The sequence below is a fragment of the Tasmannia lanceolata genome, unplaced genomic scaffold, assembly GCF_043159265.1.
Source record: "Tasmannia lanceolata isolate RefF3 unplaced genomic scaffold, GAP_Taslan_0.1 ptg000019l, whole genome shotgun sequence".
In the NCBI taxonomy this organism is placed as follows: Eukaryota; Viridiplantae; Streptophyta; class Magnoliopsida; order Canellales; family Winteraceae; genus Tasmannia; species Tasmannia lanceolata.
Window position 1 is genome coordinate 5,633,841 of NW_027518696.1, and position 71,222 is coordinate 5,705,062.

At 42.5% G+C, this 71,222-nt stretch overlaps 4 protein-coding genes and 1 long non-coding RNA gene across 10 annotated transcripts; 1 reads left to right on the forward strand and 4 right to left on the reverse strand.

Annotated features, from left to right (window-relative positions):
- Positions 1-209: 209 nt before the first annotated feature.
- LOC143852810 (Ribosomal L18p/L5e family protein) lies at positions 210-15,276 on the reverse strand. Of its 3 annotated transcripts, XM_077362413.1 has the most exons (3): positions 14,993-15,276; positions 14,291-14,331; positions 210-802 (listed from the first exon to the last, which is right to left on the reverse strand). In XM_077362413.1, the coding sequence occupies exons 1-3, from the start codon at positions 15,164-15,166 to the stop codon at positions 448-450; spliced, it is 570 nt and encodes a 189-aa protein (XP_077218528.1). In that variant the 5' UTR covers positions 15,167-15,276; the 3' UTR covers positions 210-447. The 3 variants fall into 3 exon arrangements, with proteins under 3 accessions (XP_077218528.1, XP_077218529.1, XP_077218530.1); XM_077362414.1 differs by lacking the exon at positions 14,291-14,331 and having other exon boundaries at positions 14,993-15,117; XM_077362415.1 differs by lacking the exons at positions 14,291-14,331; positions 14,993-15,276 and adding an exon at positions 13,049-13,283.
- A 5,045-nt stretch (positions 15,277-20,321) lies between these two features.
- PHR2 (photolyase/blue-light receptor 2) lies at positions 20,322-24,508 on the reverse strand. Its single transcript, XM_077361656.1, has 4 exons — positions 23,413-24,508; positions 21,199-21,416; positions 20,984-21,079; positions 20,322-20,666 (listed from the first exon to the last, which is right to left on the reverse strand). The coding sequence occupies exons 1-4, from the start codon at positions 24,397-24,399 to the stop codon at positions 20,585-20,587; spliced, it is 1,383 nt and encodes a 460-aa protein (XP_077217771.1). The 5' UTR covers positions 24,400-24,508; the 3' UTR covers positions 20,322-20,584.
- Positions 24,509-25,258: 750 nt separating this feature from the next.
- LOC143852252 (Pentatricopeptide repeat (PPR) superfamily protein) lies at positions 25,259-27,679 on the reverse strand. The gene has a single exon (XM_077361655.1). It carries the CDS (start codon positions 27,435-27,437, stop codon positions 25,728-25,730), a length of 1,710 nt encoding a protein of 569 aa, XP_077217770.1. The 5' UTR covers positions 27,438-27,679; the 3' UTR covers positions 25,259-25,727.
- A 25,082-nt stretch (positions 27,680-52,761) lies between these two features.
- Positions 52,762-57,367, forward strand: LOC143852862 (caffeoylshikimate esterase-like). Of its 4 annotated transcripts, none has more exons than XM_077362490.1 (9): positions 52,762-52,951; positions 53,039-53,174; positions 53,276-53,366; positions 53,465-53,497; positions 54,507-54,653; positions 55,627-55,757; positions 55,870-56,007; positions 56,127-56,225; positions 56,889-57,367. In XM_077362490.1, the coding sequence occupies exons 2-9, from the start codon at positions 53,154-53,156 to the stop codon at positions 57,246-57,248; spliced, it is 1,020 nt and encodes a 339-aa protein (XP_077218605.1). In that variant the 5' UTR covers positions 52,762-52,951; positions 53,039-53,153; the 3' UTR covers positions 57,249-57,367. The 4 variants fall into 4 exon arrangements, with proteins under 4 accessions (XP_077218605.1, XP_077218606.1, XP_077218607.1 ...); XM_077362491.1 differs by having other exon boundaries at positions 53,054-53,174; XM_077362492.1 differs by having other exon boundaries at positions 53,112-53,174.
- A 1,103-nt stretch (positions 57,368-58,470) lies between these two features.
- Positions 58,471-62,702, reverse strand: LOC143852504 (uncharacterized). The gene is made up of 4 exons (XR_013236771.1): positions 62,462-62,702; positions 59,896-60,023; positions 58,835-58,889; positions 58,471-58,624 (listed from the first exon to the last, which is right to left on the reverse strand). It is a non-coding gene; the product is annotated as an uncharacterized LOC143852504 (long non-coding RNA).
- Between the last annotated feature and the right edge of the window lie 8,520 nt (positions 62,703-71,222).

A 71,222-nucleotide genomic window follows, 5' to 3' on the forward strand; every position in this document is an offset into this window, starting at 1 on the left:
GAGTTTTTCTTTTCCTAGTTTTTAGGAGCTTTCCATGCCCCCAAGGCTCTAACACCTACACTCTCCATCTCCCGGCCGCCGCCGCCCCCCCCCCCCCCCCCCCCCCGGGTCACAACTAGCCCCACAAATATTCCATAGGATATTTTTTCTTGGTAGCCAACCATGCCCTTAAAAACACCACTAAAACCATGTAATTTAAGAGGTACAGGTGGCAGCTCTCAATTGGACGGTTAGGATAAATCAAAGTTGGAACTCACCCAACCATGGACCCTGATCACAAAAAATGGGCCCACTGCACTATGGTCCCAACATTCCACAAAATTTGCAACATTAAATTCCTGATTGCTGATGAACTTTCAAGGCTCAAAACATGAGCTTAGACTAGTCCCCCTGTTTGACAGGGTAAGCCTCATTTAACTGTTCCCAAGCCTTAAGCTAAGAGAGTTTTCAAATAAGTTTCACACCTGCATCCCTCAAGGAATCGATCACAGCCTTCACCTTCCCATGATACTTTTGTTCTCTCTTCAAGAAAACAGAGACTGCAGGGATGTCCTTTAGCAACAGGCGCTCGCCTAGGATCTTCCCTATCATTGCAGCCGCGGCAACATCTCGAGTGCATTCCATGCTTGACCTCAGCGTCTTCTCTTGTGAACTCGCAGAGGATGCTACTGTGGCTGTTGGTGAATGAATGACTTGGGCAGTCACGAACTTGTTCGTAAAGTGCATCTTCAAGATATATGGCTTAAGATACTTGGTAATTCTCAGCGGCTTAATGGGGGGAGGGATTACCATCTCTGCTTCTCTGCAAGTGACAACAAAGGGAACAGAGGCTAGCAACATCAAAACACCAGAAATCACAAACAAAAAGACTTTAGACAAGATGCCACATTATTTAGAAACATAAAGCCTAGCCAACATATTAGAAGCACAAATATATTCTAACATGCAGTAGGCCAGGACTGCAACAATCAGGGAAACTAATGATGGATACAGGCTGTAGACTACAGAGTTGCACTGCCACTTGAAACCCATTTGAAACGCATGACTTTAGGCTCATTTATTTGGGTTCTTATATGATGGATGCACATATCTTTCGAAGGAAAAATATGAGCGGCAAAAGTACAAGTAGGGGCCACTTGATCAGTGATCCAAACTATCTATTTCCTAGGCATTGCTATGGATGTTCGCCGAGCAAAATCCTCCCTCATTGGACAATTCTAACCCTCCATTACGTGGTTTCCCCATTTATTTGCTCTCTCACATTGGTCTTCTTGGATTTTTACTTTGTTTCGAAATACATTCCCTGCGGCGCTCACCAAAATGCGGCGGAGTCAATTGACACTTAGAAGTTTAACCAACATTGAAACATTGAATGGATGGTCACATGTGCATTCAGCAGACTCAACATGTAACAGAAAGGGTAACTAATGAAGCTAATGATGGAACGGAAGAAAAGAGTCTGACTTAACATGATAGCAAAGAGTTTGGGTTCATATACCAGCCACCACATATTGGGCTTCTTTAGATTTTTTTTATTGTTTTGAAACAATTGGGCTTCTTTAGATTCTCTTGGTTTTATGAAAAGAACTCCCTGCAGGATTCATCAAATGCATAACAATCTACTTGAGGGCAGAACAAAACTGAAATCTGCTCAAGTTTGTGCTTCCCCGGAAATGGGAGAAGTAGACACCATACTGCCACCCTTCTTAGGCAACTCAACATATATAAATCTATATTATGAATGTATATGATTCATTTCTCTGTGTGTGTTTGGGGGGGGGGGGGGGGGGGGGGGGTCCAGCTTTTTATATGCATTTATGTATATGTTGATGTAATTACTTGCACATTATAGTCCATTTTTTCCTTTTTTTTTTCTTTTTATATTTTGATTGAATGATCAAGAATCCATAATGCCCTCATGGCATTAGCAGGTAGTTTGAACTCTTGTGCATAGCCTCAAGCAATCTTTTTTTTGGGTTGCTTTTTCTTTTCTTTCTTTTTGTGTGTGTGTGTGTGTGTGCGCGCGCGCGCGTGCAGTCTTAAGGATCTTTTCCCATGTCAGGCACAACTATACAGAACTTGTCAATCATGAACCATGTAGAGAGGTGCATTGGCTGTTTGGTCAATGTTTGTGTGCATTATATAAACAATCCCATCGGGCAATGTTATTATTTACAACTAATAGTTATATAGTCTTACCTAATGAATGGCATCAGAGTTGTTGATCCATCTTACAATTTGATGAATTTTATTTCTAATCACTAGAGCAGGTCTTGGCGAAAGGACAGATTTGAGTTCTGCAATTTTCTCCAATGTGTAGGTGGTAAGACCTAAGCTGTACTTAATGTTTAATGAAATTCTTCCAAACAATCTGTCATATAGAGCACGCAGAATGCTGAGCAGCTGTGCCGGGGGAATTTAAAATGGGATTTAAGATTGACTCTACTACATACATGTAAAATCAGTATAGCGTACCTGAATTTGGGAAGAAAAAGGGTTATATTAAAAATTGAGTAGCTTACAAAAGAGAAAAGCAGAAAAGTCTAAACTTGATCTATTTGGTTACATGATTTGCTTATGCAATATACGAAGGTTTGGCAATTGCAAAGATGTCGGATAAATGAATTAAGTTCCCTCGTGATGAGAAAGAATGACAAATACACCAGAGCGTAAGAAAAAAAATGAACTTAAAAGGAAAACTATATCCGACATGGGTACTAAGCTGAGTACTGCCAATGGTGCATTGAAAACTTGTCGGAAAGGAATCATGCCAATCTCATGAAAGACACCCATCATTATTTAATCCATGGTATTCTACTATAGAAGCTACATGAACCATGTCATCTGCCTTGACATTTGATCCAGCAGTTGTCCTTCCTCACTACTCTAGAATCTTTTATACCATTATACTTGCTGAGGCCAAATGCATCATATCCAATACTAGAATCAGATACTTCCTGGATACTTTTATTGGTCAAATTAATTATCATGTTTCAAAATTAGGTTTCTCACCTCAAATTAACTTCTGCTGAGAGAGATAAACCGCTTTGTTGAGAAAGAAAAAAGGATGAGATCAGCCCTCAATTAAATTATCTCTACAAACACCATTCTTGGCTAATGAATCAGCAATATCGTTGGCCTCTCCACGCACGAGCAAAAGTAAATCACTCCCCCCCCCCCCCCCCCCCCCCCAACACACACACACACACACAATTGAGAGATTGGCAGACTCATTGATAATGAACCCCAAGAGCCATGGTTCCTTACTCCTTCAGCTCACTAGTTTACCATGTTTTGGGAGTCCCCTTCCACCACAAGATGGCCAGCAAACCTAGAAGAGAAATTCTACAGCCCAGTCAAATAATGTCTTAGTTTCAACCTCATTGTGGATAAACCAATGGGTCCTGAGAACTCTCGCATGATCTCATTATTGTTGCCTCTGAACAGACCTACTCATGTAGTATATAAGGCATTGTAATTTACATTAGTGAGTCATCAGATTCTTTCCTCTTGCCACTCCAACCATTCATATGAAAAAGGTTCCCCAAACTTAGCCTTCCCCAGGTTGTCTTCTTAAGTACCATCAAATTTGGCCTTCAACAAAATGAAAGAAATGCTTGAAGCGTCATTAGCCGAACATGTAGCATATAGCTTTTGCATCTACCCACCCAATCCAACCCAAGCTAGGATAATGAAATGGATACAACCTTATTCTCATTCCTTTCCCCTTAAAGAAAGTGAATATCCGTTGGATCTAACCAAAATCCCATTCCTTGTCCTCAAAGAGAAATCATGAATATCCATTGGATGAATATCCATTGGATCCAACCAAAATCTAATTCCTTGCCCTCAAAGAGAAATCATGAATATCCATTCTTCACAGGGATGGAGGAAGAATTTGGTGGAAGGGCATCTAAAAAACCCCATTCTGATCACTAACCTCAAAATAGATGAGTTATCACCGAAGGAGCTTTTTTAAGATGAGGATGGCTGGCCAAGTTGGAAAAGCTAATTCAAAATCGCTTTTGTGCGAGAAGAAGGCTTTCTGAAAATGCTCTCAGCATGGCAGCCATCGAGAAAAATGTGGATGAAAGAAAGAAGAATACTTTCAAAAAGGGGATAGAAGTTACAAGGATGTCACCCTAGCAGAAACCAACGAGAGGTCTGAAGATAGAGGGTCCCACATTTATGAAAGTCGTATGAGCGCTGCTCGGGATTTCAAGGGTCAAAAGTGGTATGAGATTCCTACCCCGTATGTGAAAGATGGAATTCAAAGAGTAGATTTTTTAGTAGAAAGTGAGAAAGACAGTGTGCATGATTCCCCGGGCAATGTCCTTTCTCTTCCTAAGAAGACAGGTAATTCGTCTTCTTTTTTTTATGACATAGGGTATCCCCACCCCATTTTAGGGCAGGACTAATCCCTATGGATGCATGCAATCAGAAGACCGGTAATTCTTTTGTACACGATATCCCAAATCAAAATGGTGAAAAAAAATAAAGCACAACCACATTCATTGTTGGCTGTCTTGGAATGCTCCAAGAATTAACTAGAGAAGTAGGATGATATCAAATAAATAAATTATCCTATACCCATCTAACCAGGTGCAATAAATAAATAAATGAGCAGGTTTCTTTCAAAAGTTATGGAAATAGATGAAATCATAGGAGCAATACTGTACTATACCAATAACTCTTTCAGAAGTTATAGCATTCGACGTGAAAGTTGAAGTTGTCAAAGAGGATTCTGGAACCCGTGTTAGGCTTGTAAAGACAAATAGAAGTGTAAGTCAAGGAATCGAAGGACCTAAACAAGAAAATCAAATGGTCACAGGCACCAATCCCAAGTCAAGAGTGCACAAGCGAGGGATATAAGAACCATATAACACGCAAGTTATATACCACACAAAGCACAAATGGATCTATCCTCACAACGAGTTAGTGCCGAAGAAGGCAAGAAGCAGCCCCACACAAGCTAATCAAAAATAGTGTGTTGATCACCTTTGTGATTTTAACACCTCAAATTTCTACTTAATTGCTCAAAGGTAAATTTTAGTTACTTCATAAGACTTAACCAGACATAACAATTCCTCCGTGATGAAGAAAAAAGTCTGGATTTAACATTATCAATCCATATCCCCTACATTCCGTAATGTGCAAATTGAAATCTCTCATTCTTCAGGAAAGCAAATCATTTTCTCTTCTAAAATAAGTATACCACCCAATTCTCTGCCAACTTCGCTCTGCAACAAATCATATTGCAATTTTTCAGAATTTTTTTCCACCACTCACAATTTAGGAACTTTTGCTCAAAACAACTTCAGGTTTTCGATAGTCGAGCTAATGAATCATTTGGATATTTTTTGGACATAATGATTTATTGCAGGACTTTACGTGCTTTTTGTATGTTGCTTATTGGAGCAATAGAAAATTGAGATTTGATATATGTATCATCATCTTATTATTCGTCTTTTCTTTTTGTATGTTGCTTTTTTCTCAAACAATATGGGTGAAGTTGCTTCACACGGGAAACAATTTTTCGTGCTTATCCACATTTGAGAAAAATCATCCAATTCATCTTCAGTTCTTTATAAGGGACGGTCTCCAACTATTGATACAAAAACTAATACAAATGAGTGTGAGAGATTGTTACGAGATTATGATAATTTAAGGCTTATAAGAGTGTGGAACCCACACATGTAATCTGTAATAATTGCATAATGTGCTAAAGAGCTAACCATGCCCATCATACGTAAGGACGAGTCAGTCCATTACGAGATTCGAGTTCGTTATTGCATCTATGACCAAATTACAAGCACACCTAATATGATATTGCAGCTCAACAACAACGATGATGATGATGATAATAATACATACTCAACCCATGTCATTCACATCAAACAAATTTTCTCAAGGGAACATTAGGATGCAAATAAAAAAATTTCACGAAATTTTGTTTTTCTTCAAAAAAAAATTATTATTTAAAATTTATCCCGGAAGAATTATACAGTTTGGTTGACATCCTTCGGTGTCCTACAAATTTAAATTTTGCTACTCAATTGGAAATCTCATTGAAATTATTAGTAAAAAATAAGTTCTTCCTTTTATACTAGTAGGGCGACAGCTCAGGTCAGTAAACTAATTGGATCGTGGGTGCAATTTGTGTGTATATTACAATCTAATTACAAATGAAATTTATATACAAAAGAGCTATAAATGCATCTTCAATCTTTAATAAATCAAAGCATGCACATCTCTCATGGACTCGGAAGTTGTTGGTTTGTAAGTGACTTTTTTTGGAACAATTGAATCTCAATAACCATCAAGGGAAAACTGAGCTAGCTGAAGCTAGCAAGGCACAATACAAGAAAAATGAAAAGAAAAGGGAAATAGATTTACAATTTTAGCATCTCATTCCTTACCATCAACCCTCAGTAAGAAACCCCAAAATTAGCCAACATGTTTGGTACTAGTACGTGACGGTTCTGGTTTGTATACTAATTGGGTTGTGTGGGCACTTTGTGTGTAGTTTACAATCTACTTATGATTGAAACTTATACAAAAAAGTTGTAAGTGGATCTTAATGTTTAATAAACCAAAGAATGTCCATCTCTCATTGATTCAGAAGTTGTTGGCTTGTAAGTGTTTTTTTTTTTTTTTGAACAGAAGGATTTTATTAATCAAGAGAAGAACACGCTAGCCGAAGCTAGCAAGGCACAATACAAGAAAAAAGAAAAACAAAAGGAAACAAAATTATAATCTTGGGATCCCATGTCATAACATAAACCCTGCTGAGCAAGAAACCCCAAAAGTAGCCAACTAGTCAACACTAGAGTTTCTGTCTCTGAGAATATGAGAGGCTGAACACTCTATGTCTATCAAAATAAAAACAAAATCTATCTAAAGTGGCGTCTAAATCTCCATGGAGAAGGGGGATTCCTTAAGCCATAGAATCGTCTCGAGGGGGCAGCCCTCAATCCACAACTTCACAGTATCAAGCTGAGAGATCAATCTAATACCACTCCACACGGCATGAACTTCAGCCTCTGCTTCAATGGAGTAGTTTCTAAGATCGTGCCTAACCATATACCTATGTCCATTGACATCGACTATGTAATCAAAGAATAGTAAAATTTCTTCGAGTGGACATCTGACTCGCAGCTCAAAACATGTCGAATAAAATACATGTGCGCGGTGAATGAATGTGTACAACAACCCTAGAAACCTATATCAAACAAGAACTAAAGGTAAAATATAAAACATCCAAAAATCATACGAAAATATCAATGGTAAAAAAAAAAAAATCAAGAACAAGAAGATCAACACATCTGCAGGTATCATACATGAAAAATGGGTGTTTACTTCATCAATCATCTCAAGATCTAGCCAAAAAGTAAAACAAGAACCTTAGAAAGGGAAATTTTGGTCTAGGGTTTGGTTTTCTCTACCTCTTTTCGTTCGTGCTTATATTCCTCTGCCAAGTCGGCAAGATCGGTAATGGACACCGAGAGAGAAGGCGAGAAAGAGCAAAGAGGGAATAGGAACGAGAGGGATAGCGAGAAGTTCATCTCTTTCTGTATTAAATGCGGGGCAATGATAAATTCGCCCCCTCTGTAGGATCATTCGCACCCCTTTATACGTTAAAAGCATTAAAGTCTGCCGCATTTACAGGGGAGCGAATTATCCTACACGTGGTGCGAATTTATCATTGCCCAAAAGCAAAGTCAAAGTTTTAACTTTTAAGAGGGACATGATAGATTAATGATAAATTCGCACCCTTTGTAGGATAATTCGCTCCCCTGTAAATGCGGCAGATTTTAACGCTCTTAACGTATAAAGGGGTGCGAATGATCCTACAGAGGGGGCGAATTTATCATTGCCCCGCATTTAATACAGAAAGAGATGAACTTCTCGCTATCCCTCTCGTTCCTATTCCCTCTTTTTGCTCTTTTTCGCCTTCTCTCTCGGTGTCCATTACCGATCTTGCCGACTTGGCAGAGGAATATAAGCACGAACGAAAAGAGGTAGAGAAAACCAAACCCTAGACCAAAATTTCCCTTTCTAAGGTTCTTGTTTTACTTTTTGGCTAGATCTTGAGATGATTGATGAAGTAAACACCCATTTTTCATGTATGATACCTGCAGATGTGTTGATCTTCTTGTTCTTGATTTTTTTTTTTTACCATTGATATTTTCGTATGATTTTTGGATGTTTTATATTTTACCTTTAGTTCTTGTTTGATATAGGTTTCTAGGGTTGTTGTACACATTCATTCACCGCGCACACGTATTTTATTGGACATGTTTTGAGCTGCGAGTCAGATGTCCACTTGAAGAAATTTTACTATTCTTTGATTACATAGTCGATGTCAATGGACATAGGTATATGATTAGGCACGATCTTAGAAACTGCTCCATTGAAGCAGAGGCTGAAGTTCATGCCATGTGAAGTGGTATTAGATTGATCTCTCAGCTTGATACTGTGAAGTTGTGGATTGAGGGCTGCCCCCTCGAGACGATTCTATGGCTTAAGGAATCCACCTTCTCCATGGAGATTTAGACGCTACTTTAGATAGATTTTGTTTTTACACGTGGTGCGAATTTATCATTGCCCAAAAGCGAAGTCAAAGTTTTAACTTTTAAGAGGGACATGATAGATTACTGATAAATTCGCACCCTTTGTAGGATAATTCGCTCCCCTGGAAAGGAATGTATGTGGCAGACTTTTAACGCTTTTTAACGTTTCAGGTAGGGCTGCAACAGGGTCGGGTTTGGTCGGGTAGGTTTTTTCAAAACCCTAACCCAACCCTGGATCCTAATTTCTTGGCCCTGACCCGCCCTGATCAGGGCATAAGAATCCTCAACCCCTGCAGGGCTCGGCGTAGCCCTGACCCGCCCTAATTGGGTCGGGCAGGGCCGGGCCGGCCTGATTGACCCTAGTGCAAAACTGCAAATACCCTAGTGCTTAGACATATAAAATCTCCTCTTCCCTTCCCTGGGCCAGCCCACTCTAATGTATTTATGACTGCCCTTTTACACTACAAGGGGGTGGCCCAAGGAAGAAAATGAGGTCAATATTTCATTTCCCATAAGAATCCTAACTCAACCCAGTGACGAGAACCCTCTTTCATCCATCCTTCCTAACCCCCCTCTTTCCTTTAAAATCAAAACCTCCCCAAAAAGGGAAAAATTTCTTGGCCTTCTCTCAACAGAGAAGAGGGAAACAAAAAGTAACTGAGAAGAAAAAATGGTGTTGGAGATCGGCTTACTTGTCACCGGTGGGAGTATGGGGATTGGCCGGCCTCTCTTCTCCTTCTTCACCTTCTTCTCTTCTTGCAAGTACAAACTCTTTAGTAGAAACCCTAGAATCCCTACTATCTTTAATTTTAGGGCACTGATATCTCCCCTCACGAGTCACGACTAAAACCCCCCGGTGGGAATATTCCAATTGCTTCAGGATAAAATTACCCTTCCCCGGGCACCCCTATTTCAAAATGTAGTAATGGAGTAATGGACTGTAGACCTAGCAAACGGGTGGGTCGGTCGGGTCGACCCGCGGGTCACGCGGGTGCGGGTCACACGGGTTGCGGGTCAAAATGACCTGCATTCCTACGGGTCAGCAACCTGTGACCCGTACTCAATGCGGGTGGGTCGGGTCGACCCGCGGGTTGACCCGCAATTTTTTCAAAAAAATGTTTTGATTGGGCGGTGATAAATTCACCCCCTTCTGTGTACAAATTCGCCCCCTAATTTTCAAAATTGCCTGTACAACCTACACCATAGGATGATCCAAACCGTCCATTTGGTGGACCACACCATAAGATGATCCAAACCGTCCATTTGATGGGCCACAACGTAAATAGATCGTGCCCCAAAAATCATTTACTTCGATGAGTAAAGAACTTTTTTTTAGGTGAGTAAAGCAAAATCAGTAGAAGATCCAAAAAAAATCAGGATCTTGAGAAATTACAAGCATCAAGAGTCTCAAAAGCTTATCAAAAGCAATCATAAAAACCAACTTATTACTGCAATCTTGATATGAAAATTGGCAAAGGAAAGAAAAGAAAAGAAAACAGATGAGAGAAGTTGCGGAAGTCGTCAACGAGCGGAGGAGCTCACCGGAATTAGGCAAAGATCGCCAAAGGATATGACTGTCGGAATTGGTGGGTGGAGTTGTCGGATTCCGGCGAGGGATCCGGAAAATGGAGATATCCCGAAAATGCACAAAACTCTCTTCTCACACTCTCTCTCTCTCTCTCTCTCTCTCTCTCTCTCTCTCTCTCTCTCTATATATATATATATATATATATATATATATATATATATAGAGAGAGAGAGAGAGTATATATATATATATATATATATATATATATATATATATATATATATATATATATATAGAGAGAGAGAGAGAGAGAGGAAATTGTTGGTGAGCTTAAGCTCACCAAACTTATGGTGAGCTAGCTTGCCCAATCACATGGGGGCCCACTTTGTTAGGATGATCCAAAGCATTCATTTGAAAGTCCCTTACATAGATGGGGGGTGTACCAAAAATCAGCTCCATAGGATCATCCTAACCCCTCCATTTGTGGAGGACAACAATGGACAGACACAAATCTGCCCCATTTTTGTCCTCCACAAATGGAGGGGTTAGGATGATCCTATGGAGCTGATTTTTGGTACACCCCCTATCTATGATAAGGCCTTGCAAATGAATGGTTTGGATCACTCCCCAAAATGTGGGACCCATGTGATTGGGCAAGCTAGCTCACCATAAGTTTGGTGAGCTCATATGTGTATATATATATTTCTCAAAAGAAGATAAAGGAGGTTGGTCGGAGGTAGATATAATAACCGGCGGCTCGGATGGTGGCCGGATCGAAGAGAAAACCCTAACTCCCTTTGTTACAATTCTTCTTCTTCACTTCTCCTGTCACAGAAATAAAAAACCTAACTCTCAAAGGATTAAAAGAGAAAACCCTAACTCCGTATTTTTTTGGCTTTTGATCTTTTAATCTTGACCTTTGGTTTTTCATCCTTTTAAATGAAAATGGAAAGGTTAAAAAAATTCAAAAGCCACAAAACCCGCGGGTACCCGCAGGTCAACCCGACCCGACCCATGCTTTGGCGGATTGGGTGACCCGCGGGTCGACTTTCACGGGTCAAGAAAATTCCAACCCGTGCCCGCAAATTTGCGGGTGGGCCAGGTCGACCCGCGGGCACGGGTCGGGTTTGCCAGGTCTATGTACTATCTTTAATTTTAGGGCACTGATATCTCCCCTCACGAGTCACGACTAAAACCCCCCGGTGGGAATATTCCAATTGCTTCAGGATAAAATCACCCTTCCCCGGGCACCCCTATTTCAAAATGTAGTAATGGAGTAATGGACTGTACAGCCCACACCATTGGATGATCCAAACCGTCTTCTTTTTTTAAAATGCTGGACTACACAGCCACACAGCATACAAAATATCAATTCTTCTTAATCCCACCTAAGAGTCAATAAATACCACGTCCCAAAGTCTTATATTATATAATATGGTGCATGATCTTATTCTCACTATAATAATTCTCTAAGAAAAAAAATATGAAGAACAGTGCTGCAGTAGTACAAGTGGCTATCAATGATTCCATTTGAATTAAATACTACCAATGGAACATTTTATGCCCATTTCTTTTAGTGTTATACTATAAATGGCTTTGCAAGGTCAAGCTTTTTTCTGATTCATCATGTTTTTCTCATAGCTGTGTTCAATATTCATTTCTCAGATCATCAAATATTCATTTCCGGGTCAGGGTAAAGTGTAAAACAGACTCAAGGCCGGGTCGGGTCATGGCGACTAGTCCATTACTCCATTACTACATTTTGAAATAGGGGTGCCCGGGGAAGGGTGATTTTATCCTGAAGCAATTGGAATATTCCCACCGGGGGGTTTTAGTCGTGACTCGTGAGGGGAGATATCAGTGCCCTAAAATTAAAGATAGTAGGGATTCTAGGGTTTCTACTAAAGAGTTTGTACTTGCAAGAAGAGAAGAAGGTGAAGAAGGAGAAGAGAGGCCGGCCAATCCCCATACTCCCACCGGTGACAAGTAAGCCGATCTCCAACACCATTTTTTCTTCTCAGTTACTTTTTGTTTCCCTCTTCTCTGTTGAGAGAAGGCCAAGAAATTTTTCCCTTTTTGGGGAGGTTTTGATTTTAAAGGAAAGAGGGGGGTTAGGAAGGATGGATGAAAGAGGGTTCTCGTCACTGGGTTGAGTTAGGATTCTTATGGGAAATGAAATATTGACCTCATTTTCTTCCTTGGGCCACCCCCTTGTAGTGTAAAAGGGCAGTCATAAATACATTAGAGTGGGCTGGCCCAGGGAAGGGAAGAGGAGATTTTATATGTCTAAGCACTAGGGTATTTGCAGTATTGCACTAGGGTCAATCAGGCCGGCCCGGCCCTGCAGGGGTTGAGGATTCTTATGCCCTGATCAGGGTTAGACCTGGCAAACGGGTGGGTCGGGTCGGGTCGACCCGCGGGTCACGCGGGTGCGGGTCACACGGGTGCAGGTCACACGGGTTGCGGGTCAAAATGACCCGCATTCCTACGGGTCAGCAACCTGTGACCCATACCCAGTGCGGGTGGGTCGGGTTGACCCGCAATTTTTTCCAAAAAAGTGTTTTGATTGGGCGGTGATAAATTCAACCCCTTCTATGTACAAATTCGCCCCCTAATTTTCAAAATTGACTGTACAACCTACACCATAGGATGATCCAAACCGTCCATTTGATGGGCCACAACGTAAATAGATCGTGCCCCAAAAATCATTTACTTCGATGAGTAAAGAACTGTTTTTTAGGTGAGTAAAGCAAAACCAGTAGAAGATCCAAAAAAAAATCAGGATCTTGAGAAATTACAAGCATCAAGAGTCTCAAAAGCTTATCAAAAGCAATCATAAAAACCAACTTATTAATGCAATCTTGATATGGAAATTGGCCAAGGAAAGAAAAGAAAAGAAAACAGATGAGAGAAGTTGCGGAGGTCGTCAACGAGTGGAGGAGCTCACCGAAATTAGGCAAAGATCGCCAAAGGATATGACTGTCTGAATTGGTGGGTGGAGTTGTCGGATTCCGGCGAGGGATGCCGGAAAATGGAGATATCCCGAAAATGCACAAAACTCTCTTCTCTCTCTCTCTCTCTCTCTCTCTCTCTCTCTCTCTCTCTCTCTCTCTCTCTCTCTCTCTCTCTGTATTTCTCAAAAGAAGATGAAGGAGGTTGGTCGGAGGTAGATATAATAACCGGCGGCTCGGATGGTGGCCAGATCGAAGAGAAAACCCTAACTCCCTTTGTTACAGTTCTTCTTCTTCACTTCTCCTGTCACAGAAATAAAAACCCTAACTCTAATGCTCAGTTCTCTTGTCGGGAAAGGAAAGGAAAGGGAAGTGAAGGGAAAGATACTGATGTGGCAGAAAGGAAAGTGAAGGAAAAGAAACCTGACAGAAAACCTGTCAGATGAGCGTTTCGTTGCACAGAAACCTCACAGAAACCTCATAGAAACTACAAAAATATGTGTTTCGTTGCAGGGAAACTCAATAGAAACCTGTTAAATAGAAACTGTGACAAACTGACATGCAGAATGATGCCAACATAGAATCTAGTCTAAAATAAGTGGGTCCAACCCTCTGAAGTCAATCAAAATAAGAAAAACCATGACAAACAGAAGTTGAACAATAACAATGCCAATCAAATTGTCACAAATATAGAGTTGCCAAGATATAAATCAGGCAACCAACATAGACTTGACATAAAATTGTCACAAATATAGAGTTGCCAAGGTATAAATCAGGCAACCAACATAGACTTGACACGACATGGAATGGGGTAAGTACTCAAGAAGAAGAAGAACTAGCCTCCGATTAGACAACCAACATCCTCGATTCTAAGTCTCTGATCGTCCATCTAACAACAAATGGTTAGTACTCAACAAGAAGAAGCACAAGCCCCAAATTCGCACTAACTGCTGAACATAACAAGCAATAACACGAAACAAATAAAAGAAACCCCAAACACGACATGGAATGGGGCTTACAACACATAACAACCAACAACACATAACAAATAAAAGAAGCCCAAAACACAACATGGAATGGGGCTTACAACACATTAAACGAACCCCAAACACGACATGGAATGGGGCTTACAACACATAACAACCAACAACACATAACAAATAAAAGAAGCCCAAAACACAACATGGAATGGGGCTTACAACACATTAAACGGAATATCACGCAAAGTAAGAACAAACCTCAAGAAGGTTAGGAAGGAAATCAACAGTAGGATGGTTACCTGCAAAAGAATAAATCAAACAAATCATGACTTAATAAATTCTGAGTAACTAATACATTAAACCCAAATTCTGTGTTAAAAAAATCAGAAATGTGAATCTCACTACCATAAACCACTAAACCCCTAAAAACACCGAGTTGCAATAAAAAAGTTAAAAAAAATCCATATCAAATTCCGGTCAGGTTGAGCTTTTGCTGAAAAACCATATCAAATAAGCAAAAAATATGTAAAAAGAAAAAACCAACACATGGAGAGAAAGATAGAGGGAGAGAGAGAAAGTTTGAATTAAAAAATCCATAAAAACAACCAAAACCCCCAATAAAAAAATCCCTAAATCTAAAAAAAAACCAACAAACCTAGAGCTTGGATTATCGGTTCTTAGACTCGGAAAAGAGGGAGAAATGAAACTTTATTTCAATTTTAGGAAACCCGAAATAGGGTCTCTGTAAATATTCTCAAATAGGGTTTCTCAAAAACACGAAATAGGATTTCTCAAATCAATTTTACAGAGCTATTTATAGAAACCCTATTTCAGATTTACTAAATCAGGTTTATAGAAACCCTATTTCAGATTGGAGAAGATGAGCACAAGGGTTTCAAAAAAAGAATGGGGAAGAGAGACAAGAAACAGAGAAGAGAGAGTGAGAGGGAGAGGACGTACCGTGAGCGAGGTCGGAGATGAGGCGAGGATGGAGACGACGAAGTTGTCTGTGTCTCTTTTTTTCTTCCACACACAGCTACGATCGGAAAAACTTGAGAGAAAGTAGGGTTTTCCGATATTCTGTATCGGAAATGGGACGGGAGAAAAGTCGCGGAAAAGTCTTTTCCACGTCATTTATTTCATTTTCCACGTTTGATAAAATAGTTTCCGAGGAAACTAAAAGTACACCAAAAATATCAGTTTCGGCGAAAAAAAACAGGGGTTTCCCCGAAGCCCAACGGGAAAGAAAAAAAAACAGAACACAGCATAAAAGGATTAAAAGAGAAAACCCTAACTCTTTGTTTTTTTGGCTTTTGATCTTTTAATCTTGACCTTTGGTTTTTCATCCTTTTAAATGAAAATAGAAAAGTTAAAAAAATTCAAAAGCCACAAAACCCGCGGGTCAATCCGATCTGACCCATGTTTTGGCGGATTGGGTGACCTGCGGGTCGACTTTCACGGGTCAAGAAAATTCCAACCCGTGCCCGCAAATTTGCGGGTGAGCCAGGTCGACCCGCGGGTACGGGTTGGGTTTGCCAGGTCTATGCACTATCTTTAATTTTAGGGCACTGATATCTCCCCTCACGAGTCACGACTAAAACCCCCCGGTGGGAATATTCCAATTGCTTCAGGATAAAATCACCCTTTCCCAAGCACCCCTATTTCAAAATGTAGTAATGGAGTAATGGACTGTACAGCTCACACCATTGGATGATCCAAACTGTCCATTTGATGTTTGTGCCCCAAACAGTAATGGCTATAAAATTCTTTTTTTTTTAAATGCTGGACTACACAGCCACACAGCATACAAAATATCAATTCTTCTTAATCCCACCTAAGAGTCAATAAATACCACGTCCCAAAGTCTTATATTATATAATATGGTGCATGATCTTATTCTCACTATAATAATTCTCTAAGAAAAAAAATATGAAGAACAGTGCTGCTGGCTATCAATGATTCCATTTGAATTAAATACTATCAATGGAACATTTTATGCCCATTTGTTTTAGTGTTATACTATAAATGGCTTTGCAAGGTCAAGCTTTTTTCTGATTCATCATGTTTTTCTCATAGCTGTGTTCAATATTCATTTCCCAAATCATCAAATATTCATTTCCGAGTCAAGGTAAAGTGTAAAACAGACTCAAGGCCGGGTCGGGTCATGGCGAGTAGACCTGGCAAACCCGACCCGTGCCCGCGGGTCGACCCGGCCCACCCGCAAATTTGCGGGCACGGGTTGGAATTTTCTTGACCCGTGAAAGTCGACCCGTGCCCGCGGGTCACCCAACCCGCCAAAACATGGGTTGGGTCGGGTTGACCCGCGGGTTTTGTGGCTTTTGAATTTTTTTAACTTTTCCATTTTCATTTAAAAGGATGAAAAACCAAAGGTCAAGATTAAAAGATCAAAAGCCAAAAAAACAGGGAGTTAGGGTTTTCTCTTTTAATCCTTTTAGAGTAGGGTTTTCATTTCTGTGACAGGAGAAGTGAAGAAGAAGAACTGTAACAAAGGGAGTTAGGGTTTTCTCTTCGATCCGGCCACCATCTGAGCCGCCGGTTATTATATCTACCTCCGACCAACTTCCTTCATCTTCTTTTGAGAGAGAGAGAGAGAGAGAGAGAGAGAGAGAGAGTTTTGTGCATTTTCGGGATATCTCCATTTTCCGGCATCCCTTGTCGGAATCCGACAACTCCACCCACCAATTCCGACAGTCATATCCTTTGGCGATCTTTCCCTAATTCCGGTGAGCTCCTCCACTCGTTGACGATATCCGCAACTTCTGTCATCTGTTTTCTTTTCTTTCCTTTGCCAATTTTCATATCAAGATTGCAGCAATAAGTTGGTTTTTATGATTGCTTTTGATAAGCTTTTGAGACACTTGATGCTTGTAATTTCTCAAGATCCTGATTTTTTTTGGATCTTCTACTGGTTTTGCTTTACTCACCTAAAAAAAAGTTCTTTACTCATCGAAGTAAATGATTTTTGGGGCACGATCTATTTACATTGTGGCCCATCAAATGGACGGTTTGGATCATCCTATGGTGTAGGTTGTACAGTCAATTTTGAAAATTAGGGGGCGAATTTGTACACAGAAGGGGGTGAATCTATCATCAGCCAATCAAAACACTTTTTTGGAAAAAATTGCGGGTCCACCCGCAGGTCGACCCGACCCACCCGCACTACGCACGGGTCACAGGTTCCTGACCCGTAGGAATGTGGGTCATTTTGACCCGCAACCCGTGTGACCCGCACCCGCGTGACCCGTGGGTCGACCCGACTTGACCCACCCGTTTGCCAGGTCTAATGGCGAGTTAGGGGTAAAGAGTAAACAAGGCCGGGTCAGGTCGGTCAGGGCGGGTCAAGGGTAAAGTGTAAACAGGGTCGGGTTCGCCCAGGGTATAAACTCTGAACCCGATCCGACCCTGAGTTAGGGCCTAAAAAATGCACCTAAACCCACACTTACCCTGTTCTGGCTCAGGGTGGGTCAGGGTTCACAGGGCCAAACTTGCACCCCTAGTTTCAGGGGGTGCGAAATATCCCACATGGGGCGCAAATTTATGATTGCCAAAATGATATCAGCACAACCATAGTTTGAGGGCGATGATAAATTCGCACCCATTGTTGGATAATTCTCTCTCCCTTTTAAAGTAGGGTATGGGGCAATTTTAACGCTCTTTAACGTTTCCAGGGGTGCGAATTATCCTAAAGGGGTGCGAGTTTATCATTGCCCAAATGATATCAGCACAACCATAGTTTCATATTTTTCACTAACTCATATTGTCTTTTAGTATTTAAGGGGCTGTCAAATGTTATTACAGTTCCCAAGAAGCTCTCACAAGCCAATGCCAATTAAAAAAGAAGAGACAAGCTGGGTTTGTGCAATTATTAAATCATGGCAGATATCATTTCCCTCTCAAAAACGTAGGAAGGGATTTGCTATGCAATTTATGGGAAAGCCATTTCAGATGAACTAAATAAATGAGACGAAATCTACTAACTGGGGGTGCAAGTTTGGCCCTGTCAGCCTGACCCGCCCTGAGCCCGAACAGGGTAAGGGCTGGATTTTCTAACCCTCAGGACGGGTCAAGGTTCATTTTTTTAGACCCTGACTCAGGTTGGGCGGGTTTTGGGTTAATGCCTCGGGTACCCTGATCCAGCCCGGCCTTGAGTTTTCTATTATAGAATTGAGCCATCTGTGCATGTTTCTTTTGCTAATGTTTTCTATTATCTTGGATTGATGTTTCTTAGATTATTATTATTAATTGTCTATGTTGCCCGTCATGTTTTTGAATTCATATTGTCTTATTTTGCTCCCTTTCTCTGTTTATTGATCATTTTGTTCCATATGATAAGTGGTAGCTTTATTTTTGGCACTCTTAACAGGTATTTGCACTAGGGTCAATTAGGGCCGGCCCGGCCCTGCCCAATCAGGGCCAATCAGGGCGGGCCAGGGCCAACACAATACCCTGTAGGGCGGGTAATGGGTTGAGGTTTTTCGGCCTTGACTAAGGGTCAGGGCGGGTCAGGGCCGAGATAATGGGATCCAGGTTTGGGCTAGGGTTTTGAAAAACCCGACCCAACCCGACCCTGTTGCAGCCCTACTACTAACAATTGAGCCAATGTCGCTGTTCTCTCATGCAAAAGTCAGCCGCGAAATGGCCTTCTGTGAAGAAGTAGAGAGAAAAGGTTTCGAGGAAGAAAATGCACTTATGATTAATGATGTTGTTCTTTCTTCGATTACAAAATTTTCTTGGAAACTTCTTGAAAATATCCCCCTTTTTTTTTATGCTGCATAACATATTAATCTTTAAAAAGTCCCGAACAATATTAAAGGCTACTAATATCCGTACTATCATGTTTTGATAATTGCACTAACTCATGTTGTCTTTGAATATTTACCCACCTGTCAAAGGTTATTACAATTGGTTTTGCTAACGAGTGCCTCGTTAAAACATTTGTAAAAATGTGAATTTGAAACATAATTTTAGACAGGTTTTCATTAAAAAAAGCCTTAAAAACATTTGTAAAATTCTCAAAACATGTTTAAAATTACGTTCCCAATGAACCTTAACAAGTTAGGCACTCATTAGCAAAACCCTATTATAAAAGAAACAAAAACGTGAGTTAGTGCAATTATCAATATTAAACCTGATTTTTTCCATAAATTAATCACAATTTTAACGAATAATTCTTCAATTTCTAATACATTGCTTGCACATCCAGCCAGAAATTCTTAACTTGTGAAAAAACACATTTCCCCTCTCCTGAATTTTTCCCAACTAAAAAAATTTCTCAATTTTCCCTACTATTTCCTTGCCAAATCATTCCCCCAATCCAAACTTTGTTCCCATGTTCATGACAAAAAATTCTAAAGATCTTGACGCAAACAAAAATAGCTACTTTTATTTTAAATGTTAACTAAAAGTATTTAGAAAAATAAATAAAATGCAGCGAAAGAGATGATTGTAAGCCCCAAAACTAATATTCTCTACTAGCTCTTCTAGCTACCAGATCCGCAATATTATCGACCTTCCCGAAAAAAAAACTTAGAAATAGGGACTGATATTGGCACTACCATACTTTGATCATCGTGTGCTGATAGTGACGGTATCAGTCCCCCAGAAATATAGTCCACAAAATTCCAATGGCTGGATCTCCCAACAGACAAGAAAGGCTGTTAGATGTGATCGCGAATTTTAGAATCTTGGATTTCCTTAAAATTGTTGATGGAAGACGAGATAATAAAGAGACCAGCCATCATTTTCTGATTTCTTGCCCTTCTTTTCAACAGCAAGAGAGCAGGCGATCGTCCCATGTTTCCAAGTTTTGGAAATCTCATAATGGGGAGAGATTTCTAAAACCTGGATTTCTTACTAAAAATCCAGGGAACGCTGTCAAGACTGCATACAACAGCTTGATCATTAACCCTCTTTTACACTGTTTTCAAACTAAAATCCATGTATCCAAACACCCTTAATGTTCGAGTTATATAAGTATTTTATACTGTGGTGTGGTATTGTTGTGGATTTCTTTCAGAAGCAAGTTTCCTGGATAAACTCCAATGGTTTCCCTTCAACTCATAAGTTCCTGTCAAAACAACACCCCCAAGTGACTATTTGCCCGCATCAATCGACCAAATCAGCAGTCCAAAAGCTTGGAAAACTCCTGATGAAAAGAAGAAAACCAGCTACAGATGGATAATCTTGAGGAAATTTCTCTATATATTTTGTTATATTACTAATAATTTCAAGTGTCAAGTGCTTCTCATCTGCAAAAAGTTTCAGGCAATGGCGAGAAATATGAACCCTGCTCCAGCAGGATCTGTTATTCATGTTTGGATTGACATAAATACTGTTCCATTGTCCACAAACCAAAATCAGCCATCTCTAAGAAACAGATGAGTTTTCAGAGTCTTTCAGACGATGAAATCTGAGGTTCATTAAAGAAACAACACTTCTTAAGAATACCTAACTCATCATCGAATACAAACTTTAAGCATAAAGAGAAAACAACATAGTATTGGCACATGAATCGGGACAGCAAGTCCAAGTTCAAGCAAGAGCACCTGTGCAAGCTGTTGCCGGAACTGCATCGAGCTTCTTCTTAGTGGAGCTGTATTTCTTAGTAATGAATCTGAAACCAGAACACACATGAAATATGACCTCAAGCATTTAGTAAAACATATATAAAGTTTAACAGACTCCCTAAAGTAATAATTTTATGGGTATGAAAATTCATATTTTCATTTGCACAGACGAAAGAACACCAGAGATGACCCTGATTTTCACCAAATCGATATGCCTTTGGCAGTCACAATAGCCCAAGTAGGTAAACACACCTTATTACTTACTGGTGGCTTAGAAAAAATTATGTTGATCTCACATCTAGGGTAAACAACACAAGAATCCCAAATTTAAATAGAAAAAAAATTAGAGGTCTTTTTTATGTACCTGAAGAAATCCCTCCATAACAACTCAAACATCAACCAATTCAGCCCGCTATCAGCTTGTCCACCACCATTTTTCTGAGTCGAAGCAGAAATCATTCTAGAAAGCAGGATTTATTTCACAGTGAGCATGGTTCTTGTCAAGTTCAGAGGAAGAGGAGAATGCCTGAAAAAGCTATTATGATCAAGATCATCATAGCTAGAGTAGGTTAGGAATACCTATTAGCAGATTTCTTTAGCTCGTCAAACATGAATCGCGGAGAGAGACATCCCATGGCTAGCCATGGAGAGATTTTGCAGGAGAAATTTGCACCATAAATATTATCACGAGTACCATTGTTTGGTTGGGCTGCGCATTCTGATGCAAACTTTTGAAGTCTCTGCAATGCTTCACTTTCACCTCCCACAAGAGAAGTATTAGCAGCAGGCTTACCATCCTGAGCAACCAGAAACAACATTTGAAGTCACAAAGATTACACATTAATACCTCAGATATTCTAGCAAATGGCTTCAGAGAAAGAAATAAGTATCTGTATATTACTACTTTTCTATGTTAAACAGCAAAATTTACAAACATTTGAAATTGACATGGTGCGCAGAAGGCCGATCCTTGAACGCATATGTTTAAACTATAAAGTAAAGCAAGGAATAAATTTTGCAGAGAGAGAGAGAGAGAGAGAGAGAGAGAGAGAGAAGGGAGGGAGAGAGAGAGGTTACCCAGTGGGAAATGTCGCACTGCAATCCTTGTTAAAGGTGGTGGGAATGCATGCTGAGGGTATTTTAGTCAGTACGATACTTAAATGACTTGTAACATGTTCGTTTTATGATTGGTACGTTAGCCTGGATCGAACTTCAGACCTCTAGGCTCAAAAGCAAAGCCTTTACCATTGAGCTGGAGACTCAATCCCAGATATCGTCGTTTTGCTGGAAGGCTCATTTACTTTGCCATTACACATCTTGATATAGTCGTTCGTACCAAGTCAATTATGCATGATCTCATTGTTGACCATTAGGATGTTGATTAATGCATTCCTCTGAGACAATGAAAGGGAGTCCCACATAGAGGAGTTTTCTTCAAGAAAAATGACCACCGAAGAGTGGAAAGATTTTTAAATGAAGATTAGGAAGGGTCAACATGTACTTTTGTCAGATGCTCGACAACAGGTTATTGTACTTTTGTCAGAGGTAACCTAGGTAGTTGGCATACCAAATAACAAAATGTGGTTGCACGATCCAGTGCAAAGGTAACTTATAATATCATGGCTTCCACCGCAAGTTAGTTTATATGGTTGAAGACTCACTCTTACAGAAGAAAAGGGATTTGAGGTTACTGTGCCAATGAAGATATCTTGTGATAATAAGGAAGCTACTTCATCCCATGTTACATGAGAGAAAGCAGATCTATTTACTTTTTTGTGACACCATATAGGATACATAAAATTCTCATCTCCAGAACATAACTTCTATTGCTCCAACTCTCAATATAAAGCACAGATTTCATTGAATCTTCCATCAATTGGCCTAATGCTCGTCGAAAGTTTGGCATGTTAAGTTCCTGCCGGATTGCACCAATGCCAAGTTAACATATTTTCCACTTAACCACTAGGCCATGCTCAGGCAATGGTCGACATTCAAAGCTGAAATCCACCCAATATGCAATTGACGGCCACCGAGAACTAAAAAATGAAGCTGCATTGAAACTCTTCAGCAGCAGGCTTATCATACTACTGTCTATGATGGTTAATCAATTCACAGCTTGCAATAGCTAGTGCTAAGATGTTCAGGTATATGTAACCAACATAGACCGCAAAGAAGCAACGAATAGAAACCTTGGTACAATGATGGTAACTAATGTCAGTGAATCCTCATAGCTTAAGTGTCACTTTCTTACACAAGAAAACTAATGTTTTGAAACTTCCAAATGTACCAAACTAGAGTACTACTAGAGAGAACAAACCATAGTCCCACAACGCTAACAGGTAGTATATTGTATGCATAATATCTAAGAAAATCACCCATCCCAACAATGTATGCATGAATCTCACAATACTGAAATTATTACTCATTCTAAAAAAAAATCTCATTCTTCCGAAGACGCAAAACCAATGGCAGACTCAGCAAACAAAGCTATAGAAAATCAAGCAGGACAGGACTAAGTCAATACAAAGATTCATAAATGCTATGCCCAGTACCAATTTAAATAAGAAATAGGCTTAAACTTCAGATTCACCTACACCCTGCTTTCCTTTTTCAGATCTAACATAGATTATTCTCCATTAACCACAAAATAAAATGGAAAACAGACTTCACCCATTAGAATCTCAAATACAAGACAGCTTTATACCAAAATTACATTCTAAAAGTGCTTAGAATCAGAGACTTCAACAAAAAATGAACATCCAAACAAAAAAAAAATTCGAGCAGAGCACAAACCTGCGGCACGGTCACCGATGGGCTGAGACCAAGATCCAACAATGTCGGAATCTCCCCAACCTCAACATCTCCTCTCGCCGGCAAACCCCTCAACTGATCCAATGCCTTAATCGTCTTCCTCACCTCCAAACCCTTCACACTCTCCCTAAATCCCCCATAATTAGACGGCATTCCCTCCAATTTAAATGGCAAATCATCAATATGATGAAGAGTACTCCCCCAAAAATACTTAACCTCCAACCCTTCTTCCTTCATCACTTCCTCAATCCTCTCCTCCGCCCTAACCTCATCATGTGACACCTCCTTCTGCACATAAACTGCCTCCGCCCCAACAGATTTCGCCAGTTCAATAATCACACTCTCCGGCCGCCCGATCCTAACCACCAGGTCAGACCCGCGTGACCGGAGGTTTCGACGGAGAACGGAGACGGATTCAAGGAGGAATGTGGCGCGGTAGGGACCGGTTTTATCGAATCCGGCGGAGGATTTGCCATAGTCTCTTGGATCGAAGATGTAGACGGGGAGGACGGAGAGGGATTCATTGTTGGCTGCGGTTAGGGTTTCGTTGTCGTGGAGGCGGAGGTCGTTACGGAACCAGACGAGCGAGGCTCGCCGGAGTCCGGCAGGGTTGGTGGGGTCGTTGGAGCGGCGAGAGGGGGTGAAGAAAGGGGAGTGGAGAGGGGAGGAGGAGAGGGAGGTGGATTTGAGATGGCGTTTTGGTGGGGAAGGAGAGGTGAGGAAGAGGTGAGAGAGGGAGGAGATTTGGGAGGGGATTTTGAGGTTGGAAGGTGTGGGTGTGAGGAGAGGGGAAGGGGGTTTTGGGGTGAGGAGGAGATGGGAAAAGGAAGAGAGGGAGAGGGAGATTGAGGCTGTGGGGAGATGGGTTTTGGAGGGTTTGGTTGTAATTTCATCTTGGGGTTCTTGGGTTTTTTCTGATGCAGGGTCTAGGGTTTTGGGTGGGAGGGGAAGAAGGTTGTTGGGATCCATGGAGTTTGATGGGTTAGAGAGCGAGTATGGTTTGTATCTGCTAAGCAAATGTAGAGAGGGAATATGAGGAAGGAGGGGAGTCACCTACCAATGTCTACCAAACCTCGTTTTTATTATCCGTTTGTCTGGGAGTGGTGTTTGGTTTCTGATATTACTTAAGAAATTGATATTTGCACCTTCTTTCTTCCTTATGTGCAGCCTCTTTTTTTGATATTTGCACTCCTCTCCTTGGGCTGATCTGGATCGTCTATCTTATGGGCCCTATGGCGAATCTCTCTACTGCACTGTCAAAAATCATGCCAATATAATATCCATATTAATTTGTGTTGAAGTCGTTTCACCTACCTCACGACTAAACGCATCTTGAAGTCTCTTCCTTTTTAGTTCTTCGCACAAAATCGGAACGGATTTTGCCCATCAGATTTCTCAACATGCGCGAATCAAATGATCCTCTCATCATTAGGCTATTGGCCAAAACATGGGCAAACCCTATGAACTTGTAGAAACCATGAGGATGGAAATATCCTGTTTGGATAAGTTCATCTAGAAATTATATTGTCTGATGTATACCAATTTAGTTCTGGTAATGTTTTCACTAAAAACAAAGGTTGACATGAACAAAGGGCAGCTAGTCCAATCCCATGGACAAACAATCCCATTAGTATGGCAGTCTCAAACATTTCAAAAATAAGCATTCTTGGTCCACAGCATCACTAGAACTGTCACAATTAAGAAGGCATAAAAGTACTCTATTGAGTAATTAACTCTTCAAAATGAAACACCCTTCTTAAACAAGCTCTAGCAGTCATGTAGAGATAAAAAAAAGATTCCAACTTGGCTGCAGTTCCTTGTCAGATACTTAGATGAATCTTCCAAGGTTGATTAAATTATAAGTTTCAATGCCACAGCTCCACTAGAACACAAATTCGCTTACCTCGAGGCAGAACAAAGCTCAAGTAAACCTAGATACAGGCCAATTACACATTCAGCAGTTTCTCACCAATCAATGCATGAAGGTCTAAAAAGCATGCCTATCATTGGTTCCATATATTCACCTCAAGGCAGCCATCCTTCCAAATCTCAACCCTACAACACCAACCCCATCTAATACCAGCTTTTGAAACTTCTTAGCTTTAAAGCAAATGATACTGTTCTGCTCAATATGAAGATTGAAGTTATCTTTCATATGCCAAATTGGCATTTTCATTTAGGGTTTAGGGTTTATGGGAATAGAATTTGGGAGGCTACGCCGCAGATGATAATAAATTCAGTAAGTATTATATTCTTGTCCGTATTGCCTCATCCATATTTTCTTACAGGGGCTTGAATCACCAATAATCCTTACAAGAGCATGATCCATATCTAAAATGGTGAAAGCGGTTGCAATCCCTAACGACGATTTCCCGTTCAAAAACCTTAGAGATGATCTTAATGGCTACATGACAATCAACACATATCCGAAGGTTCTTAACAATATGTATCGGTGTCCCAGGAGTTGTCTTGATGAAGCTAAAAGCAATAGCCAGCTTCTCACTATGAAGTGACAAAGCCAACTCCTTTCCTTCCTCGTCCAAGTCTAGTAAAACCTCTCTCGTGTTCCCTACATAGCCAGCCATTTTTAACCTCTTCATGATCTCCTCAAGCATCAGATATATCTGTCTACTCTCTGGGTGAGATTCATCACCTATGAAGAACTCGTGTAGGACGCCACCCACCTCAACCATGCTACATCCAGGAACCTTTTTTATTCCCTTTGCTTCCATAATATATCTAACATTTCTTACATCCTCCCACCGACCCATTTTCGCATATACATTAGATAGAAGCACGTAAGCCCCGCTATTCAATGGTTCCAATTCAATAAGTTGCTTGAGGGCGAATTCGCATGTTTTGATGTCACCCTGCATTCTAGACCCACTTAGAAGAGCCCCCCACACAAGCACATCAGGCTTCATAGGCATAGACCTCACTACATCCCACGCATTGTCTATAAGGCCAGCTCTCCCATAGAGGTCTACAAGGCAACCATAGTGTTGGATCATTGGAGTAAGACCAAACTCTTCACTCATCCTATCAAAATACTCCCTACCCTCATTCACCAGACCCCCATGGACACAACCACACAATACACCCAAGATTGTTACATCATTAGGCTTCACCCCATGATCTTGCATCTGTGAGAACAAATTAAGGCACTCCTCGCCATGCCCGTGCATGGCAAGAGCTGAAATCATGGCACTCCAAGCCATCACATCCTTATCAGAGCCCAATCCACAAAACGCTCGTCTCGCTCTTTCTATACTCCCACATTTTGCATACATATCTATCAACGAAGTCCCTAACACCACATCAACTTTCATGCCACATTTGTCAATATAAGCATGTGCCCATTTCCCATGCTCGAGCGCACCTAACTGCCCACAAGCCGAAAGAACACTCGACATAGTGAACTCGTTAGGCCGAACATCCTCCCCATCCAATGCTTGCATGTTTCTAAACACCGCAAGAGCTTCTTTGCAATCCCCACACTTCACATACCCATTAATCATACAACTCCAAGAGATGACATTTCGTTCAGGCATATCATCGAACAATTGGCGGGCAGCAACAATAGAGCCCGATTTCACATTGGCAGATATGATCGAATTCCAAGAGGATAGGTCAGGTCGAGGAATTTCATAAAACAGTTGGTGGGCAGAATTCAAATTTCCGCAATCAGAGTACATATTGATTAGAGAGGTTTGAACGAAGGGGTCGGAGGAGAGACCGGAGTGGAGAATGTGAGCATGGATTTTGGTTCCAGATTGGAGGGAAGAGGGAGAAGAACAGGATTGAAGGAGAAAAGGGAAGGTGTAAAAGTCGGGTTTGACGCCTTGGAAACGCATACGGAGGTAGACTGAGAAGGAGGATATGTTGGGTGGAGCCCCTATCTGGGCATGGGCTCGTATGAGAGTATTCCAGATAAAGGGTTCAGGGGTTGGGTGGGAAAGATGAAGAGAAGGGTGAGTTGAGGATACAAGCTTCGTAGTTGCACGCATTGGAATTACCTAGTCTAAGGCGGGGAAAATGGTTTGTTGATGGTTTGAAAATTTGAATTAGCCATGAAACGGTTTGTTCTCTCTTAGATCACACCATTCATTAGGCCTAGATGAAACGATCCTAACCGTTGAATGTGAGGTGTTTTAGTTGGAAAAACTGATCTACATTCAAAGAGTAGTAGTAGTCTTAAAATTTAAAATAGGACCCATAATTAATCTCATCTCATTACCTGAGCTGATGACTCTACTCACTTTGTTCTCTAGTTTTAATTAGCTTTTCACGGATGTTAAAATTCTCAAGATGCTATCAACATCTAAAGAGGGAAATGCTGAACAAAGTGTAGGGCCAATATCAAAATATGATAGCGCAGATATCAGTTCTCTTATGATCAAAATGATTTCATTTTGTAAGCCTCACTTATGGATTGGCCATTTCCTGAATTTTTCTGGGATGGTCCAACCGGGCGTTGATGGCAGCGTTATGCAAATAAAACAGGCAAAGTTCCAAATTAAGCTGGAAAACCTCCAATAGTTAGGATCATTCAATAGGAGAGACATTTGGGGCATGACCCATCCTTCATATATTAATTTTACATTTATTTTTGTCTTGGGAGTACTGATTACTGATTTTCATGAAATTTTCTTCATACTCCTCTGTTAGGCTAATGTTTTGCCACTTATTATTAGCCATGGAGTTTTTGCTCCAAGATAGCAATTCAGTAAAGCTGTCATAAATAGATGCAACTGATGGATTGTCATTGAACAAAACATACAGGTGAGTTCAAGAACCCTGCATTCCTCCTCTGGGGCTCATTGCGAATGTGCAATGCCCATCACAATTCCCACGCACCAGACAATGCTGCATGTCCCATTGTTGACCCCCAAATAGAGGGCCAAGAGAATAGAATATCTAAACAGTCCACATTTAACTGGAGGGATCTTATGTTGGACTTCTTGGTCTTTTTTCATTGTTAAAACTGTTTTACCTAAAGATCCGGATCGTCATTCCAATCTTATTTAGTTTTGAGCGACAGTTTCCCATATACGCACGTTCCTTGCACGTATTTGTTATTTGTCCTCCAAACAAGGATACGGGAATCACCCTTATTGGTCTCCTTTGATGGATATGGAAGACATGGGTTAGTGGGTAGTTTTCTCAATAGAAGTGGTCCCAACTCTATCTCTGTTTAATCTCAGGCTCATCAGGATTGCTGATCCATCCAAGCAAGAGCATAAGGAATACAGAGGATTGAGTTGAAGGCTTGCTTCAAGTTCTTTGTTTTTCAGCCATGGCAGGTAAGTCAAAGGATTTCTATTTTTCATGTATATTGTGGTTGACAAGATCCAGTGATTTAAATTTAATTAGAAATATTGAATTGTATTTCTGCTTACCATCTCCCATCTACAATACAGACCATCTGATACGAGCCCTCCAGTTGAAAACTCCACACTTAACTGGATTTCCTCGTGATCCAAACCATGCAATGAAACATATTTGCACAGGATTTCTAGCTCTGGTCCATTTAGTAGAAACATACATAAAAAATCTAATTTGATAGTGTACTAATCTGGGATATCACAGATAAAAATTCAAAACAGGCAACAGCAAAAAAATAATAACAGATCTGTGGCTAGCAGCTTTGATCAGTAGTAATGCCATACAAACGAAATCAGCTGTTCTAGGGCTGGCAACGGGGCGGGGCCAGGCCGGGCGGATGTTGCATTCCACATCCCCGTCCCCGCCGGAAGGAAAAATTCCCCGTCCCCGCTTCGGGGATGGCAGGAAATATCAAATCCCCATCCCCGCCCCGTCCCCGTCCCGCACAAAAAATCCTCACCTCAAGAAAAAACTTTTTAGCGCCCATAAAAAAAGAAAAAGACAAGCAGAGTGTTTGTGCACTTATAAAAATATGGTAGTGCCAATATCACTAACCTAAAAGAAATATTTACTGTTAACAAAAAAAAAAATACTAAAACACTACTAAAATAAGAGGATATTGATAATGGATTGCATATTAAAACGGGGCGGGGTGGGTCCATCTCCATCCCCGTCCCCGCTTCGAGGAAGTTTTTAAGTCCCCGCCCCCGGGGTGGGGTGAATCCCTGTTTTCACGAGTGAAATTGCCAGCCCTAAGTTGTTCTCCCTATTCTCATGGAAAGAAAGCCCAGATCTAATATACCACTTATGGGAAACAAAAAAGAAAGCATGCTCCAAAGATCATTCCACAAGCCTAAAAATTAAAACTCAAGAGACTTCAACTTGAAACTTAAGAGCTCCAAAAGGGAAAAGACGAAAATGGGAAATAATGCAAAATAAGATTAGTCTTCCTCCTCCCCTTCGTTCTCCACAATGTTGAAGTACCGTAGCTCGTAGACATTGCGGTCTTTGTTGGACGAAATCACCCGTGGCCAGTCCCGCACGTTGTGCTTCTTCAAATATTTCTTCGTCAAATACTTCAAATACCTGAGAAAAAAACCATGCCCATATCAATTCAGATTGTTCTGATAGCAGTATCTGAAATAAAATGAGGATGTTGCAGAGAGAATGGGCCCTCCTGATATATCCGAATGCAAAGTGATAGGGTCCGGACTCAGCACTGAGGGAATCCGGACTCAGCAGTCCGGACTCAGCACTGAGGGGTCCGAACTCAGCATCCAATTAGCTTCTGGCACGTGGCCCTCACAAGGACCGTTGGAAGGCCAACACCTGTCTCCACTAGGTGTGACACCTGGACCAATCAGGGACCTCCACCTGCCTTCCTTAGGTATGAAACCTGGTCCATACAGAGGCCACCACCTGGCTCAGAACTACCACCTGTCCTAGACAGGTGGCTCAGAATCACTATAAATAGCCTTCACTTGTGCTAAGGTGAGGGTCCGGAAAAACTAAGAACAAAAACTCTAAGCTTTTTGCTCTGACATTGCTCTGCACTCCTGCTCATACTGACTTGAGTGTCGAAGCGCCCGTCCGGAGTATCACTCCGGGTTGGTCCTCTGACCCTTTTCTTTCTTGTCTGTACTCTGTGCAGCGCAGGACTCAACCAGCCCCTCAGTCGTGGCTCGTTAGCCCGGACCACCCAGCCCTACCATAACCTGTTACCGATTTTAGGCCTAACAGATTTGGCGCCATCCGTGGGACCACGCAACAAAAAGCTGTTCGAAATCTCACCCAGATAAAAATGGTAGGACAGACCGGCAAGCGAGCACCTCCGACTTCTCGGGCTACCCGGGCTACGGCCCCCCGTGAAGGACGAAGTGAGCGTCTGGCCTCACAGGTGGAGGTCGGGGCGGCCGTGGAGCGGACTTCGCCCCACTCGGACCGTTCAGACCCCACCCCGACCCCGAGGGAGATGAGGGCCCTTTTTCAGGAAATGACTGATGTAGTTGCGCAGTTCAGGAATGCGGGTCCCGCACTCCAGCAACACCCCGTCGAGGTTTCTCGACCCGTTCAGAGGGGAGAAAGCTCCCGCAGAGAACGCGCGTCTCCACCCCGCGACCAAACTCGTCACTCCACCAGAAGAGACCACCACTCGCGGGATAGGAACGTGCGCCCTGAGCCTCGTCAGCATCACCGGTCACGATCTCCCTCCGTGCAGAAACGGGGCAGCAAGAGAGACCCTATCCACGGAGAGGGATCGCGGCACCGGCGAAGGAGTCCCCTCAGCCAGTCCGGATCCGCAAGGAGCCCATCAGCTGTAAGGAGTAGACCTGCCCGTCTGGCCGAACAGAGGGATGATCTGATGTTACTGAGAATCCAGAAGATCGATAATAGAATCGAGGAGCTGGCTAGAGATCATGGCCGCCCTGCTTCAAGGATCTTCAGTAGCAATCCCCCTTTCACAGACAGGGTACTCGGTGCGGCAGTCCCCTTGGGCTTCAAGATGCCGCAGATCCCGCAATATGATGGGACCACCGATCCCGTGGATCATCTACAGACCTTCAGGACGACGATGCTTCTCCACGGGGCGTCGGACGGGTTCCTTTGCAGGGCACTACCCACCACATTAACTGGAGCCGCGAGAGACTGGTACTCATGGCTGAAGCCCAAGTCCGTTGACAATTTCGACGACTTCGGGGACGACCTGGCCCGGCATTTCATGAGCAGCAGAAGGCCTCGAAAGACGACGGCTTCACTGATGGCCCTGAGGCAGGAAGACGGTGAGGCCTTAAAAGCGTTCGTTGGCCGGTTCAACAGGGAGGCCCTTCAGGTACCCAACCTGGATCCCTCCGCGGCAACGAATGCTCTTCTGGCCGGAGCCCGGTCCACCGACTTCCGAAGAGCAGTCGCCCGGCGAAATCCGCAGTCCTTGGCAGATATGATGACCGGGGCGGAGGAGTACATCTCCGTCGAGGAGACTCTCGCTGCCCTGGATTCCGTCAGTAAGAGAAGACCAGAGGAGAAGAACCCCGCCAAGCAGCGTAGGGATGACAGACCCCAGAGGAAGGAGAGCAGCCCGTCCCGGAAGGAAAGGAGCTCCCCCCGGCCTCGAAAGGAGAGGAGCCCCCCGACGAGGGAGCGCTACACGCCCCTCACCGCATCTAGGGCTCAAATTTTGGCAGCCATCCGGAAAGAAGACTTCATCCGGTGGCCGAAGAAGCAGACGCCAGAGGCAGGCACCCAAGACATGTCCAGGTATTGCCGGTTCCATAAGAGCCACGGCCACGACACCAATGCCTGCATTCATCTCAAGGAGGAGATCGAGCAGCTGATAAGCAGAGGGTACCTCGGGAGGTACTTAAAAAATAACGACAACAGAAGGGAGCGCCAGGACAACCCGAGACCCAGAGACAGAAGTCCTCGAGACGCCCAACCCCTGGGCGACCGCATCCAGGCTCCTGCCCCGGCCGTTCTCCCTCCTCAGGTACCTCAACCTCAACTCCAACCTCATGGTATTATTGGTACCATTTCAGGAGGGCCGACCGCGGGAGGGACCTCTTCATCGGCCCGCAGGACCTATGCCCGGCAGGTCAACGCCGTCCACGCCTGCAGCAAGAGGGCCGAGCCAGAAAATGAGATATCCTTTTCGGAGGCAGATCTTGACGGTCTGATCCTCCCGCACGATGATGCCCTGGTCGTCACAATGCTAGTGGCGAACTGGGAAATGAAGAAGATCCTGGTCGACAACGGGAGCTCCGCCGACATCCTCTACTATCACGCCTTCGAACAGATGATGATCGGAGCTGACCGTCTGAAGCCGGCCAACTCAGATCTGTTCGGGTTCTCAGGAGAAGTTGTCAAGGTCGAAGGGCAGATTGAGCTTCCAGTTCTTATCGGGGAGCCGCCCCGCCAGTCCTTCGCAATGGTGACTTTCCTGGTGGTTAAGGCCAAGTCGGCCTATAACGCCATTCTAGGACGCCCCGGCCAGAACCTCCTCCGAGCGATTCCCTCCGCTTATCATCAGAAGATGAAGTTCATTACGCCAGGAGGCGTAGGTGAAGTCAGAGGGGATCAGCCCCAATCAAGACAATGCTATGCGGCAGCACTGAGAGGGAAGAATGCGTCTGAGTCCCTTCCAATCGAGCTGTACGATCTGAGAGACGAAGCGCAGGTCACAGTCAACGAGCCCGCAGAGGACCTCATCTCTATTCAATTGAACATCGATGACGAACAGAGGGTTGTCCAGATCGGCTCTGCCCTGCCAGAGGCCGCGCAGCAGGATCTCGCTCAGTTCCTCAGGGCCAATGCAGATGTCTTTGCCTGGACTCCTTCAGACATGCCCGGCATTGACCCGTCGATTAGCACCCACGAGCTCGGTGTCGATCAGACCTGCAAGCCCGTGAAGCAGAAGCGTAGACACTTTGCACCGGAAAGGCGGAGAGCCATCAGAGAAGAGGTGGAGAGGCTTTTGAAGGCCGATTTCATTCGTGAGATCCAGTATCCGGACTGGCTCGCGAATGTGGTAATGGTAAAAAAGTCCAACGGGAAGTGGAGGACCTGTATAGACTTCACAGACCTGAACAAGGCCTGCCCAAAGGACAGCTACCCACTCCCAAAAATAGACCAGCTCATTGACGCCACAGCAGGTCACGAGCTGCTCAGTTTCATGGATGCTTTCTCAGGATACAATCAAATCAGAATGTACGAGTCAGACATCCCGAAGACATCATTCGTTACCGACCAGGGGACTTATTGCTATCGGGTGATGCCTTTCGGACTGAAGAATGCAGGAGCCACTTACCAGCGTCTCGTCAACAAGCTGTTCAGAAATCAGATCGGTCGGAACATGGAGGTCTACGTTGATGATATGCTAGTGAAGAGCAGAAGCGCTTCCAGCCACGTCTCCGACCTCGAAGAGGCCTTCCAAGTCTTGAGGGAACACAACATGAAGCTTAATCCGACCAAATGTACGTTTGGCGTCGGAGCAGGCAAATTCCTGGGCTTCATGGTAAGCCAGAGAGGAATAGAGGCGAATCCGGAGAAGATCAAGGCGGTAATGGAGCTCACTCCTCCCAACACTATCAGAGAAGTACAGCGGCTGACCGGGCTGGTGGCAGCTCTGGGGCGGTTTATTTCAAAATCCGCCGAGAGATGCCTCCCGTTCTTCAATGCGATCAAAGGTATAAAAACCGCGCCCTGGACTCCGGAATGTCAAGCAGCGTTCGAGGAGCTGAAGCAGTACTTGTCCTCCCCTCCCTTGTTGTCCACGCCGGAGCCAGGAGAAGAGCTGATTCTGTACCTCTCAGCGGGACCCTTGGCAGTTGCAGCAGTACTGATCAAAGAGGAGTCTAACCAGCAGAAGCCGATCTATTATGTTAGCAAGGTCCTCCACGATGCAGAGACCAGATATCAGCGAGTAGAAAAGCTTGTGTGCGCCCTTATCATGGCGGCCCGGAAGCTAAGGCCGTACTACCAGGCGCACACAATCAAGGTCTTGACAGGGCAGCCTCTCAGACAGATTCTCCACCGGCCAGACACTTCGGACCGACTTGTCAAGTGGGCCGTGGAGCTCAGTGAGTTTGATATCAAGTATCTACCCAGGCCGGCGATCAAAGCTCAGATTCTCGCTGACTTCATAGCCGAGTGCACAGTTCCGGACCCAGACCCCGGGCTGGTAGCAGTTCCATCTCCAGAGGCAGAGCCGGCTGTACCGGAGCCTCGAGTCGTTTTCAGAGCATCACCGCCCCCCGGAACTGAGTCCGTCATCGCGCACCCAGTTTTTGATGAAGAGCCGCTCTGGGAAGTTTATGTGGACGGGTCATCGAACAAGACAGGGTGTGGTGCAGGACTAGTTCTCACCGGACCAGAGGACTTCGTCCTGAACTACGCCCTGAGGTTTGGTTTCCGTGCGTCCAACAATGAAGCAGAATATGAAGCGCTCATAGCCGGGATGAATCTCGCTGTACAGACCCGTGCTCAGAGGTTAAGGGCGTACTGCGATTCACAGCTGGTCGTCTGTCAGATCCAGGGAGTATATGAAGCCCGTGAAGAGCGAATGATCAAGTACCTGGGGAGGGTTCGCAGTCTGGCCGTTCATTTCAAGAGCTTTGAGGTCGTCAGAATCCCCCGAGCAGAGAATGTAAAGGCAGATGTGCTATCAAAGCTTGCAGCCTCAGGTTACACCGCCCTCAGAGAAATTCGCATGGAGTTTCTGAAGAGGTCCAGTATCGACGCCCAGTCCGTCGTGGTGATGCAGATTGACGATGAGCCGTGCTGGATGGATGAGATAATCAGGTATCTGCGTGGCGGAAAGCTCCCGGGAGAGAGGAAGGAGGCCCGTAAGGTCACGCAGAGAGCAGCGAGGTTTTCACTGGATGGCGAGACTCTATACAAGAGGTCGTATACCCTCCCGTATCTGAAGTGTCTTCGCCCCAGTGATGCCTTGTTAGCCCTGCAGGAAATCCATGAAGGAATCTGCGGAGAGCACCTCGGGGGCAAGGCCCTGGCCATTAAAATCCTCCTGAGAGGTCTGTACTGGCCTACATTGAGGAAGGACGCGCTGAGCCTTGTGAAAAAGTGTGAGAAGTGCCAGAAGTTCTCTCCAACCGTCCACCAGCCACCCGTTCCGATGGCCCCGATCATCAGTCCTCTTCCCTTCGCAGTATGGGGAATGGATATTCTGGGCCCCTTTCCGCCGGCCTCGGGAGGCCGTGAGTTCGTCGTTGTCACCATTGATTATTTCACCAAATGGGTAGAAGCAGAGCCTCTGGCCAAGATCACTGAGCAGAATGTACAGAACTTCTTCTGGAAATCAGTGGTGTGCAGGTTCGGAATCCCCCGGGTCCTCATAACGGACAATGGCAAGCAGTTCGACTCGAGGAACTTCCGAAAGTTTTGTTCTGACCTGCACATAGAGCAGAGATTCACATCTGTGGCACATCCTCAGACGAATGGGCAAACAGAGGTGACGAACAGGACCCTCTTGCAGGGGATAAAGAAGAGACTGGATGGCAAGGCCGGGCGTTGGGCAGACGAACTGTATCATGTGCTCTGGGCGTATCGGACTACTCCGCGTACGGCCACAGGCGAGTCACCCTTCAATCTCTCCTTCGGAACAGAAGCAGTGATCCCGGTTGACATCGGCGTCCCTTCCCCAAGGATCGTCCATTTCAGTGAGCAGCTCAACGGGGACGGACTCCGTGCCAACCTTGACTTGCTTGAGGAAGTCCGAGACGAATCTCAGATCAGGGCGGCGGCCTATAAACAGAAAATATCCAGATATCATGACGTCAAGATCCGACCAAGAGAATTCCGTGCTGGCCACCTAGTCCTGAGGAAAGCCTCCGTTTCCCAGCCAAGAAGCGTGGGCAAGCTCTCTCCGACCTGGGAAGGACCGTACCGAATCAAAGAAGTCATCCGTCCAGGAAGCTATCGGTTAGAGTCCCTCGACGAACAGATGCTACCACACGCCTGGAATTCTAGAAATCTTCGGATCTACTATCAGTAATTTTGTTTGCCTTCATAGGCTTGTAAAGAACTGCTGTAATCATCCAAGTTCTGTAATGAATAAAATAAGTTTCCCGAATAATTGTCCCTCTTTGAGTAACTTATTTAGACATCAGCGTATAGTAGCAGTGGTGCACTCCGGCTCATCCTAGTGGCTTGGAGATCAGTTCCAGCCAGGACGCCCGCAGTGGAAACCACCTTCAAATATTTCCTAAGTGTTTGAGTACCAAGCTTCCAGCTCGGTTCTCACAGACTTAGGACGAGCAGCAGTGGTGCACTCCGGCTCATCCTAGTGGCTTGGAGATCAGTTCCAGCCAGGACGGCCGCAGTGGAAACCACCTTCAAATATTTCCTAAGTGTTTGAGTACCAAGCTTACAGCTCGGTTCTCGCAGACCTAGGACGAGCAGCAGTGGTGCACTCCGGCTCATCCTAGTGGCTTGGAGATCAGTTCCAGCCAGGACGCCCGCAGTGGAAACCACCTTCAAATATTTCCTAAGTGTTTGAGTACCAAGCTTCCAGCTCGGTTCTCGCAGACTTAGGACGAGCAGCAGTGGTGCACTCCGGCTCATCCTAGTGGCTTGGAGATCAGTTCCAGCCAGGACGCCCGCAGTGGAAACCACCTTCAAATATTTCCTAAGTGTTTGAGTACCAAGCTTCCAGCTCGGTTCTCGCAGACTTAGGACGAGCAGCAGTGGTGCACTCCGGCTCATCCTAGTGGCTTGGAGATCAGTTCCAGCCAGGACGCCCGCTTCCAGCCAGGACGCCCGCAGTGGAAACCACCTTCAAATATTTCCTAAGTGTTTGAGTACCAAGCTTCCAGCTCGGTTCTCGCAGACTTAGGACGAGCAGCAGTGGTGCACTCCGGCTCATCCTAGTGGCTTGGAGATCAGTTCCAGCCAGGACGCCCGCAGTGGAAACCACCTTCAAATATTTCGTAAGTGTTTGAGTACCAAGCTTCCAGCTCGGTTCTCGCAGACTTAGGACGAGCAGCAGTGGTGCACTCCGGCTCATCCTAGTGGCTTGGAGATCAGTTCCAGCCAGGACGCCCGCAGTGGAAACCACCTTCAAATATTTCCTAAGTGTTTGAGTACCAAGCTTCCAGCTCGGTTCTCGCAGACTTAGGACGAGCAGCAGTGGTGCACTCCGGCTCATCCTAGTGGCTTGGAGATCAGTTCCAGCCAGGACGCCCGCAGTGGAAACCACCTTCAAATATTTCCTAAGTGTTTGAGTACCAAGCTTCCAGCTCGGTTCTCGCAGACTTAGGACGAGCAGCAGTGGTGCACTCCGGCTCATCCTAGTGGCTTGGAGATCAGTTCCAGCCAGGACGCCCGCAGTGGAAACCACCTTCAAATATTTCCTAAGTGTTTGAGTACCAAGCTTCCAGCTCGGTTCTCGCAGACTTAGGACGAGCAGCAGTGGTGCACTCCGGCTCATCCTAGTGGCTTGGAGATCAGTTCCAGCCAGGACGCCCGCAGTGGAAACCACCTTCAAATATTTCCAGCTCGGTTCTCGATGCAGCACAGAAATAATACGTACAAAAAAATAATAATAATAAGAATGCTGTACAGACAGTTGAACAAAAATGTATTTGTATTCAGTATTCGTATTACAAAATTGCTCTCTTCGCCGAGCTGGCTTACAAAGAATAGGCGTTACAAACTGTGCAAACAAAAAACGTATCACCAAAAAAGAAAGAAGGCTGCTGCTCAGGCCTCCTCGTCTGCCACCACCTCGGTGACGACCTCTGCGGGAGTGAGGGCTGCAAGCTCGCCACCCTCCGCCGAGGAGACGGCGGCCACAGTCACCTCCGCATCTACCTCAATAGGTCGGGAGGAGTCCGGTTCGTCTTCCTCCTCATCTTCCTCATCCTCTGGAGGTGCATACGGGACGGTTAGCCCGTCTAAGGAGATGTCGGGGTGAAGCTTCTTCACCTGCTCGGAGCAGAGAAGGAAACCCGCCCTGTAGGCCTGGAGGCCTAAGTCGAAGTGCTGGGCCTCCTTCCTCTCCTCAGTTTCCTTCACGGCCTTCTCCACGGCCGCCTTCTCCTTCCTTCCGGCCCTCTCTGCCGAACTTAGGAGATCCTGCACGGCCTGGTTTTTGACCCTCTGCAGTTCGTCCTGTAAGCTGTTGAGTTCAGCTTCTTTGATCTGGACGGCTTCAGTGAGCTCGCCGTTCTCCTTCTGGAGCTGGGCCTTTTCGGACTCGATCCTTGTGATCGTCTCAGAGAAGAGATATCGCTTCTTGGCCATATCCCTTGAGTAGACCTGGAGTTGATAGAGGGCGGAGCTGATTGCCGCTTCGCAGGTCTCTGGCACCTCCTTTTCGACTTCTAACCGGTCGCGTGGGAGGACGCCCTTGTACATCAACTCTGTGGCCACCCGGGTATCCCCCAGGCCGGTGTCCGTTTTCTGCACGGCCCAGTTCGGGCGGAAGACGTTGTCGCCTCCAACCGATGGAGTAGCCGGCATACCCAGTACTGCCCCGCCGTGCTTTGACCCTGTCGCCGCTCCGGACTTGGAGCTCTGACCCGTGGTGTCTGCCCGGCTCGATAGGGCAAGCTTATGCGTCGCCCGGCTGCTTTTCAGAGGCTTAGCCAGCGCGACCATCGGCGGAGTCGACTCCGGCACCTTCCTCTTCTTGCCCTTTGTTTGGGGCTGCTCCTGCGCTGGGGACGCGCCAGAGGACTGCTTGATTCTGTCCAAGAGGGACATCTGCTTCACCATTTCTGCAAAAGAGAACGGAGCGCAGTCAGAAATATGAAAATTGAAGAACACTTCAGAAAAACAAAATGTTATCCTAAAAGATCTACGTACGTGCCGGCGTCGCACGACTGACCCCGAGTGCGACCAGCTCGGCCTCTTCTTCGAACTCTGAGCAGTGTACTGGACCTCGCTTGAGCTCTTCTTTGATCAGAGCGAAGGTCATATGGTCATAGTCCTCGAGGGCTGGTTTCTTACTAAGGCGGCGAGTGTCCGGCGTTCTCCATTGTAATGAGAACGGCCACTGCGAGCCCGGGGCGGTGTCCTTTACATAGAAGAACTGTTCTTCCATGTGTGAATGGAAGAAGGTATCCCAGTGATCATTTTCATTTCAGGCCTCTGGCTAATGTAGATCCAGCCGCCGTCCTTATGTCTCTTCAGGTGCGCACACATCCTGAAGACGGGCACGGTGGGGTTCCTACGGAGCCGGACTTCAAGAAGGTACAAGAAGCCGATCAGTGTTCTCCAAGAGTTCGGGACGACCTGTGTAACTGCCAGCCCGTAATAATTCAGTGCGTCCGCAAAGAAGGGGTGGAAGGGGAGCCTAAGCCCGGCCCGAAAGGCCTCCTCATATACGCAGAGGTCTGCGCTATCGTTGCTGGCCCGATCCCCTTCGACAGCCGCCCTCAGAATGTACCGGCTAGGAATACAGTATTTGTCCCTGACGATCTGAAGCCTGTTCGGCCACAGATGGTTCACCTCGTATAGGGCCCCGATGTTATACTGCGGGTTGGCTTCCATCTGTGCCTCCGCTAGCACCTCGACTGGCATACGCGACGATTGAGGAACTGCCGCTTCGACGTCCTCATCATCGTCGCTGGTTTCTACCCGGTCCGGTCCGTCCCCACAGGCCGGGATTGTGTCTAAGTCCACACTCATTTCCTCACCGCTCTCCTCGTCTATTATGATCACTAGCTCTTCGCCCTCAACACCGGCCTCCACTATAGGTGAGGCCGGAACCGCCCTCTCCGACGCCCCGGACCCCGATGCGGTACTGGTCGAACCAGACTCCTTTGAACTGGAGTCCGTCTCCGAACTAGTGCTAGACATAAAAAAGGAAGAAAATAAAAGCTAAAAGCTAAAAAAGATTACCGAACTGAAGTGTTGGACGAGGACCTCCGGGCTCACTGATCCGAAACGGGCAGAAAACTTGAGTAGCCGAACAGAAGAAGAGGAGAGTAAAAGATGAAAAGTAAGAAATGAAGAGTAAACTTCTGTATTTATAGAGAAGCTGGGAAGAGCGGGAAAAATCCCGCCCATTTCCGCCAGCCGGAGTGCGCCACATCGCCTTCCGCATTAAATGCGCCGCTCGCATTAAATGCGCCGCCTGCATTAAATACAAGGCACAGGTCCCAAAGCGCCAGAAGACAAAGACCTGTCCGGCTGTCCGGACAGGATATGGCGCATTTAGAGGACAAAAGACCTGTCCCGCTGTCCGGACAGGATAATTCAAAAGACAAAGACCTGTCCGGCTGTCCGGACAGGATATGGCGCATTTAGAGGACAAAAGACCTGTCCGGCTGTCCGGACAGGATAATTCAAAAGACAAAGACCTGTCCGGCTGTCCGGACAGGATATGGCGCATTTAGAAGACAAAAGACCTGTCCGGCTGTCCGGACAGGATATGGCGCGTTCGCTAGACGACAAAAGCGCTAGACGACAAAAGACCTGTCCGGCTGTCCGGACAGGATAATTCAAAAGACAAAGACCTGTCCGTCTGTCCGGACAGGATAATTCAAACGACAAAGACCTGTCCGGCTGTCCGGACAGGATAATTCAAAAGACAAAGACCTGTCCGGCTGTCCAGACAGGATATGGCGCATTTAGAAGACAAAAGACCTGTCCGGCTGTCCGGACAGGATATGGCGCGTTCGCTAGACGACAAAAGCGCTAGACGACAAAAGACTTGTCCGGCTGTCCGGACAGGATAATTCAAAAGACAAAGACCTGTCCGTCTGTCCGGACAGGATAATTCAAACGACAAAGACCTGTCCGGCTGTCCGGACAGGATAATTCAAAAGACAAAGACCTGTCCGGCTGTCCGGACAGGATATGGCGCGTTCGCTAGACGACAAAAGCGCTAGACGACAAAAGACCTGTCCGGCTGTCCGGACAGGATAATTCAAAAGACAAAGACCTGTTCGGCTGTCCGGACAGGATATGGCGCGTTCGCTAGACGACAAAAGCGCTAGACGACAAAAGACCTGTCCGGCTGTCCGGACAGGATAATTCAAAAGACAAAGACCTGTCCGTCTGTCCGGACAGGATAATTCAGACGACAAAAGACCTGTCCGGCTGTCCGGACAGGATAATTCAAAAGACAAAGACCTGTCCGGCTGTCCGGACAGGATATGGCGCGTTCGCTAGACGACAAAAGCGCTAGACGACAAAAGACCTGTCCGGCTGTCCAGACAGGATAATTCAAAAGACAAAGACATGTCCGTCTGTCCGGACAGGATAATTCAAACGACAAAGACCTGTCCGGCTGTCCGGACAGGATAATTCAAAAGACAAAGACCTGTCCGGCTGTCCGGACAGGATATGGCGCGTTCGCTAGACGACAAAAGCGCTAGACAACAAAAGACCTGTCTGGCTGTCCGGACAGGATAATTCAAAAGACAAAGACCTGTCCGGCTGTCCGGACAGGATACGGCGCGTTCGCTAGACGACAAAAGCGCTAGACGACAAAAGACCTGTCCGGCTGTCCGGACAGGATATGGCGCGTTCGCTAGACGACAAAAGCGCTAGGCGACAAAGAGCTTTACCCGCAAAAACCTGCCCGGCTGGCTGTCCACAGCCTTAGCCGAACAGGACCACGTAACCTCCTTAACCAAGGACGCCCAGGAAGCCTGGCCGCCCAGACCTCTGGTCAAAAATTTAGCCGTGCTGGATAGCCGAATGCCTTCTGCCCGGCCGTGCTCCTGCAGGCCAAACGCCAAGGCCAGGCCAGGGCGCCAGGAGTCTCCTGTCCAGCCACTATTTCTCCTAGCTGAGTCTGAGCCCGGCCTCAGCTGCCTGGATGTCTTAAGGCCGGCCCGACGCTGTCTTTACCTTCTCTTTGCTTCTTCTAGCCACTTTCGTGGCTTGAAGAACCAGGGGGCAACTGATAGGGTCCGGACTCAGCACTGAGGGAATCCGGACTCAGCAGTCCGGACTCAGCACTGAGGGGTCCGAACTCAGCATCCAATTAGCTTCTGGCACGTGGCCCTCACAAGGACCGTTGGAAGGCCAACACCTGTCTCCACTAGGTGTGACACCTGGACCAATCAGGGACCTCCACCTGCCTTCCTTAGGTATGAAACCTGGTCCATACAGAGGCCACCACCTGGCTCAGAACTACCACCTGTCCTAGACAGGTGGCTCAGAATCACTATAAATAGCCTTCACTTGTGCTAAGGTGAGGGTCCGGAAAAACTAAGAACAAAAACTCTAAGCTTTTTGCTCTGACATTGCTCTGCACTCCTGCTCATACTGACTTGAGTGTCGAAGCGCCCGTCCGGAGTATCACTCCGGGTTGGTCCTCTGACCCTTTTCTTTCTTGTCTGTACTCTGTGCAGCGCAGGACTCAACCAGCCCCTCAGTCGTGGCTCGTTAGCCCGGACCACCCAGCCCTACCATAACCTGTTACCGATTTTAGGCCTAACACAAAGAATCAAGCATGCGCACACAGAAGAAGTGCAAGAAGAGACACACACAAAAGCACAAACACCAACGTACACTGTCATGTTTCTTCAGTTACATTTTCTTCCACTTTGACGATATAGCATACTCTTCCCCCCATAAAGCAGATGATAAATTAATTATCAAATGTTTAGCAATTAGGAGCTCTACGGATCCAGATTGTACCCCAATATTGTTAAGATAGACAAAAGACATTCCAACTATTTAAGAATGTAGCGGAGCTATTGAATAAAAATTGTGTTTGAATTCCTCATGTCAGCTTTGAGTCTAGTGTCTAGTGGTTAGAAATTACAATGATCATGGAGAGAGCTCATGAAGGTTTATTCCAGGCCTGTGCATAGCTTTAAGACTACTTAATGATCTTCCTCTTCATCATAGAGAGATGTGGCACCATTAAAAAAATCATAGAGAGATGTGGTGGTAGGTTGAGGTGGAAGGGAACTCATCCAATGTGATTGTATGGAGTCTTAATTGGTTCGAAGGGTTGTGGTGCCTTGCTCATGTTATTGGCAACATGTAATGTATCCTTTCCACAATGTAGTGAGAGAAGATAGTGAGATGGACAATTCACTAACCAAAGACAAGTGTAAACAGAGAAGATTTTGTAGGGCAAACGCTGCCCCTATTGAAATGTTCTTCCTGCTTTTAATAAGTTTATTTCACAACCCCCAAAAAAAATATAGCACAGATATCACATTTATGATCGTAATGACTGAAGGGGAAGGAATTTTCCTAATGCTCCACAAGATGAATTGCTGTATAATGATGGAAGGTTTAGGGATATCAAACCTTTTATCTGAGAATAAAATTAGAGATATAAAAACTCGCAAACCACTGTCCTAAAAACCATTCAATTGCACCCCTTCCCCGCAATAATGAAGAGAAAGAAGAGAAGGGATCCCTTTGTCGCTTTCCTCGATGACTTGAATAGGACCTCATCAGAGACCTAATGATCAAGATAGACAGAATTTTCAGTTTTCATCAATTCATCACACTGCACATAATAGCATTTTGAATCGATAAGTTGCTAGTCACAAATATTAATGCGCAAGTACATAGACTACAATTGCCAGTTACTAACAGTACCCAAATCAGATTTTATTTTCTTATTTTTGAACAGACCAATCAGCTGGCCAGAATCCCACATTAACCATAATTCTTCCAAGTATATGCAAATGCACAAATTAATATCCACCAAACCTAGTTAAAACATGAATCGATTGTCTAACACATCGTCAATCTTTGATCCAGCTAGAAGAACCATCCTGTGTTTGGGGTCTTCATCAAACTTGTGATGTGATAACTGATAAGTGATCAAGGCAATGTAACTAGAAGGCTAGCACCCCCAGAAATTATTTTTGGAGAACTGATGTAGAAAATGCTAATTTTTCCAGCACTACCTTGTCGAATTCTCCTTCTCTCTACCAATTTTCCCAGTTCATATTCCTGCATAAAGTTCCAGCAGAAAATCTGTTGATATCTCAGAGAAAGTTAGATGTCATTGGACTTTGGAATTTCATGGATTTTAATTGAGAGAAGATAGCAAGAAATCATGTGAACATTTGAATGCTTTCCGGTTGTCATTTGGTCGCTTGTTCATGTTAAGGCATGTGCATATTTCAACGCATTCCAATTGTCATTGTGTTGGTTGTGGAAAACCACCATCTAATTTGTAAAGGAAAATGATACCAGCACTCAAATGTTTTGATATCACGCTCTACTAGCTTGTCTTTTGTTAACTTACCAACTTCTCCAAAAGCTTAAGCTGATGGAGAAAGGCGTTATTATTTATCTTTTATACTTTACACTCCCCGCACGTGTGGCCCACTTGGCAAACACGTGGCACATGTGGTCCCACTTTGGGCCGACCATCGCATGTGGAATTTTGCTATCCGGGAGGTTTGAACTCGAGACCTTCGGCTCTGATACCATGTTTACTTACCAACTTCTCCAAAAGCTTAAGTTGTTGGCTGTTGGAGAAAGGCGTTATTTATCTTTTATACTTTAACATCTTTTAGTATTTAAAAGGCTGTCAACAGGTTATTACAGTTCCCAAAAGCTCTCACAAGCCCATTAAATAGTAAAAGACAAGCAAGGAGAGCGTGGGTATCAAAACATTGGAGTGTTGATATCATCTCCCTTTATAAATGTAGGACACACCCAGTTTGGGACAAAGGCTTAGTTGAGTTGAGTTGAGTTAAGTTGAGGACACACCCAACATTTGGGCCTTTGATATTTATCCCAATTGTGTTTCGATCTCTCCCTTAAATTCCTTCCATGTATCAAGTATGTCAGATTTGAAGTTTAATCATGTAGATATATTCATATCTGGATAATCATAAATGAAGGTTGATGAAATGCTCCATTCCTCTATGTGATATAATATTCACAGATACAAAAATGTCAAAATGGAGCAATTCAAGTAGTTCTGATGAGCTCTCACATTTCTTGAAGGGCTTCCTAGACACTAGTCATCATTCTAGATAAAGATGACTCACATACAAAGAACTCCACTTGATTTAGTATGAGATTATATCCCTCTGTACCATCTTGGACATTTTATCTTTATCAGTGTGGCCCAGCCCCAAAAGTTAGGTGTATTCATCTACAAGTTACAATTTGGGTAGAAAAAGAAAAATAGGAGACTTCCCAAACCAAGACATCTGGGGAAAAAAAATATCATGCATGCATTTATTACGATCTCCCTATTCTTTCCACTTGAAATGGCTTTGTGAGTCACCTTCCGCAGTGCTTCTTCCTGCAACAACCACGCCACACACACCCACCACCTTTTGTTTACAATGGTCAGCCACAAACACCCCCTCCACCCCATTCTACTACATATCAATTCTTGACTATAAACCCTAAATAAATTACATCTAATTCATTTTTCATTACAGAATCCAAATGCAGAGAAATTAAAGCAAAGCATCCATTCAAAAAAAAAAAAAAAAAAAAGGGGGAAAGAAAGAAAGAATTTTTTTATTTTTTATTTTGAAAATGATAGCCAATTTTATTGAGAAGAGCATCTTTGCTTCCATATTGCAATAGGTTTTCATATTTTCTTTTTCCTATTCTACTGATTTCTATCTCCTATTTTGCTCTCCTCAATTTCTATATAATGTAGATGCCAGATGGCCATTCAGCAACCAATAATCATGTTTAGTGCTGTCATCACTTTGGAGGCCAAGTGTTCTCAAATTAAGTCAATGTTTTCTCCAATGTTCTCTTATTCTATTCCTTTTCTTCTTTCTTTTCTGATTTGACAACTGTGTTCTATCAAAAGGGTTCTAATTCGCACAATCGATCGTGAACGTCGATCCCTTCTTCTTCCCCTTGGACTCCGTATTAAACATAATTTTAGTCCAATAATTAGTTCTGGACTCACAATCGGTTGTCATAATCTTAAACGAACATGCCCTAAAAGATATTTTATAATTTAAGGACTTTCCGGTAATAATCACAAAACTAAAATATGTTGTACATGTGCCCATATGTATGTTTGAGCCTTGGACAGTTGACAATATAGTGATTAAGCTTGAACAAGATAGATTTTTGCATTCCATTAGCAAGAGTTAGGTGTAGCATTTTTCTTCCTGGTAGTTTAATATATCATTTAAAGACCTTATAAAAATATGGGATTTGCTAGCGTCCATTACAGAAAGCATCTCGCAGAAGGGCTGTTGCAGGTGAAACCAGCCACATCATGAATGAAGACAAAATCTGCTGGAAAGCGAGGCAATGTGGCTGGTCTCACATGCCACAGCCCATCCACGAAATGCCTCCTGCGATGGACACTAGCAGATCCCTAAAAATATATTTCTGGAATTATTTTTATTTTTTTTGTCATTTTCATTACTTTAGATGAGTAATTGGAGTATAATGTGCAAATTATGGATTTATAGGTGAAAAATCTTGCTTTCTTATTTTTAGTTTCTTAATTAGGGATTTATAGGTAAAAGTGGTTTTTTTATTCTTAATTTCTAGAGAGAGAGAGAGAGAGAGAGAGAGAGAGAGAGAGAGAGAGGGGCTTGGGATTGAATATTCCAGGTTTTATAAATAAGTAATAAATGGGGAGTGGGAAGAAGATCACTAAACCCCAAAACAAGGAAGAAAACAACTAAGATATGGCCTCACATGCACCATTATCAGTGGATGGAAGAGGAAAGATTGGTGGACACGTTACCTACCGCATGGAGACGTGCAAGCGAGAAAAATAACTTCAATTTCTCTTCCGTCACTCTATATTAAGGCTGCAACAGGATCGGGTTGGGCCGGGCTTTTCAAAACCCTAGCCCAACCCTGTTTCCCATTATCCCAGCCCTCAACCCAATGCCCACCCTGCAGGGTATAGCCCAGCCCTTGCTCACGCTGATTGGCCTGGGCCGGCCCTGATTGACCCTAGTGAAAAAGAAAAAAACAAAAACCTATCAATAGAAAACTCAGAAACTACATTAGATAAAGGGAGATGATATCCTCCCCCCCTCATTACGTGCACACCCCTTATAAACCCGTCCTTCTGTCTGACAATCTTGATTCTCAGAATCACATTAGCCTCTCCCATTTCCTTAATGCCAAGGTTTTAAATTTTCGGTTTCGGGACCGATTTCAGACCCCACAGAAATCCGAAATTTCGGACCGAATTTATGAAATTTTGAAACATTTTTTAAATAAAAAAAGGCATTTTCTCAAAATTTCGGATCGAAATTCCGAAATTTAGAATTTCACAAAATTTCCAATTTCAAGAAATTTCGGTTCCGGTCCACACCGAAATTCGAAATTTCGGTTGAAATTTAAAACCATGCTTATAACCTGATTTGATGTGAAAACTGAAAAGTGGGCAACTTTATGTCAAATCACGTTATAAGGGGGGTGTGCAAGTACTATAGTGGGGTGAAAATATCATCACCCAAAATAAAGTATACGAAGATAAGTGTGGCACAATGCAAACAAGGTCGGGTCAGGCTGGCCCGAGGTAGTAACCCTGAGCCCAATCCGGCCCCTGAGTCAGGGCCTAAAACATGAACCCAAGCCATCCGTCAGGGTTGGACTTCCAACCCTGACCCTGTTCGGGCTCAGGGTGGGTTAGGGTTCACAGGGCTAAACTTGCACCCCCTAGTATATACACATAAGCTCCGTGTATTGCTATATCCACTGTCCAATCATATCTTCCATCATATGTACTTATGTAGTTCAAAAAATGAACGCCGAAGCATGCACAGTGCAGATTTGAGCAACGTGGATGACACGTGGCAGACGCAAGTGCACTAGCGATTGCTGACGTGGACAAAATATTGCGTGGCTGTACAGGCTGTACACGTGGCACCAGGAAGGCCTTGCAGACTGCAGCAACGTGAACGAACGAAATAACGCAACCGCACGGAGACCAATCTGACGGCTGAGCCACATAATCTAAGAAAGCCACATTAAAAACGATAGAGGTGTAATTTTTAAGCCTACCATTTTGATAATTGCGCTAACTCACTTTGTCTTTACATCAATAATCGAGAACTTTTTTGGAATTGTAATAATATTTGACCGGTGGTTTATTTTGAGTTAGTGCAATTATCAAATTATGGCAGTGCTAGGATACATACCCTTTCTTTAATTACATATTCATGATCCGTGGAATGTAATTTAAACCGTCGTTTTTTGATTTCTGGCCATCCGTCGTTTTCTGATTTCTAGCCATTCTTTCTAGATAGAGAGAGAGAGAGAGAGAGAGCAGGAGATCGTCCCAGTTTCCAGATTTTAGAAATCTCAGGATTGGGGAGTGATTTCTAAAACATGGATTTCTTACTTTAAATCCATAATCCGTCGTTTTTTTATATTACTTGCCCTTCTTTCTATCGAGCTAGGAGATCGTCCTCAGTTTCCAAGGTTTAGAAATCTTAGGATGGGGGAGAGATTTCTAAAACCTGAATTTCTTGTTTTAAATCCAGAATAATAGATTGTAAAATCCAGAATTTTACACTGCTTTTCAAACTAAAACCTGGATTCTAAAAGCCACATATCCAAGCAGCCCTGTAGAGTCCCGAAAAACTTAGCCCATATGATCAGATAGAATGCCTTGATAAGGTTAGGATTTGATAGATTATAATGATATTCCAATATTTATTACGACATAATTTCATATAAAATAAATTTTAAAGTTGTATACTAAATATTAACTCACTGCACTGAGGCCATGTTAACAAACTATGTTTTTTTTTCATGGAATAATAATTAAGTTTACCAAGTGGGGGAGAGAGAAGTAGAGAGAGTGGAAGGGGGAGAGAGGAGAAGAGAGAGTGAGTGAGGAGATGGTCTGAAGGGATTGAAAAATAGGAAAAAATGAACTCTGCTTCGAATTGAGTTTTTCTTTTCCCTATTTTTCAGCCACTTCTCCCCCCTCTCCTCACTTGTGCCTGGTCAATTCTCTCCTCTCCAACCCTCCTTGGCCACTCCCACTACTAGATAAACTAATATTCCATGAAAAAAAATTTCATGCTCACGAAACATGGCCTAAGTAATAACTATGCATATAGATTGATATTATTTGTTACAACTGTAACATTGTTCTTATTTTGTAATTGAATCCTGATGATCCGGTGAACAATCCATATACAAATGGATTTGAATTTAAAAATCGAGGGTAGGATCAGAATAATTCTCCAATTATAATCCAGTCTGATTAGTGGACTTATGGACACATAAATAATCTCCATGTGATTATATATATATATATATATATGAGGAAAGTGAAGCTACACCGCCGGCTTAAAATACAATGGGCCCACATTGTTTTGGTGATCCAAATAATTCATTTGATTGGCCCTCACATAGATAGGGTGTCCACCAAAAATCAGCTCCATAGGATCATTCCAACCCTATGATTTGTGGAGGCAAAAATGAGCGTGTAACAAATGAATGGTTTGGATCATCACATGGAGATTATTTACGTGTCGTGGCCTATTTACATTGTGCAACAAATGAATGGTTTGGATCATCCTATGAAGGGGGCCCAATAGTATATTTTGAAAAATATTGGACTTCACACGCAAATAACATATAAAATCTTGGTTACATCACTACCATTCTTAAGCCATGCTATGCATGAGTGTAAAATAGTGCCCCCCCCCCCCCCCCCCCCCCCCAATTATAGCCTGAGGTTTAAATAGTGGGCCCACAACATCAAAATATGATCTGTAAATTGTGGGCTCTGCCTAATGCATGGGTTTTGTTTGGGGATGGTGGGCCCCACTTATCAAAGCGTGAAGTGCAAAATGGTGGGACCCAACATGCTATAACAACCACCCCTCCTGGAGCAAATTCTTAGCTCCATCCCTGATTCCAGCCACTAAGGGTGGGCCCTATGAATTTCAAGATTTGGGATGCTCTTATCTCCTCATTTAATAGTAAACTCCCATAAAGACTTTCTCATTTATTCTAATAGGGGTGCAACTTGGGTAGGGTCAACCCGAACCTGGAAAAGCCAACCTGATTTAATTTTGGGTTGGGTTGGGTTGGGTTGGGTTGGGTTAGGGTTGAGGCCTTGGCAACCCGACCTAAACCGGACCTCCGTCCTCTATTTTTATCTTGATTTTCTTTTTGTTATTGTATTTTTTCTGTTTAGCCCAAGGTGAACCAGAACCAACCCGACTTGATTTGGGGTTAGATTGGTTAGGTTAGGGTCGAGAGACTTAGATGCGGGTTGGGTTAGGGATGACCATCCTCAACCCGAGGCTCGGGTTGGGTTGGGTTAGGGTTGAGGGAATGCTATCTTGGGTTGGGTTAGGGTTGGCGTCAATCCAATCCAACCCAACCCGAGTTGCACCCCTAAGTCTAAGGCTCCACCAGTATCTCTTTTGAATCACATCTCCTGTCATAATATGACTCGAGCTCTTTCTCCCCTCTTTCCCTCTCCTCCTCTATACAAGTATCTTTTCCTCACTACAAATCTTTTGCCACTCAAGGTGCTCAATAGGGAAGAAAGAAAATCAGGCAGATGGGGATAGTGGAATATCATCGATCTCAACTTATTTTCTTGGCCTTACTTATTTTGTAGGCCTTTCTTTTCATTTATCATCGATCTCAACTAATTTTTTTGGCATTTCTTTTCAAATGAAAATAATTTTCCAGTTGGTCCCACTAGTTTCATATTAGGAACAATTACCAATGAGGGACAAACATTAGGCGAAATTATCAACAGGTCCCATGCTTTTCAAAAATTATCAACGAGGGACAAAAGAGGTCTTGTCAGTAAAAGCTGGACGAAAATGTCCTTTGGCATTTACAACACGTTTTGACCTTGTTTTTTCCTTCTTCCCTCTTCTTTTACTTTTCCATTATCACATTTTTGTTTTTTACCCTACTAGTCATCTTCCTCCTTGTTCAACCACCATTGTTGCTGGCAAATCTTGAAAACTTGAATGTGGAGTTCTTACCATCTATATCTAGGTTTTGTTTTTCTTTTTCTTTTTTAGGGTTTTGCATTATTTTTCATTTCATTGTTTCTGATTTATCTTGTTTACGGTTTCAGCGGTTGTATTTTAGGGTAAGTTCTAGAGATAATGCATGGATGACTTCACTCACTTTTTTGGAAGACAAGTGGTTGTATAAGAAAAAGTTGATGTAATACATGAATGGATGGGTACACATTTTTTGATTTACTTAATTTTTTTTTTTGTAATACACAAATTGGGATGTAATACATGAAGCACATTTAATGAAAACAACATCCCTTTCTTTTATTACTTCTACCATGAGCAGAATTGTAATGCCAATAGAAGAGTTGCTATAGGCATGGGGTTTTATAGCAGAAGGGGTTTATCAACTCTCTGGAAGGGGGTTAGTAACTCTCAAAAGTAGGGTTACCAATTTTCGAATGGGCTTATCAAGTGCTCGAAAATTGGCCAAGGTTACTGGAGTTTTGGAAGGGGGTTTTCAAGTCTCTAGGATTGGGGTTATCTAGTATAAAAAATGGGGTTACCAATTTCCGAATGGGCTTATCAAGTCCTTGAAAATTGGCCGAGGGTAGTGGAGTTTTGGAAGGGGGTTTTCAAGTCTCTCGGATTGGGGTTACCAAGTATTAAAATGGGGTTACCAATTTTCGAATGGGCTTATCAAGTCCCTGAAAATTGGCCGAGGGTACTAGAGTTTTGGAAGGGGGTTTTCAAGTATTTGGGATTTGGGTTATCTAGTATCAAAATGGGGTTACTAATTTACGAATGGGCTTATCAAGTCCCTTAAAATTGCCCAACGGTACTGGAGTTTTGGAATGGGGTTTGCAAGTCTCTGGGGTTGGGGTTATCCAGTATCAAAATGGGGCTACCAAATTCCGAATGGGCTTATCAAGTCCCTTATGAATACGTTTTTACTTCCTGTTTTTTTTCACTCATTCATTTTCACTGCTTTTTTCTTTCTACCCTACGATTCATCTTCCTCATCCTCCATTGAAAGGGAGAACGATAAATACAAAACCCTAAAAGACATGAAAAACAAAACCTAGATATAGAGAGATAGATGGGAATGAACTCACGTTTCAAGTTTTCGAGCTATCCCGCCTCCAATGGTGGCTAAATGATGAAGAAGACGACAGATACGGTAAAAAAAAAAACATAGTTGAAAATGAAAAAGTTAAAAAGAAGAGGAAAAGAAGAGAGGAGGGAAAAGTGGAAAAACAAAACGTGTTACTTAAGAAAATGGTATTTTCGTCCAACTTTTAATGACAAGAACTTCTTTTGTCCCTTATTGATAATTTCTGAAAAGCATGGGTCCGTTGATAATTCCGCCTAATTTTTGTCCCCCGTTGGTAATTGTTCCTTCATATTATGGGCCAATGGGCCCACCTGATATTCATGGACCATTAGACCCAACCAGAGACGGTTTGATCGTGACTAAAATATCACGCGATGCTAATGAAGTCAACGAAAACCATCTCACGCTATCTTAGATTATGATAGGGATAAGAAATAGAAGGTGAGGTTGGGCCCGTATTTAGTTCTTCCCCAACAAGCTATAGTGAAAGAAAGAAACCGAAGAAAAAAAAAACCACCACCTTTCCCCATTTCCAACTCATCCAAAAGCAAAACAGACGTACATACACCCGATTTCCTTTTTCCCTCTTTGTTTTGTCCTTTTACTATTTCTTCCCTCTCTCTAAGGAAGGGCTTCCCTCAGAACCCAGCACCCAGTTCTCAATTTTTGGGTATATTTCTTCTAATCATGAGTTTTGCTACAGATCTTCTAAACTTTTAGCCCTTTGTTTTCTCCTTTTTTCTTTTTTTTTCTTAAGTTTGTGTATTGGTAGATCAAGATATGGCTGTCTCTACATGGGTTTCGTTTCCTTGATGTTCTGACCTCTGTAGAGCTTTTGGTCTGTTGTGCTATATTAAAGCTGATTTTCGGTCATGGAGGTGGAGTACCAAGAGGTGGGTATCTTTTTAAAGTGTGAGCTGACTTGTGTTCTTTTGTTTCTATTTTATGTAGATTTGTTTCTCATTGATAATGAAAATTTGGGTGGAAATAACAGGAATATATTAGAAATGCTAGAGGAGTGCAGCTTTTTACTTGCAAATGGCTGCCCATTTCTCCAATAAAAGCCCTTGTTTTTATTTGCCATGGTCTGTGTTCTCAACCCCATTTCTCTTTTCTTTTTTGTTTCTAATTTTCTGTTTCTTTTTTTTATTATCTTCTTATGCATTGATTTTTGGGGTTGCAGGATATGGAATGGAATGTAGTGGTTTCATGAGAGGTAATGTTTAGTTTTTTTGAGGTTTGGGTTTGGTGAGAAAATAAGTTTCATGGTTTGATTCCATGGTTTTTTCTGAAGCAAAAAAATCATGGCTTAGTGGTTGCCTTTTACAGTTTACTTATTTGGGTCTGATTTTGGTCAGCAGATGAATCAATAGTTTAACTTCTGATGTTCTTTTATTAAACACGATAGGTTTTGAGTTTGGTTTGAAACCGTTGCTGGAAAAATATTTTCCTTGTGGCACTGTGAAATGATACTCAGTATAAATTATACACAAAACCTCGATGTATGAACCATTTTTTATGGGCCTCAGCAAAAAAACAAAATAGTCCATAAAATTGATCCGAACCATTCGATGAACAGAGATGATATACACAAAAGTTCAGTGTATAATCTTGCCATTAAACTATTAAAGACAATTGAGAAGTATGAAATGGTCTGTTTCCGATCCCCGGCAAGTCTGTCTGTGGAATGGGAAGATGGGTTGTATACCAATTTTCAGTGTATTATTATTTTTACTGAGACTGCTGACATGAATCCTTTCTTCTATAGCTATCTATTGTACTCTGTTTCTTTGACGGGTTCTAACTTCGAGGGAGTTATTAATCAATGCCCCCTTGAATATCTAACCATTTTAATTTATTTTATATGATTAAGATAATATTCGTGATATGGTTTCAGCGTATACGCCTTGCGTTTGGTTTGTCTGGCCACCAAACAAACCCATGAAAAGAAACAAAATAATGTTACCTGTAGATGTCAACATATCATCAGCCTTTTGACGTTGAATCTGTCAAATTTCCGGCGATAAATTGAAATCAATTTATCGATTTTTTTTCTAGAAATATCTTCAGAAGAGTGTTGAGTTTTGGGTCCTGTAAAAGGGGTGGCCTTACAAAGGAAAGGATGGCTATATTTTGTGGGCATTTTGATATTTAAATTCCTTGTTTTGATAAATGCACTCCTCTCTATTTAATTTAATTTAATTTAATTTATGAGCTTTTGACAGGGTGTGGGCTAAGGCTAGCGGGCGCAGGGTATGGGGTTTTTGGGATCGATTACGAAGGGCACGGGCGATCGAGAGGGCCCCGCTGTTACATCAAGAAATTCGACAACATTGTTAACGATTGTGACGACTTTTTCAAATCCGTTTGTGGTAAGCCAGAAATCCGTTACCGGCATACATATGACACTAAGGCAGGCAAAGCAACAAGTGGGGGCCACATGGTTGAACGATCCAAATCGTTCATCTATTGGGCCCAGAGGAATTGGTGGGTCCCACTACTAGTGCATTTCTAGGGTTTTAATTAGACCTGGCAAACGGGTGGGTCGGGCCGGGTCAACCCATGGGTGATGCGGGTGCGGGTCACACGGGTCGGGTCAGGAGATGACCCGCATTTTTGCGGGTCAGAATTTTGGTGACCCGCGCGGCCCTCGTGTGGGCCGGGTCAACCTGTGGGTCACCCGCATATTATCACTGGATTTTGATGAGGGGGGTATGGCCGGCACCGTGGGATGATCCAAACCGTCCATTAGATGGCCCACAGCCTAAATAGGTTGTGCCCCAAAAATCATTTCAATAGGTTGATCCTAACCCTCCGATCTATAAAGGGTTAGGATCAAGTGATCAACCCTCTAACATTCAAATCGGAGGGTTGGGATCAGCCTATGGTGCTAGCCACAACCTATTTATATTCTATGGCGCCAGCCATAACCTATTTAGACATCAAACCCTTAAAAAATATATTAGCATGACAAAATCTAACTAGATTAGCATAACAAAATCACCACCCTTTAAAAAGCCAAGTGACTTGTGGGTGCCCGTGGGTTGACCCGACCCGACCCGTGTTTTTGCGGGTTGGGTCATCCGTGGGTTAGTTTTGACGGGTCACTAAAACTCGTGCCCGCAAATTTGCCCGCGGGCACGGGTCGCTTTTGCCAGGCCTAGTTTTAATGTTCTTATGGATGGGGCTCTAGAGCCATTGAATAGCTTATTCCCATCACTAGTGCATATCTAGGGTTTTAATGTTATGAAAGTAGGAGTTGGCTTGGACCATTGAATAGATGGGTCCCACCACTAGTGTATTTTTAGGGTTTTAATGTTTTTTTACTTTTTTTGTGTGTTGCAGAGCAGCAGGAATACAGAGAGAAGGGTAGGTTTTTGTACGGAGAATCAATGGGTGGAGCGGTTGCGCTCCTTCTACATAGAAAGGACCCCACTTTCTGGAATGGTGCGGTGCTTGTCGCACCCATGTGTAAGGTAGAGTTCTCAACATTTATCAAATGAAGGGGGCCAAAATGGCCTATTGAGGTTGAATTGAGGGCATTTTGGTCAATATGATACTAATAAAAAAATATCCCTTTATTTGCAGATATCAGAGAAGGTCAAGCCGCACCCTGTTGTGGTGAACATACTAACGAGAGTGGAAGAAATTATACCCAAATGGAAAATTGTCCCCACCAAAGACGTTATTGACTCTGCCTTCAAGGACCCACTCAAGCGTGAAGAGGTTCGGATCATTCTTTCTAGTGATCCTGACGGTTAATTTCATGTGGGTCCCACCTATATGGGCGCGTTTAAAAAAAAAGGGGGGGGGCTTTCGTAGTTATATTTTTCTTGCATGTGCAGATAAGAAACAACAAGCTGATTTATCAAGACAAGCCAAGGCTGAAGACAGCGTTGGAAATGCTAAGGACCAGCATCAGCCTCGAGGATAGCTTGAGCCAGGTTTTCTATATATTTCATTTTATCATTTTACTAATTTACCCTACTTCTTTGGTAATTGACCAATTATGCTCTGTAATCGCGTTCTATACGGTATGGCCTGTTGATCTAGAGTCTAGAGTTTAGAGGGTAGAACCAAAAAGAAGGGCAGTGGGAGGACTTTAAAATCAAGAGGGGTACTATAATTTCCAAAAATATTAGGCATCCAAAATTGGGCCCCATCGATTCATCGATTTGCCAAATGCTTTAGTTGTTGGTAGGTGTGACTAAATTCTATCACGGGAAGACGTAGAACGCACCAACTCTGGAATTTATTACATATTTATTTGGTGTACCGACTACACTAAGAGTCGTTTAACTATTCTGTCGTACTGTGGTTGAAACATAAATTCATTGATGGGTCCCATCTAGATTAATCGCATCGATGAATCTCACCCGTCAATTCAGTGGACTTGTTAGATAAGCAAACATCTATTTAGGGACCCACAACAAGTTTGTAGGATTGATGGGACACATCAAAGTTGGATGGTCTAGATCTGTCAGCTGAATTTATTATGAAGTGGTTCTTATTTATTCTTATTTTTTTTTCTAATGATTGGTTTTAATTTCAAAAAGTTCTTTCACAACCAATTTTATTAATTTTATTGGTAACTCATGTGCTTATAGGTGAAGCTTTCATTCTTCGTGCTGCATGGGGAGGCGGATACGGTGACCGACCCAGAAGTGAGCCGGGCCTTGTACGAACGGGCCGGGAGTGCAGATAAGACAATGAAACTGTACCCAGGCATGTGGCACGCTCTCACGTCGGGTGAGCCGGACCACAATGTGGAGACCGTGTTCGGGGACATCATAGCATGGCTTGATAAGCGGGCCAATAAACCATTGCCGGTTCAACCGGTCCGGAGAGAGAACCTGGTTCAGACCGGCAGGAAAGTAATCACATCACCACAGAGACAGAGGCCACAACGGCATGGAAGTTACTTGTGTGGGTGGAAGGGACGCATGCACCATCACTCCTCTATGTAGAATCTCTATCTCACTTTTCTTCCTGTCTGTTTTTTTATTTAATGAAGCATGTTAATGTATGACAAAACGTGTCTTCTTTACTAAATGAAAAGGTAATGAAATGTCAATTTCTTGGGTTCTGTCGTGGTGAGTACAGTGACAGACATATGATCTTCATTTATAGGTTTTCCTGAGTTGCGTCATCTAATTAATTAATATGTAAGGGGACAGTTTGACGTATAAAGAGAGGTGGTGGTAGGGATTCCTTCTCTCTTTAAAGTCCCCAACTTTATTATATTTTGATGACTATGTTTTGATAATTGGGCGAACTCACCTTGTCTTTTAATTTTTAATTGAGCTTTTTGGGGATTGTGCCTTTGACAATTGAAAGCTAATTAAATAATGAAAGAATACGTGAGTTTATACTATTATATGAAAACATGGTAGTGCAAATATCAATAGCCTTTTTAATTAGCTTTTAAAAACTGTTACAATACTCAATTCACTTCGAACATGAGTTCTCTTTGCCTGGCAATCTTGAGGAAAGCCATTTCATCGTTCACTTTTTAGAAGACTAGTAAAAGATGCACGTGCAAATGCACGTGCGACTCGGATATTTAAGAATATGGATTAGTACAGTTCCCAAACAATATATTCACATAGCTAGATTTTTCCTTTAGCAAATTTGTTTTGATCTCCCAAAAATTAGGAGAATTGAAGTGCTCGGAAAAATTCACTATGAAGTATGTGTTGTTACCCAAGGAATACACAATATAACAATCTCTCTCTCTTGGGTTCAAACATTCTTGACCCCCCACCACAGTACCAATAACAACAGCAAGCACATTCATCATCACATGCAAGCAGCACTACCAGTAGCAGCAGTTCTTCCTCTTTTTGAGTGACCATACGCAAGTTTGGAGACTTGGTTTTTGTTGTTTGTTGATGACCTGACCGATCCTCAACTATCCATGAATGAGCATAGTTGAGATCAACGGTCTTGATTTTATATGAACACCCAGGAAATTTGTCTTTTACAATTGATCCTAAAAGTAACTTTTTACGTAGAATGCTAAAAAGGAAAGGGCCTATTATGTTGCTTCCTAAAAGATCGTTTGGATACCTCACTTTTTGTATTTGGATTCGAGTTTTAAATACAAAATGAATAGATCCGGCAGCTCATGTTGAGGGAGACAGAGAGAGTTTCTAGTCCGTTGGACCTGATCTATATTTAGGGGGGCATACATACCAAAAGGTTAGAAGAAGGAATGCACATATAAGATTATATAACTGCACGTCATGCCCAGTGGAAGGAATTGATTGGCGAAGTTTGAAATGGGTCTTGCATGGGGCACCATTGTCCCTCTCATTTGTTTCACTGCCTTCTCTTCTTCCATCTGCAAAGCATAGCTTCAAAATAAATTTAAAAAATAAAGCAAAAGACAGAAGTGTGTTTTTTTGTTCCAACACAATCTAGCAGTTGCAAAGCAACACACGGTCAAACTGAGATATGGGCCTAAGCGGCCTAGCAGAAAGAATAACTAATTCACTACATGCATGATTGTTGAAAGTGCACATATATAACACATGTTACAAGTAATAAATACCATTTTTGCAATCCATCATCTTGTACCTCTTATATATCATTTTTTTCTCCTTGATCTGCACAAAAATGTAGGTTGTAAAATTGGACTGCCATTTATGTTATTGGGTCGCAGCATATAAACTATCTACACCCCATTTGATGTCTTCACACATTAATACACACAAGATGTCTCCATAATATACAATAGTCATTTTGGAAATAATATTCAATAGTCATTTTGGATAGTTTTTCCATGGAAGGGGAGAGGAACATGGAGGGATGGAAGAGGGAGAGAATTGAGAGGTCAAGATTGAAGCTGAGGGTGACAAGAAGCTGAAAAACAGGAAAAATACAATTTTTGTTTTTCCTTATTTTTCAGCCACTTCACACAGTCTCCTCATTCATGTCCTCTCAATTCTTTCCCTCTCCCTCTCAAACATCTAGTAAGCTAATATTCCATGAAAAGAAATGCATGGTTACCAAACAGGGCTTTCATATAAAGAAGATGACAGACTGAATACCTTTTTATCAAATTCTGTCGGATCAAAAGCATGATGGTCCACATGCACGGCAAAATCTCAAACCTATGCGAGTGATTGGGGAGAAAAATATCAAACCTCTGTGAGTGATTTCCTTGCCTTCTTAGGAACCGGAACTGGGTCGACAAAAGATTAAATGATAAGCTTAATCCACCTATCCAATAAAAAGTGAATTTAGGGGAGCTTTATTTATTATAGTTTAGTCACCACAGGATAATCGGTCATATATGGGAATCCTTCCTCTTTCCTGCTCTAACTGTTTCTGTAGAAGTTCCTGTGCTAGCTGTCTCTTTCTCCAGTCAATAAATATAAGCCTTGATTGTAGATGGATATACAAACCTCCGTGTGGAGATAGAAGGGATTGGGTTGTATATTCTTGGAATTTTTTGTTGCTCATGACGTACGTGATTCCGAGTTCAGTGAAAGCAGCAGAAAAATAACAAAGGAGCAGTTCCATAAGTAAATCAACAAACAACATACAGTACTTCGATGAAAGAAGCTTTTGATTTCAAGTCATTAAAAAAAAAACTTTTGATTTTAATACCTTGTCAAAAAGAGCTACAACTATGGGTGGTGGCATTCTTTCATGTGTATCAAAATCAAGTTCCTGGGGTATTGTCCATTGGCGTTTTGGATACAAAATACTCCAAGGTCTCCTCTGCTCTCGAATATCTGCAGAGATTTTATTTAGAGATGATAGTATGAGTAGAACATTAAGAGAAGAAAAGAAAAGACAAAAGAGTCCAGCAGATAGCCAAAAATCAGAAAAGAGAACACCAGGGGCCAAACAAAACATTACTGAAACTTGATCTACCCCTTTGGGAAAATGACTGATCACATCCATGTGATTTCAGTGAAATTAGAACAAGCATTCACTCGGCATAAAAAAGAGGCCCTTGGGTCAAAATTTTTATTTTATCCCTCACGCAGAATAGATCCAAGATTCATGTTGACCTTCCAAAGGTGAGTTTTAAACTCATCACTTTGAGAGTATAATATTGACAAACCTTCTACTATATCACATCTTTATGTTCCTTCTATTAGTATGGGATTTAGACTCTTTATATCTTGATATAGATAAACACATTCAATAATGTGGATTGGGATAGTGGCAGTCGATCATTCCCTTGAGCTAGCAAATAGCTCTCACAATGACACATAACATCTGCTAATAACAGGTAACATCAAATCCTGACTAATGAACAAATAACCCTAGGAGAAAAAGAAAACTAGAACAAATGACCCCAGGAGAAAAAGAAAAAAATGAAAAAGGAAAAACTTCTTTTCTATGATCAAACTTATCTCTAAATAAAGTGGCAGATGACTGAAAAACATAAAACAAGAGCTAATTAGTCTATGGATGAAAACCATAAGAGAATAGATCCTTCTGAAAGAGGAATATTGAAAACTAACTGATTTTAGGATGCACTAATTAGTCCATTGTTGCAAGAACACGCACTCGTGGTTGGTAGAAAAGAACAAAGTTCCTACACAAACCCAGTCATAAGAAACATAATCACATCATTATTGGCATGCAAAATAGGAAAATAACTAACAAAAAAAAAGAAACATGCACAATAAGACTCAAACAAAGTAGAACACCTAAGTGAGTGACCATCATCCAAGGAAGGCCATCATCCAAGGAAACAAAGGGGAAAAAGCAGTCCACATCTAGTACCAAAGATTGAGAAAGAGAGAAGAAAACTGGAAATAATTTTGTCAACTTTCTTGTTAATCACCAACCCTAATCGTGCAAGCCAATGCACATCAAAATCTGTTACAACTGGAAATAATTTTCACAGCATCAAAATAAACATTACAAGGAAGTAATTTTCAAGTCATGCAATCACCACGTGAAACATCTAAATAGGGGAAAAAATCACCCAACATGAATTAATAAATGACCAAAATACAAATACTATAGAAAGATATAAAGGGATGATAATGCCGCTTAAAAAAGGATGACAGCTTCTAAATCCAAATTACCATGATTTAAAGCTTTCATATAGAAATCCAACCAATCAATTGAAATTCAAAAGAGTTCATGTTTTAAATACAAAGCAACTAATATTATTTTTCAATTTCCAAGAAATGTCTAGATCTGACATGCCAATCATGTAAATCATATAGGATGGCTACTGAAAAATGTTGAATGTATAGTCCACAAATTGCTAGATAAAGAGATTTACAAAAAATCCTAAATATGAAATAAAATAACTGTAAGAATGATTTGAAACAGTAACATTTTTTTTAAAAATTGATGTGAAAATGGGGTAATCCTATTTAAATACAATTGGAAATGGGAAAGGTTGAGATCTTTATAAACAAATACTGAAGAATAATAGATTTCTACTTAGAAATGATTCAATTGAACATTAAATCTCTATAAGTCTCTATAAACAAAATAACAGTGCCTACTTAAACCTGGCCAAAAGCACGAGCATTTCAAAACTTTAGGGGAGGTATATCTTGAAACCAGAATAACAGAACATAGTCTAGGGTCTAAAGCATAATTGTAGAAATGCTGAAAGCCTAAAATCGAACAAAGAACATGAATGTAAAGACATGGAAAATGTTGAAAATGTCTCATGGATGAGTAAATTTTCCAAGATCCTAGAGCTAGAAATCATTGAAGACCTACTTTTGCATTATTCATACTTTCAATCTCTGTTACAATGGATGCTAAACCTCCTATGAATATCTTCTTTGTGCGAGCAGGACCAGGTGATCTATGGAGATTACTATTGTCTCTACTCTAAATGTGCTAATCATCCCTAAATACAGCCTTCTTCACCTCAACCTAAATACAGCCTTCTTCTTTGTGCGAGCAGGACCAGGTGATCTATGGAGATTACTATTGTCTCTACTCTAAATGTGCTAATCATCCCTAAATACAGCCTTCTTCACCTCAACCTAACAATTTGTTGATGTTTAAATTCAGATAATGAAAACCAATTTCTAGAAATGATGCTTTAACATTCACAATTCCCAAGAAAATTGAATCTTCTAAAATTCATATAATTTAAAACCAGATAATAAAATACAAATGTAGAACTCTGTTTTGACATTTATAATGGGAAAAGAAAGAATATTTTCGATTGAACACTCACAGTCCGACCATCAATTTTATGTTTCTCCATAACAATTCTCTCTGCAACAGCTGGGTCTGCAAATACGACAACACAAAAGCCACGGGCACGACCTGTAGTTCGATACTTCATGATGAAAGCTTGCACCACTTCCCCATATGTCTTGAAATACTCCTCGAGATGATCTTCATTGGTGTCCATGAAATTCCACCGATGAACATCTTTCTAAGATCTGATTCCAATTTCCTACAATCGCTATGTGGAATTACATCAAGAACTAAATTTTCAATATAATAAACTCAAACACCGAAATGAAAATACCCAATTCAAAGGATAGAAAAAGAAACCCAATCGCCCGCAAAACACCACTAAGTTCAAGAAGTTACCCCAAATCAGTCGATTAGTACTAATGGATTAACTTGAATTCAATCCAGTAGCTTTGGATCCTTCATGGATCAACTAAATCGGCATACAGGAATCCTTTAAAGTGCAACAAGAAAAGAAAAATGAGAATCCAACAAAGAACATATTTCAAAATCACCATAACATCCCAATATCAATAAATCAAACACTAAAAAATTAGGGACGAAGGAAACTGAAAGCCAAAACATAAAAGATAAACATCAGTACAAGTATAGAATAGAGAGTGAAACAAAAAACAAAAAAAGGTAAAGAAAATAGCCGAAAACAAGAAAAGAAGGGTAGCTGCGTCATCTTTCTCTCTGGGTTGGGTTTTCGACAGAGAATGAGCATTTGTTTGTGCCCACCAAGAGCAAGAGATAAGCAAGAGTTCTTTTAGGCGACAGGTGTTGCCCTTTGGACGACAGGTGGAGAAGAGAAGACCACGACCATAGAACATACCTTTTTGTGCTTTGCCATACAAAAATTCGCTTCAGTGGAATACCATGAAGGATATTATTGGCTTCGGGTGGGCCACTTGATAAATGCAATGAAGCATTAGCACAGCTTTAATAAAAGCCCACATGGATGCCGTCCATTCCCTCTTAAGAGTTTCAACCATGAGTGTTAATAACAACAGATATTGGATGATGAATGAAACCTATATTCTTTTAATTTTGTTGAGTGGTATAAAATAAAACCAACAGAGGAACAGACTGCAATATTCTTTGACATAAACAACCAAATTTGTACCTTTATAGGATTCTAATTTCAAAGTAGAAAACAAACATCAAACACTATAGTGAAGATAATTAATGGGTAACTATTAGTATATTTTGTTAAATGGGAAAATTTTTAAAGTAATATTTATTTATTATAGTAAGCATTTCCATCAAATAAATTCAGTTCTTTGCTGGTATTGCTACATTAATCACAAACATGTTCGTGGTTTACTACATGCTCATCAGAATTGAGAACGGAATTAACCTAACTTTGCTTTCGTTAGCTAAAAGTCATGTCCTTAAATTTCAGCTTGGTAGAAGTGGTTGTGAGGGAATGAAGGGTATTGCCTTGTATTAAACCATATGTACCTTAAATTACCCCTCGTAAATCAATTCTTATATACAACACCCTCCCCATATTGTCTGTGAGATGTTGCTAGACTGGATTACCCAAATTCTTTGTGAGATATTGCTAGTCTGGATTATGAAATGGATTTAGTTATATAGTTGCTTTTATGTCTTAGTTTAGATTGAGATAGGCCATCAAATAAAGGGATTCTGCCCTCACATTTTTGCTGTGAATTTATGTCCTTATGCTGCTTAAAGAAAAAAATATGTATGTCTGAAAGAAATTTCTTATGATCGGTAGGCTCAGCTCACAACCATTAATATATTAAAAAAAAGTACTGTGTTGAAGAGCAACATTGCATCAAAAATCTAAAGCCAATCACCAAACAAATAATAAGAAAAACCACAAAAAGAAAATACTTATATGCAGCTGGGGTTGAAAAGCAACAATGCATAAAAAGGCTAAAGCCAATCTCCAAACAAAGAATAAGGAGCTTTCAGAAAAATGATTGATTTAACATTACTAATTTCCTCCAAACAGGATTTATTTCTGAACTGGGTTTCCTCCAAACAGATTTTGAAGCATCATATGTTTGTAGGAGATGAAGACAAAATGAATAAGTTTGTAAGCACGCTATCCATCTATCACAGAAGTAACAAGAAAGAGTAATTTTAGTTCATGCATTGCAAATAGCATCTAGTCCAGGATACTATAGGGTACACTGAAATTATAGACTCGAGTGTGGGATTATCATTTCCCAATGTGAAAAGAGTACGGGGGAGAGAAAAACTGGAAAATGATATATTTTTTAAAAAATAAGTTACAGAAACCACAAAAAGGAAAATCCCAACATGCCGGTGGCATTGAAGAGCAACAATGCATAAAAATTTAAAGCAACAAAGAATAAGAAACACCACAGAAAGGAAAATCCCAATATGTAGGTGGTGTTGAAGAACAACAATGCATCAAAAATTTTAAGGCAATCTCCAAACAAAGAGACAAAAATCACAGAAGGAAAATCCCTACATGCACATGGGCGATTGCTCACTGGTTTGGGAAGAAATTGCTTCGCGGTTATGACCTGTGCAGCAACAAATGCTGATATCAATAGTTACAATGCAACTAATTAGAATACAAATAGAAAATAAAAAAGGGCTACGAATAGAAAATAAAAAAGGAAAGGGAACAAAAAAACGAAAAGAAAACTTCAAAAATTCAAAACCCTAACATTGCAGCAGAAATAACACAGAACTTAGTGATATTAACCTGTAGAAACGGAAATGTCGTGAGAGGTAGTCAATAAAGATAGAGAACAAACCCTAGAAACATAAAGAAAGAGAAAAATATCTGATACAAGAACCTGGAGAAAAATATTGCCAAAGAAAAATGAGAAGTTGGAGATTTATCAAGAAGAACCGAAGGTAGAGGAGGGATAGATGGTTTGGATTTTGTGATGCATTGGGTAGAGGGAACGGTGGTTCTTGGACGCATCTCCAAGGCTGCGATAACGGACGAACGGGATTACTTTGATGGAAGAAATAGGAAAATCAGAGGTGTTCATGAATCATGAGAAACTATTGGTGGAGGGGGCGGCCAGGAGACGTGATTAAGGAGGGAAACACATGCGATTGGCTGAGAAACGACGAGTTTTTGGATTGTAGGGAGGGATAGTTGGAAAGAGGAAAAGACGAAAATAGGATTAGGTTTTAACAAATGAGATTGTTTTTAAGAAATAAGAGGGAGAATCTAAGGCCATGAGAGCAGGACACAGTGGGAAATTTAGCAGAAGATGATTGACGAAATTTATGTGGTTTAGGCTTTTAGAATAGTAAGGATTTTGTCTTAATCATTGGGAATTGCTAGTGTCCATCCCAAAAGGCATTTCGCGGCTGGTCTGTCACATGTGAGACCAGCCACCTCGTCAACAGAGACAAAGTAATCCCAAAAGGAATTTGGCTAGGCGAGCTGAACCCAAACCCAACCAAGCTCGAGCTTGGCTTGGCTCAGCTCATTAAAAGCTCGGCTCGGGCTCGTTCGTTTACTAAACTAGCCAAGCTAGAGCTTTGTTGAATTTTGGCAAGCCGAACGCGTGCAAAAAAAAAAAAAAAACTCGTCACGAACACGAGCCAAGCCTCAAACTAAGCGAGCCGAGCACGAATACCCCAATGTTCAGCTCGTTTGCGGTCCTACTTCCAAAGGTGATTGCACGCATCCATAGGGAATAGTCCCGCCCTAAAAAATGGAGTGGAGGTACCTGTCATAAAAAAAAAATGTGACTTCCAAAAAAAATGATCATAATGTCCCCTCTTCCAAGTAAAATTTTGCAATAATAGCTATCGATCTCTGGTGGCCGGATGTGACAAACGTGGACCAAAATCTCTCTGCTCATTCAGTACTTCGAGGAAAGAGAGTTCTATCATTGAAATGTGCTCCGATCTATCAACAGGCCATAGCTACATTCTAATGAGATTAAGATAACTCTTGGTCAAATTATATGTGTACTTCATATTGAACGCACTTCAATACGAGCCTCGTCATTACTAGCTTAATCATCATGCATGATTAAATGGATAAATGTATATTAAATTTACAATGTGATAAAAAATTAAATAACTCACCTCCCAAAGTGTAAGCAGAAGCTTAGTGTTTTGGAGAGGCTCGGAGAACAAAAAATTATGTGTGGTTAAAGTGCCCAGAGGTGGTCGCTTGAGGACGGGGTTGGGAAGGGTGTGAAACAACCAATTACTCAAAATGCTTAAGCTATTACTCTATTAGAGTTGGTGTATTTAATCATTTATACATCAACACCTCTCTCTCTCTCTGTCACCCACACACTCTCTCTCTCTCTCTCACACACACACACACTTTCACGTGTGGTCTCAAAATGCTTAAGCTGTTAGAGTTGGTGTTATTTAACCATTTATAACCCCCCCACCCCACACCCATCTCTCTCTCTCTCTCTCTCACACACACACACATTCCCGTGTGGCTCCTTTTTTTTGTGTTGTTCGTACATGTGGATATTTATTGAGGGGTTGTTGGGTTTTGAACCCAAGACCTGCCGTGAGGCAATAACTCTAATATCATGTCTAATATCATGTGAAACAACCAATTACTCCAAGAGCTTAATTAAGCTGTTAAAGTTGGTGTTATTTGTTCATTTATACTTGGTCAATCTTTTTCAACGTGGGATTAAAGTTTTGAAAGTTGTAACTCATGTTATAACTTAGCTAACGGTTGAAGGCCGGCATAGGAGCAGGATCATGTAGGGTGTCTCAGGGTTATCCAATAAATCAATCATCACAATCTATCACTTGTTTGATATGTGCGAGCCAAGTTCATCTTAATTTCATTTATAGTGAACTCATAAATTTCAACTCTCTACTGTAGATTGTCGGTGTCTTTACTTCATAAAATTTGTCATAAAAAGGACATATTTTGCTTGATTCATGTTAGCACATAGCATGTTCTTGTCATATTTAACTTCAAAACCACTTGTACCAATGATATTTTGAGGTATCTAAAGAGGTCCCTAAACAGCATGTTGGGAATTTAATTGGGTAGAACTTACCCCTAAAAGCTAGCTGTTAGAGGGAGGGTGCCCATTCCCCTATAACCTAGCCCCATCCCCATCACTTTACCGATGTGGGACTATTTGCTTTTGTGTGGAACTCCAACAATCTCCCCCTCCACGTGGAAGCAACATGGACCATCTCACCCCTCCACGCGGTGGCTACGTGGGAACCACAAGATCTTCTCCGAGGGAATTCCACCGTCCTCGGAGGCATACGATGGTTACCGAAATCTTCCCGGGAGTTATCACGCCCAAACTCTGATACCACTTGTTGAGAAAATCCGCCGTGCAATCTGATCCGATCATGCACAAATTAAACGGAAAAGTAAAATCAACACAAAAGCAAGCCACAAGATGAACACCGAAAATTTACGTGGCTCGGCCAAGCCTACTCCACGGGCAAGAAACACAATCTTCCACTATGAGAAAACAATATACAAGGATTACAATGGATTTAAACCAAAGCCCGTAACCCGCAACCCTTTCCTTGCTTCTCAAACCCAAGACCATACAAGAGAATGACCCACGAGAAAACCCTAAGAGAACCCAAGAAGAAACCTACTTCTCTTCTTCTCCCTCTCTCTCTCTCTCTCTCTCTCTCTCTCTCTCTCTCTCTCTCTCTCTCTCTCTCCTCTGTTTTTTCCTTTTTCTCTAGCCTCTCTTGGGTAGCCGACACACCCAAGAGCCTCCCACCTCTTGCCGTTCCGCAAAGAGAAACTCCTTCTTGCCGTTTTGCACCACGTGAGATGCTCTGTCTTGTGTGTGTGTATTTCCTTTTGGAAGAAATCCAAAACAACAAGTTTCCATGTTACGTTTCCCACCACAAAGAAAGTGGCGTGGGAAATAAGGCAACTTTTCACAATAATCTTCACCTTGCTTGTTTTCCAGCCACCTGAAGATTTTCCGTTGATGTCACCACCGGTCCGCTATCGCCGCAAACCACCATTGGCCTTCTGAAGTACCAGCTACACACCTTCAAATCAACCTGGTTCTGACTCCTCCCGGTTCGATCAACATGGCCATTGCACATGTGTAGCTACCAACCTGTTGACTCACCCAGTCAACCTTGGAGAGGGATCTCGATCCATCCTCCCCAACGCAAGTATTGTTATCCTTCACCATCGTCCGCAACCTGGAAACCTATCTCTGTACCTACTGCGAAAGAGACCCTACGTGTGCGCACACATTTACCTTGTTTCCAACTAGCAATTGAGATCTTAGGAACACTAGTCATCGTGTCTCCGACCAGACGATATAATCCGTCACACTCCTCTCATTTCATCAGAACCATACAGCCGCAAGTGATTTTCATGGCTCCACCTACAGCTGAAAACATGCAACCCCTGGAGTCCAACCGGCCAAGAGACACTAGATTCTTCCGTATCTTTGGGACATATGCCACACCACCCAAAGTACGAACCACTCCATCAAACATTTTGATCTTCACCGTTCCAACTCCCGTGATGTCACAAGTAGACCCGTCACCCCAGGACACTACACCCGCACTTGTCTCCTGGAACGTATCAAAATATTCCCTCATGGAACATACATGAACAGAGCACCCTGAATCTAAAATTCACTCATCATGAGAAATGCGATTACCAATGTAGACTGTGAGAACGTCTCCAAACTCTTCACCCTGTACATCCGTTATCGCCACCACAGCATTCATAGTACCATTGTCCACTTGGTCAACTCGCTTTGGACAATCCAGCTTGATGTGACCATATTCCTTGCAACGGTAACATTACACGCCTTTTCCGCTGCCCTGGATCTTGACCTGACTTTTCCTGATCCCCTGTCAGACGACCTTCCTCTTTGACTCCCACCATGAACAACCAATCCATGCTCTTCACTTCTGGCAAGAACAAGTTTCTTTCGAATCTCATTCAATAATAACTTCCTCCAACTTTATAGTATCCTTACCATACAATAAAGTCGTCACCAGGTTGTCATACGAATCAGGAAGCGAAGTAAGAAGCAAAATGGCCTTGTCTTCTTCCTTCAACTTTTCGTCAACCTTGTGGATCAACTCCACAAGCCCGTTGAACACCGTGATGTGTTCCAGAAGATCTCCGTCTTCATGCATCTTCAGCCCGTACAATTGCCGCTTCAGATACAATCGGTTGGCCAAGCTTTTTGACATGTAAAGTTTCTCCAACATCTTCCATAATTTAGGCGCAACTTCCTCTTCCATAACATTAAATATAACGCTATCTTTCAGACATAGTCGAATCGTGCTAATCGCCTTCGACTCAATGTCTTCCCACTCGGCATCCGTCATCTTCTCCGGCTTCCCATCCTTTCCTTTCAACGCCTTAGCCAAGCCATGTTGAACTAGGATGTCCTTTACCCTCATCTGTCATAGGGTGAAACTGCTCTTTCCATTAAATTTGTCGATGTTGAACTGAGTAGAACTTGATTTTATCATCATCTCAGATTACTTCGCAGTTCTAGGTGTATCGCTCCACCTCGAACAAGAATCTTTCTTGTACAATCTTTCTACTCTCAAAGATCCAACCACAACACCCACGATTTTTCCACCCGGCCTCAACGATTGCTCCAACCTAAGCTCTTATACCACTTGTTTGGAGTTTAACCAGATAGAACTCACCCCTAAAAGCTAGCTGTTAGATGGAGGGTGCCTATTCCCATATAACCCATCCCCATCCCCATCCCCATCCCCATCACTTTACCGATGTGGGACTATTTGCTTTTGCATGGAACTCCAACACAGCACAATGGCGGCAAGCAACACAATTGTGTTGAGTGGGAGGCACACATATAGTCTTATAATTATGAGATATTTACAATTAACAAATATAAACTAACTAACGAAGCCTTACACGCTAATCCTTAGAGAGATAAATATAAAATCTCAAGGAAATGATTTCAGCGCTCCAATGTTTTGATAAACATGCGCTCCGTACATGTCTGTCGTGTAGTATTTAACGGCTTTAAGAGCTTTTTGAGAACTGTAATATTGGAGCCCAGAAATCATTTCCCAAACCTAATCAGTCCCTGTACAGAGTACTCAAGAGTTAAACATGCATAGAAAGAGATAATGATAGAATTGATATGACAAGTTTCAACTTAACATTAAAAGACAGATAAGCTGATTAACTTCGTTTCACTTTCTGACTCTCTTTGTCGTGTATCTAGTGAATTCTTATTCTATCTTTTAGTAAAAACAATAATTAGGATGAGACCTAAATCAGTCGTTCTTACATCCCATAGCTAGCTAATACTAGTACCAATGTCTTGCAAGCTGCATAGAAGGCATACTACATTGGCAAGCACTTGCACAACTTTAGAGTCGACACGAACTCAGAAGAAGAATGCATGCCTAACTTCTTTCCTCTCCCCTTATTGTCTCCTCACTTCAAGTTTCAACGGTGATGGGGACCAAAAAGGAAAGTTGTACGTCGTGGATTTTTTTTGGTAGGTAGCCTGGGTTTGACGGCCCCCCTACCAGTTTATTAGATGAAGAGAAAGATGTCACATTCATGGGTACAACACACCACCTCTAACTCAGAACACAAAAGGGAGATCCAAAACTTGGGAGAGACAAAAACAGAACACTTTGAGTTTAAACTGCATATATAATTGACTAGCTTGATTGGAGCATATTGAGATCTTTGGGACCTTCTCCCATGGATCACCTCCAGAGTCATTGTGTTTCGTCAATGGTTCCTTAAATGAGGCTTATCTACCCTTTAGTTGTCATGGATTACCAAC

Excerpts from the sequence above, each read along its gene's own strand:
- LOC143852810 (XM_077362413.1), bottom strand. The coding sequence starts at position 15,166 with ATGACGTGGAAAAGACTTTTCCGCGACTTTTCTCCCGTCCCATTTCCG. Across the intron at positions 14,332-14,992 it reads CATCTCCGACCTCGCTCACG|GTAACCATCCTACTGTTGAT; the intron begins GTACGTCCTCTC and ends ATTCTTTTGCAG. Across the intron at positions 803-14,290 it reads TCCTTCCTAACCTTCTTGAG|AGAAGCAGAGATGGTAATCC; the intron begins GTTTGTTCTTAC and ends TGTCACTTGCAG.
- LOC143852252 (XM_077361655.1), bottom strand. The coding sequence starts at position 27,437 with ATGCGTGCAACTACGAAGCTTGTATCCTCAACTCACCCTTCTCTTCAT.
- PHR2 (XM_077361656.1), bottom strand. The coding sequence starts at position 24,399 with ATGGATCCCAACAACCTTCTTCCCCTCCCACCCAAAACCCTAGACCCT. Across the intron at positions 21,080-21,198 it reads CTAAAGAAATCTGCTAATAG|AATGATTTCTGCTTCGACTC; the intron begins GTATTCCTAACC and ends CCTGCTTTCTAG. Across the intron at positions 20,667-20,983 it reads TTATGGAGGGATTTCTTCAG|ATTCATTACTAAGAAATACA; the intron begins GTACATAAAAAA and ends TTCTGGTTTCAG.
- LOC143852862 (XM_077362489.1), top strand. The coding sequence starts at position 53,154 with ATGGAGGTGGAGTACCAAGAG. Across the intron at positions 53,175-53,275 it reads TGGAGGTGGAGTACCAAGAG|GAATATATTAGAAATGCTAG; the intron begins GTGGGTATCTTT and ends TGGAAATAACAG. Across the intron at positions 53,367-53,464 it reads CCTTGTTTTTATTTGCCATG|GATATGGAATGGAATGTAGT; the intron begins GTCTGTGTTCTC and ends TTGGGGTTGCAG.